The sequence below is a fragment of the Abrus precatorius genome, unplaced genomic scaffold (genome assembly GCF_003935025.1).
Source record: "Abrus precatorius isolate BTA unplaced genomic scaffold, Abrus_2018 Scaffold4, whole genome shotgun sequence".
Classification (NCBI taxonomy): Eukaryota; Viridiplantae; Streptophyta; class Magnoliopsida; order Fabales; family Fabaceae; genus Abrus; species Abrus precatorius.
In genome coordinates this window covers 3,387,182-3,457,174 of record NW_020874384.1, presented here as the reverse complement: position 1 = coordinate 3,457,174, position 69,993 = coordinate 3,387,182, and the positions used below count along the sequence as shown (strand labels likewise).

The 69,993-nt window shown below is 31.8% G+C and overlaps 8 protein-coding genes and 1 non-coding gene across 15 annotated transcripts; 4 read left to right on the top strand and 5 right to left on the bottom strand.

Annotated features, from left to right (window-relative positions):
• Window positions 1-11,142: 11,142 nt before the first annotated feature.
• On the top strand, window positions 11,143-13,531 carry LOC113864735 (amidophosphoribosyltransferase, chloroplastic-like). Its single transcript, XM_027498793.1, has one exon. It carries the CDS (start codon window positions 11,326-11,328, stop codon window positions 13,006-13,008), a length of 1,683 nt encoding a protein of 560 aa, XP_027354594.1. The 5' UTR covers window positions 11,143-11,325; the 3' UTR covers window positions 13,009-13,531.
• A 4,494-nt stretch (window positions 13,532-18,025) lies between these two features.
• TRNAL-CAA lies at window positions 18,026-18,109 on the bottom strand. Its single transcript has one exon. It is a non-coding gene; the product is annotated as a tRNA-Leu (tRNA).
• A 1,753-nt stretch (window positions 18,110-19,862) lies between these two features.
• On the bottom strand, window positions 19,863-23,810 carry LOC113864502 (transcription factor RF2a-like). Of its 3 annotated transcripts, none has more exons than XM_027498287.1 (6): window positions 23,588-23,810; window positions 23,473-23,508; window positions 22,137-23,414; window positions 21,899-22,031; window positions 21,716-21,800; window positions 19,863-20,496 (listed from the first exon to the last, which is right to left on the bottom strand). In XM_027498287.1, the coding sequence occupies exons 3-6, from the start codon at window positions 23,408-23,410 to the stop codon at window positions 20,252-20,254; spliced, it is 1,737 nt and encodes a 578-aa protein (XP_027354088.1). In that variant the 5' UTR covers window positions 23,411-23,414; window positions 23,473-23,508; window positions 23,588-23,810; the 3' UTR covers window positions 19,863-20,251. The 3 variants fall into 3 exon arrangements, with proteins under 3 accessions (XP_027354088.1, XP_027354089.1, XP_027354090.1); XM_027498288.1 differs by having other exon boundaries at window positions 19,883-20,496; window positions 22,137-23,371; window positions 23,477-23,508; XM_027498289.1 differs by lacking the exon at window positions 23,473-23,508 and having other exon boundaries at window positions 19,883-20,496; window positions 22,137-23,371.
• A 6,037-nt stretch (window positions 23,811-29,847) lies between these two features.
• On the top strand, window positions 29,848-33,129 carry LOC113864415 (polyprenol reductase 2). The gene is made up of 6 exons (XM_027498080.1): window positions 29,848-30,101; window positions 30,276-30,613; window positions 31,492-31,726; window positions 32,090-32,185; window positions 32,275-32,346; window positions 32,441-33,129. The coding sequence occupies exons 1-6, from the start codon at window positions 29,922-29,924 to the stop codon at window positions 32,543-32,545; spliced, it is 1,026 nt and encodes a 341-aa protein (XP_027353881.1). The 5' UTR covers window positions 29,848-29,921; the 3' UTR covers window positions 32,546-33,129.
• Window positions 32,960-36,067, bottom strand: LOC113864416 (NADP-dependent D-sorbitol-6-phosphate dehydrogenase-like). 2 transcript variants are annotated; one of them, XM_027498081.1, is made up of 6 exons: window positions 35,884-36,067; window positions 35,584-35,678; window positions 34,994-35,111; window positions 34,503-34,635; window positions 33,663-33,882; window positions 32,960-33,519 (listed from the first exon to the last, which is right to left on the bottom strand). In XM_027498081.1, the coding sequence occupies exons 1-6, from the start codon at window positions 36,014-36,016 to the stop codon at window positions 33,289-33,291; spliced, it is 930 nt and encodes a 309-aa protein (XP_027353882.1). In that variant the 5' UTR covers window positions 36,017-36,067; the 3' UTR covers window positions 32,960-33,288. The 2 variants fall into 2 exon arrangements, with proteins under 2 accessions (XP_027353882.1, XP_027353883.1); XM_027498082.1 differs by having other exon boundaries at window positions 33,067-33,519; window positions 33,698-33,882; window positions 35,884-36,062.
• A 250-nt stretch (window positions 36,068-36,317) lies between these two features.
• On the top strand, window positions 36,318-38,179 carry LOC113864414 (V-type proton ATPase 16 kDa proteolipid subunit-like). The gene is made up of 3 exons (XM_027498079.1): window positions 36,318-36,472; window positions 36,995-37,280; window positions 37,542-38,179. Exons 1-3 carry the CDS (start codon window positions 36,397-36,399, stop codon window positions 37,672-37,674), a joined length of 495 nt encoding a protein of 164 aa, XP_027353880.1. The 5' UTR covers window positions 36,318-36,396; the 3' UTR covers window positions 37,675-38,179.
• A 1,057-nt stretch (window positions 38,180-39,236) lies between these two features.
• On the top strand, window positions 39,237-44,794 carry LOC113864623 (epimerase family protein SDR39U1 homolog, chloroplastic). Of its 4 annotated transcripts, none has more exons than XM_027498551.1 (13): window positions 39,237-39,476; window positions 39,579-39,632; window positions 40,563-40,608; window positions 41,071-41,130; window positions 41,458-41,576; window positions 41,992-42,036; window positions 42,189-42,267; window positions 42,465-42,526; window positions 43,187-43,289; window positions 43,406-43,466; window positions 43,760-43,830; window positions 44,132-44,271; window positions 44,347-44,791. In XM_027498551.1, exons 1-13 carry the CDS (start codon window positions 39,399-39,401, stop codon window positions 44,446-44,448), a joined length of 1,020 nt encoding a protein of 339 aa, XP_027354352.1. In that variant the 5' UTR covers window positions 39,237-39,398; the 3' UTR covers window positions 44,449-44,791. The 4 variants fall into 4 exon arrangements, 3 of the variants coding, with proteins under 3 accessions (XP_027354352.1, XP_027354353.1, XP_027354351.1); XM_027498550.1 differs by having other exon boundaries at window positions 39,240-39,476; window positions 40,563-40,638; window positions 44,347-44,787; XM_027498552.1 differs by lacking the exon at window positions 41,071-41,130 and having other exon boundaries at window positions 40,563-40,638; window positions 44,347-44,790.
• Window positions 44,795-44,966: 172 nt separating this feature from the next.
• Window positions 44,967-46,907, bottom strand: LOC113865126 (polyol transporter 5-like). The gene is made up of 3 exons (XM_027499502.1): window positions 46,758-46,907; window positions 46,232-46,578; window positions 44,967-46,161 (listed from the first exon to the last, which is right to left on the bottom strand). The coding sequence occupies exons 1-3, from the start codon at window positions 46,891-46,893 to the stop codon at window positions 45,082-45,084; spliced, it is 1,563 nt and encodes a 520-aa protein (XP_027355303.1). The 5' UTR covers window positions 46,894-46,907; the 3' UTR covers window positions 44,967-45,081.
• A 17,985-nt stretch (window positions 46,908-64,892) lies between these two features.
• Window positions 64,893-67,795, bottom strand: LOC113865971 (arginine decarboxylase-like). The gene has a single exon (XM_027500812.1). The coding sequence runs from the start codon at window positions 67,251-67,253 to the stop codon at window positions 65,121-65,123; it is 2,133 nt and encodes a 710-aa protein (XP_027356613.1). The 5' UTR covers window positions 67,254-67,795; the 3' UTR covers window positions 64,893-65,120.
• Window positions 67,796-69,993: the final 2,198 nt, after the last annotated feature.

Below are 69,993 nucleotides of genomic sequence, written 5' to 3'. Positions count from 1 at the left end.
ATTTTATTTTATAATTACGTATTAAAATTTTATAGTATTATATTATTAATGTAAATTTATATAAATATATTTTTTAAATAAATATAAATAATACAGGTATACAAATAAGTATTACAGGATCCTATAGTATTGCAGTAACCTGTCTATACCGGTACTATAGTGCCATACCCTGCCTATTAACATCTTAAGATTAACCTTAAATATTATTCTATTGATTTTCACGTTATTTTCTAATGAAAAAGCATTTGCACGTGGATGTTGAAAGTATGGGACTACGACAAATTTGAATCAAAATGTGTTCGGGTATTGCATTTTTATTTCTTCGTATTTGGATCTTATAAATTATGTATTTACATAAAATTTATTTCGATAAATAAAAATATACTTTTAGATAATTCTAGTTTTAGGTTTATTTAGTTATTTAAATATAAATAAACAGAACAAGTATATAATATTATAATTTAAGTGAAAAGTGTAAAATTAAATAATATTGTAAATGAATTTTTTAATAAAATGATGAAGATAAAAATATCATAATAAGATTCGAACTCATAAATATTACTTTAAATTTGTATTTTAAAAAACTCTAATTAAATACTTTTATTTTCATGTAAAATTAATTAATTAATTAATTTATACTTAAATATATTTTTTTGTCTTTATATTTTAACACATTTTTTAGTCTTTTACTTCTTATTTTTTTTATCTTTACTTTTTTATAATTTTATACTTTTAATAGTTATTACTTATTACTTATCTGGTGGATTGAAATATGGTTTAAGTGTCAATTTTTGATTGAGTTACGTTAAATAAATAAACTAAATACATTAATTTGTAAAAAAAAATTGAACTAATTAAAAAAATATGTTATATATAAATTTAATAAATGAATTAAAAATATATATTATAAATAGATTTGTATTCTATGTCATTCATTATATGATATGTATATTTTTCTTTTGTTTCAAAATATCGTCTTTATGAATTTTTTCTCCAAGAACTTGAGTTTTGTCCTCTTTCATCACTAGCCAAAAGTGGCGTTGCTAGGGTTTCTCGCTCTACCAGCCCAATAGGGGTCGTGAGGTAGAACCTAGTGGATCTAAAGGAATGAAGTGTCACCAATCTGAGAAGCAAACCACAAAAGAACTAGATTTAATGAACCGCACTACAAAAAAGGTCAAGGTGGGGGTGGAGAACTCTATTGATAAGACGATCGTTCATATGCAACTGAAGTTGTGCTTTGGTGACTTGGAAGCAAATTAGGTGTCTTCTTTAACCTTTTCTTCTAAACCTTACACTTATAAAGATATAGTTCTAAAGTCGGATGACATGGATCTTAGTTTGAATCATGAGGATATTTTTAAATCTGTTCTTAATGATTTTAATATTCCTCCTGAAAATGAAGATGATTCTAATATTCTAGAAAACCCTCGTGAGTTATATCCAGACATAAAAATATATTTATATGATTATGAAAATTGGTGTTTGCCATAGAAATTAACTTTGATTGTTAAACTTCTTGGTAAATCGGCTAATTTTAGCTACTTGAACCAAAAATTAGGTCATATTTGGGGTAAAAATGGGACTTTAAAAATCATGGACCTTAATAACAACTTTTTTTTAGTAAAATTTGATAATTCAGAGGATTATAAACATGCTCCTTTTGAAGGACTTTAGCTAATACTAGATCACTATTTGCTAGTCCAAAGGTGGAGACCTCTATTCAAACTTAAAGACCAAAAATTGAAAAAAATTGTGGTCTAGGTTCATATACCTGACCTTTCATTAGAACTCTATAATAATAAGTTTTTGTGATAAGCAGAAAATTGCCTAGAGTCAATGCTAAAAGTTGATTTACATACATCCCTTGTATCTAGAGGAAAGTTTGCTATAATATGTGTAGAAATAGACTCGAGAAGGAACCTCATTCTAGCTTTTAAAGTTTTAGACCAAGAATTTAAAGTAGAGTATAAAGGTCTGCATCTCATCTATTTTAAATGTGAGAAATATGGGCATAAGCAAGAACATTGTACTAAATGTCTTAGTTTTAGTTAGGGTGATGCTAATCAGGTAGCAACTGCTATTGTTCAAATTCAAAGGGAGGAAAGGGGATAGAGAATAATGCTGAGGAAGCAAAGGAGTTGGATATGACTGATCAAGCAAATAATTTTGGGCAAGTTAGGGACCCGTTTGTTCCTTGGATGTTAGTAAAAAAATTTTATGGGAAGAAATCTGATCTCCCTCACTCAGCCAAAACCTTTGTGACCTATGGTAGGAAAATAGATGCTCATATTAGGTATAGATTTAATATTTTGGGGGAATATGATCAGGATCATAGTAAAAAAATTTGACTTTGAAAGCCTAAGCAATGTTGATCCTCAAACAACTAGTAAACTAGGGATTAAAGGCCCTATTAGTAAAAAAAAAAAAATGAATAACAAACCTTCTGCTAGCCTTAAAATGAAAGAATTTAGTAAAAAATCAATTAAAATACAGTACTCGATTAGAAATGCAAAAATAAACATAGAGGAAGAAGCAAGGGTAGATACTCTAAGTTATAAACAAGAGGTTTAGGAGACTAATAACGATAAGAAAAGTAGGGATACCCTCCTATTAATGAATTTTTTTCAAGATAACCTCCAAAAATCTGCTAACCCAGGGCATTCTATACAGGACCTTATAGGTTTGAATCCAGCAAGAATTTGAAATGATCATGAAAAACTAAAACATATTCCTATTGATTGACCCCCAAATATCTCTTTACCTATGCACATGGATAAAGCTCAAAATGTGGAAGCAAACTTGATTGATGATTCTTTGCCTCTTGTTTGTCGTAAAGAGTTATCCCAGCATCTTAGTGATGCAAAAGAACTTAAACAGTAACCTAAAGAACTATCTTTTTTGGAATTGTAGGAGTGCATGTGGTAAAACCTTCTATAGACATATAAATGACTTAATTAGAATGCACTATCTAGATTTTATTGCCCTTTTTGAGCCCAGAATTAGTTCCACCAAAGTCGATATGGTTATTAGGAAAATAAACTTGGATGGGTCAGTCAAAGAAGATGCTAGAGGGTTTATTGGAGGGATTTAGTGTTGTTGGAACACCAAAAGAGTTAAAGTTAACATAATAGCTACTAATAAATATTTTATTCATCTAAATATTAACAGTGGACGATGGGATTGAATTTTGTCATCCATATATGCTAGTCCTCAAGAATATCTGAGAGCTGAGTGTTAGGAAACGTTAACTAAATTTAACAGTACAATCAATAAACCCTAGTGTCTTGCTGGAGATTTTAACTATGTTCTCTACCAGCATGAAAAAACTAGGGGCAGGTTAGCTAATCTTAGTCTTTTCCAGCAATTTGCTGAATGCCTAAATACTTATGGCTTGCAGGATCTGGGTTTCAAAGGGTCCCTTATACTTGGCAAAAAGGAAATCTTAGGGAAAGAATTAATAGGGTTTCTGTTTTTTACTCTTGGAGGATGCTCTTTCCTAATAGCTCCTTTATCCACCTTCCCCTTTTAGAATCTGATCATAATAGGCTTTGACTTAAAATTAGGAACCAGGACAATTATAAACCCCTCCTTTGAAGGCTTTTGAATTTCTAGCCCCTTGGATATACTATAGTGATTTCCCCATCCAAGTTCAAAATTGTTGGATTTCCTCTAGACCTTGGACTGAGAACATAATTAATTTCCAAAAGAATATCTCTAATTGGAACCTACATACTTTTGGAAATATTTTTAAAAGGAAACAATAGCTATTAAATAGGATTAGGGGTATATCATGTAAATTGGGATTGAATGATAACCCCTTTCTTAGAAATTTGATGAAATCTTTATAGTTTGAATATCAACAGATTTTAGACTAGAAAGAAATCTTTTGAGCTATTCACTATAAATCTAATTGACTTAGGTTGGGAGATAGGAACAACAATTTTTTTCTTCCATAAAATTGTTCTTATTCGTAGGTTAAAAAATAGAATTGAAGCTCTGAGAGATGACCAGAATAACTAAGAATTTGATCCTCTTAAACTTCAATCATTTGCTGTTAATTACTTCAGGGGTATATATATCTATCCTTGTCCTAATAGTCCACCTCTCAACACTATCTCCCACTTTTCTTCCTTTCAAGACTCTAAGATGGTAATTTTAAATATTGACTTGACCATGCAAGAAATTAAATATGCTTTATTCAATATTGGAAACCTAAAATCTCCTAGACCTGAAGGTATTCATGCCTTGTTTTACAAAAGTCAATGGGATCTTCTTGCCCCTTTAATATTTGATTTTGTTTCTAATATATTTAAAAAATTCTAATCTTATTGCTAGAATTGTCAAAATAGGCGAAAGCCCTGAGCCTTACCATGTTAGCTCCCTATATAGCCCTATGTTTTTTAAGTCTTATAGTTAGTAGGTTTACATTAACCCTAAGTCTTAAAATAAAGAAAATAGTGGGTTAGGGGTGGACTAACCCACTTATTTTACAAAATAAGTAATAATTATTATATCATTTTTTATAACATTTATTAAATTATTTTATTTAAATAAATTAAAAATTATATTTAAAATATAAAAAATATTTTTAAAAATAAAAAATATTTATTCAATATATTAAAATTTTATCATAAAAATAATATCAAATATTATTATATTATAAAATTAAATTAAATTTAGCTTTTGTATTTATTTAATTTTATTAATTAAATTTAATGTAGTATGTTAATAATTTATGATTTTAATTAAGAATTAGTATTAAATTTTATATAGATATATAGGTATAGATAGATTTTTTATTATTAAAAAAATATAGTTGTCAATATATATTTAAAATTTAATAATTAGTAAATATTTACATAAATTAACATATAAATAAAAAATTAAATTATTAGTTAATTTATCAATTTATATATAATATATAAGTATATATTTTAATTTATCATATACATACTATTTTTTTATATTACATTAATGCTATGGTGTAATTAATTTTACTTACATATGAGTTTCAAATAATAAATTAATATATAAAATAAAATTAAATATTTTATATATGTATTGCATTTAATTTAAAATTTTATATTAAGTTTTATCACAAATTTTCTATTAAGATAAAAATTTAAAAACACATTATTTTAATTTAAATATAAATTTTATTAAATAATATGAGTGAAAAGTTAAATTTGCAAACATTAATTAATTTTTATTATGTTTATATGTTATTTTTCTACATGCATAAATTTTATAATATAAAATATTTTATGTCTATATTTTCTACGATAAAGTTTTTTATTTTTTTTAACATATTAACTTTCATTCACTAGATTTAACAAATTTTGTCAATATTATTTTTTGTTATCAATTTTATATGTTTATTGTGACTTTATTTATTGAATATAAGATTTTTTACATAAATAAAATATGATCCTTAGAAAAAAAATATATATAATATTTTTAATAATTTTATAAAAATAATATAAAAATTTTAAAATATGAAAAAATTTATAGTTAATACTCAAATAATATTTTAAAATTTATTTATAAAATTATATAAAAAATTGTTACAATTATTTAATAATCATTAATAATACAGATAAAAATTATATAAAAATTGTTAAAATTATATAATAATGGTTATTTTTATTAATTTTGTCTAATAACAACAATCATTATAAATATTTAATATTATATAAATTTTATTTTTTTCTCTTTTTTTAAGTAAATTTTTTGGAATACAAGTTTATTATAAAAAATGTTATATGAAATAAATATTTTTACTAGATATTCTAATAATTATTGCAATTCATATCAAATTTTCTCAAATATAATTTTTTAAGAACATGAGTTTTTTAGGCCTACCAAACACTGACTTTAACCCTGGGCCTTTGGGCCTTTTGGCCATATGGGCTTATAAATTGATGGGCTTTTTGGCCCATAGGATTTTTGGCCCTAACCCATATGGGTTAGAGCTAGGGTAAGGCCAAATGGACTTTTTGATAGCTCTACTTATTGCTAAGGTTAATGATATTTCTATTACCCTTATTCCTAAATGTGATCACCCTAAACACATTAAGAATTTTAGGCCAATTTTTTTATGTAATGTTAGTTATAAAATCATTACAAAAATTTGGCTAATAGAATTAGAGGCTCTATGCCCTCTTTAATTTCTCTCAATCAAACCAGTTTTGTCCAAGAAAGACAGGACATAGATAACACCTTAATTCTGCAAGAGCTGACTCATTCTTTCAATAAGTTAAAAAATAAGAGTGGTTACATGCTGATTAAGTTAGATTTAGAGAAGGCTTATGATAAGCTTAGATGGAGCTTTGTTAAAAATACCATTTAGCAAATAAGTTTCAGTTCTAGTTTGACTGATTTAATTTTCCAATGTATTTCCTCCCCTTTCATGTCTATTACTTGGAATAATGGTATTTTATGCAATCCATGCTCCTCCCCAGATCTATGTATAAGGAAATAGATCATATTTGTGAAAAGTTTATTTGAGGATCATTGGGTGTTAAGAAATGTCATCTAGTTAGTTGGAAGGAAATATGTAAACCCAAAAAAGATGGGGGCTTGGGGTTTAGAGAAACTCATCTTATGAACCAAACTTATATCGTGAAATTATGTTGGCAGCTTTTCTCCTTCCCTGATGACCTATGGGCCCAAGTTATTTATAGTAAGTATAGATTTTCTATTGGTAAAAACTTTACTCTTTCTAACGCTCAAAATTACTCTCACTTATGGAGAAATATTATTTTTATTTGGTAGCTTTTCTATTTAGGTCTTGGCTAGATTTTCGATGATGGATTGACTATCGTATTTTGGGAAGATGATTGAATTCTTTCTAATAGGAATCTTTAAAATTTTGCTTTTCACCCTATTCCAGAATCTGATTTATTGGAACCTGTGGTAATGTTTTCTCAAAATGATTTTTGGAACTAGACTTAGAATCTTAATCGTTGAGCATATATGTACTTTAATCACTCAAATTAACCCTCCTGCATTTGACAAAGGTCAAGATTTATTTTTCTAGAAACTAACTAATAATGGTATTTTTACTTTAAAATCTGCATTTAGTTTTATTTCTTGTCAAGATTAGACTCAAAATTTTCCTAATAACACTTTTAATTTGGTTTGGAATTGGGCAGGTTTCCCTAAAATAAATGTGTTTCTTTGAAAAATAGCTCATGATAGACTTCTCACTAATGTTGAAAGATTTCAGCCTTATATGACTAACTCTACCTTATGCTACAAGTGCAATTGTACTGAAAAATTTGTTATTTATGTTTTTTCTATGATTGCTGGTTTGCCAAGGAGATTTAGAACCAGCTCCTTGTTCCTAATAATTGGGTTTTATTTTATAGTTTTGGATTGTTCTACTAGCTGAATTTTAATTTTGCCCCATCTAATTTTTCCTTCTATCCTCACTAGAATTTATTGTTTGGTATAGTAGTTTGGAACTTGTGGTGTAATAGAAATAATGAGATTTTCCATAACTCCCCTCTAACCAGTCAATCTCTTATTTCTAAAATTCATTCTGATTTTGACTACTTCATTTTCTGTTGCAGGTCTAATAAGAAGTTTGGGCCGAGCTAGATGGGGTTCAAAACACTTACAAGATGACAACCTCTTAGGAGCCTTCAGTTGAAGCTTAATGTTGATGAGAGTGTCTTTCAAGCAACTGAGATGGCTAGTTGCAGTGATCTTATTAGAGATAGTCATGAAAAATTGATTGTGGAATTTCATAAAGCCCTTGAGTTATGTGTACTTTTTTTAATAAAATTTTCTATTTGTGGATATTTAAACTTAGTCCTAAGGGCTAATATTAATAAAACCCTTATTATTATTTTTTGTTACTACCAATTCACCCATTTATTAACACACTTATTATTAATATTTTTTTTATTATTATCCTTTAATTATTGATGAATTATTGTCACTGTTAATTGATATTATGATTATTATTGTTCAATTTTTTTTATTATATTTATTATCAGTAAATCATTGTCATCAATAAATTAATTTATGATTTTTGTGATTAAAATTTTAAAAATAAAAAGTAAGAATTAAAATTCATAAAATTATATTTTTAAAATATTAAAACTAAATAAACTCAAAGGTTGACTTATAAGAAAAGAAGAGGCAAATAATAAGATTATTAAGTTTTGATGGATGCTTTGTCTTAACAAAAAAAATTTACTTATAAATGTTTGTTTTAACAAATACAATTTATCTTTTTATATTGTGGACATAAAAAATTCAAAAGTTCATAAAAATAAAATAAAAACAAAAATATAAATTTCAGTCTTCACATAATTTTCATTATTATTCGGTAGTCCTTGCTATTTTTCCAAAGAAAAATTTTATTTTGGAATTATATTAAAATTATAATAAATTTGTAAATTTAAAAAAACAATACTTAAGAGTTTAAAATAAATTTTTTAAAAATATTTAAATAATTAATATCACTTTCTCTATGTATATTAAAAATATATGTTAATTAACAGTCAGTTGTTATTTTTTTTAGATAATAAAATTAAGAAAAAAACAATGATATTTTAAGAAAAGATGATGGTCTAGATACATTTAATAAATGAATTAAAAAAAATATTTTATATAAATTTGTACTCTATCTCATTCATTATATTATATGATATGTATATTTTTCTTTTGTTTCAAAATATCGTCTTTTAACAATTTAAAATTATATAATAATTGTACATACCATTTTTATAAAATTAATGATTTGAATTATTGAAACCTACATATTAAAAAATGTTATGTAATTTTATTTTAAAAACGTAATTATGCTGAAAGTTCAAATAACAAATGATTACAGTGTTTTATTCTATAGCAAATCAAAGCAATAAGTTTTTAAAACCATCACATTTGTAGAAAAGTTTTCATCAATGTTATATTTTGTATAAAGTAAAACATTTTAATGTAATTTAATATAGAAATATGCATATGCAATACAACAATTGACTTTCACTCGATTCAATACAAACTTGTTGCATGGTCATGTTGACTTTCATAAAAGAAAAAGTTAATTTTTATCTATAATTATTTTATTAGGATAAGATATTAATTTTTATCTTATTAACAAAGAAAATCGCGAGAAGATAAAAATAACATAGAGCAAAAGAAGAATTAAAATACAATGATTAAAATTAATGTTTAAATTTTTTCAAAAATTTAGAATTGATTCTTATTAGATAATTTTTCTAATCATTGCAATTAAAAAAATCAACAACTCTTTAAAAACATATCATCAATGACATAACAAATATATTTAATAAACATGTATATTTGTTTATTAAACTATATAATGAATATATTTAAAGTAATCAAATTTTGCAGATTCTGTATCAATCACAAAAAACTATTATAATAGGTTTTGGATACCTCAAAATTTGAACAAATTGATGATTAAAATTTCTTTCCTCCAATATCAACTCGAACCATGTTAAAATTTTGAAAGATTTTACCAAGCCACTTTTATACAAGTAAGGCAAAAAATTTACAGGAAAAGAAGTGAAAACCCAGACTCTTGGGTTGAAAGAACTCCACAAAAGTGTGAATTAAGAAAAATAAAACATATATCCTATATTTACAAAAAAGATTAAAATAACATGATTGGAAATTGCTTTAAATCCATAATCACCCGCACCCTCTTTTGCAGATATCCTTAATAATTAAAAATAGAAATATAACAAATATATAAAAGTATTGGATCCTCTTCCATGTTCAAATCTTCTCACAAACCCGTTAATGGCACCCGCGTTCAGGTAGAACAAAGTGAGATTAAATACCATGAATTGGGAAGAGTAATTAATACTTAATGGCTGACATAATCATGACAAATTGACCATGTCTCCATTATTTTATAACAATATTTATAGAAATATCTTAAGTAAAAATTAAAAACATAACACAATAACAATGTTTCTAACTTTTATAAGATTTTAATTTCTACTTGGAATCGCAACAGGAGTTCTATGGAAAGAAAGATAGAGAGAATAAGATAAAATAATAATTTTTAATTCATTACTTTTAGATCTAAAATATTTAATCATTTATACATATCAAACACATTTTATGTTAAATAAAACAAAATTATTCCATACAATTTAATTTAACAACTATTTAATACTTCATCAATTAACTTTAAACCCTAAAAATGTAACGTATACTTTAAATCATGTGTAAATTTTACATATAATGTTACATATCCATAAATACTTGACATATTCGATTATAAAAATGTGGCAGTCCATTTTTTGAAAATGTGTTCAAAGGCTTAGTCTATTATTTTTAAGGGTAGATCCTAGGTTCCCCACCAACTTATTTGAAAAAAAAAAATTAAATGAGTTGGGTGCCCATACAAACTTTAAAAATATATATTTAAAATTAAAATTTAAAAATTACAATATTTTCGGCGTGATTTTCTACCCATATTAAAAAATAAAAAAAAACTTATTGTTCAACTCGTTAATGTCACTCACCCTAGACTTATTTATTTGACCTACATTTTAGTAGGGTTGATGAGGCAACACTGACGGGGTTGCAAGTCACTTAGCCCAAGTTGCTTGAAAAAGTTAGTTAACTCTTAAATGTGATAATCCAACTTGTTGAGTCTATTTTCTCACACCTAAAGAATTCATAACCACTTAAATCAACAGTTAAATTCATATTATTAAAATTAGCATCCAATATTTACTGATGGAGTAAGTGAACACTTTTCCTTTGTTAAAATGAAAAATAAAAAATATAATAATCGGACTAATAAAAAAATCATAAGATTATATGAAATTTAAGCATATTTCACCGACTAATAGTATTTTAATATGGATTTTTTAACCAGTGCAATATTAGATGAAATGTTATACATGTTAAGAAAATTATTTTAATATGTAACATGTTTTGAATTAAAACAATAACAATATATTTATATTTTATTTCATCTAAAATCTAATTTATTATTTCTACAGTAAAATATATTAAATTGATATTCTACAAAAAAAAATCTTAAACTTATTTATAGCAAGTGGATGAAAAGAATCATTCTAATTACATCACAGGACGAGACTTGTTTTGTTTTTATACGGTGTAAATAAATGCAGTTGCAGGGAAAATCAGTATAAAAAAGGGGGTTATTTGAGGAGACAAAGTAGTTGGCTCGGTCACTTCTAACTCCAAAAACCTAGAACCAACCTCTGCATCTCCGAGTCTTCCTCGCTGCCATCGTCAAACAAACACTCCCTTAAACTCGCGTTGCGTCGCGTCACAGCGCAAACTCTTCACTTCGCACGCACCATGGCCGCGACTGCACCTCCGAATCTCTCCACTTTCTCCAAACCCTCCTCTCTTCAGACCCACCCTTTCAACAAAACCCTCCCAAAACCCACTCTCCCACGCGCCGCTTTCAAAACCCCTCTCCTCGTTTCCTCCAAAAACCCCATTTCCGACATTACCCTCGCCTACAACCCGCGCTCTCAACCCCTTCTCGACGATGAGAAGCCCCGAGAAGAGTGCGGCGTCGTGGGCATATATGGCGACCCAGAAGCCTCTCGTCTCTGCTACCTCGCTCTCCACGCGCTCCAGCACCGTGGACAGGAAGGTGCCGGCATCGTCACTGTTCACGACAACGTTCTCCAATCCATCACCGGCGTTGGCCTCGTCTCCGATGTGTTCAACGAATCAAAGCTTGATCAGTTACCCGGAAGTTTAGCCATTGGGCATGTTCGATACTCCACTGCAGGACAATCCATGCTAAAAAATGTTCAACCTTTTGTTGCTGGGTACCGTTTTGGCTCTGTTGGGGTTGCTCATAATGGTAATTTGGTGAACTATCGCACCTTAAGGGCGAAGCTTGAAGAGAATGGATCAATTTTCAACACCACTTCTGACACAGAAGTGGTTCTTCATCTTATTGCGACCTCAAAGCACAGGCCTTTCATATTGAGGATCGTTGATGCCTGTGAGAAACTTGAAGGGGCTTATTCTATTGTGTTTGTGACAGCGGATAAGCTTGTTGCGGTGAGAGATCCATTTGGGTTTAGGCCTTTAGTTATGGGGAGGAGAAGCAATGGTGCTGTTGTTTTTGCATCCGAGACTTGTGCTCTTGATTTGATTGAAGCCACGTACGAGAGAGAGGTGTATCCTGGTGAGGTTTTGGTGGTGGATAAAAATGGGGTTCAGTCTCTTTGCCTTATGTCTCATCCACAGCCAAAGCAATGCATTTTTGAGCATATTTACTTTGCACTTCCAAATTCTGTGGTTTTTGGGAGGTCTGTGTACGAATCTCGCAGGCAATTTGGTGAAATATTGGCCACTGAGAGTCCTGTGGATTGTGATGTTGTGATAGCGGTTCCTGATTCTGGCGTTGTAGCTGCGCTTGGTTATGCTGCTAAAGCTGGGGTTCCTTTTCAGCAGGGTTTGATAAGGTCACACTATGTGGGAAGGACATTCATTGAGCCTTCTCAGAAGATTAGGGACTTTGGTGTGAAGCTGAAGCTCTCCCCAGTCCGTGCTGTGCTTGAAGGTAAAAGGGTTGTGGTTGTGGATGATTCCATTGTGAGAGGAACAACCTCGTCCAAAATAGTAAGGTTGCTAAAGGAAGCTGGTGCTAAAGAGGTCCACATGAGGATTGCTAGCCCCCCAATTATTGGGTCTTGTTATTATGGGGTGGACACACCTAGTTCTGAAGAGTTGATTTCTAATAGGATGAGTGTGGAGGAAATAAGGGAGTTTATTGGGTCTGATTCACTTGCTTTTTTGCCTTTTGATAGCTTGAAGAGGTTGTTGGGTAATGAATCTCCCAATTTTTGTTATGCTTGTTTCTCCGGGAATTACCCTGTTGAGCCTAGGGAACTTAAGGTGAAGAGGGTTGGTGATTTTGTGGATGATGGCTTAAATGGGAGTTTGGAGTCTATTGATGGGGGTTGGGTTCAGGCAAACCGAAATCAGAAAGAGGTGAAGGTGGGTACTAGTCTCTGACCATTGTTCTATTTCTGGTTTTGCAGTAAATGGCGTTTGCAGTTTCGTAATTTAAGCCAAGGTAAGGGTACCTATGTGATGTGGTGCGGTGAGAGATAATGTCAAACCATGCAACTACGATGTTGGGCTCTGTCTTATTCATTTGGATTCCGAGTGCCAATGCATAATACTTTTTGTTGGTCGTTTCTTCCGAACTTTTGTTATTTAGAACTTAGAACAGACTATGGTATAAGAACTTTGGATATTTTTCTTTCCCTTTTTTCTGTTTAATATAGGGTTTTCTTTAAAACATGTTATTCTATTCCTACACTTTGGGATTTCTTGGATGGTTGATCACCATCACTTTTATTGTATATATTTGTTCGTATGGGCGGAAGAAAGAGAAATGAAAATTTTAAATAAACAACTTATATTTACTTGGTAACATAAAAATGTTGATCGGTTGAAAAATACCACTCCTTGCATGAAAGTATGTTATACGCTGTATTCTGTAAACAATAATAAAATGGGAATCAAAATTTTTATGCTGTTATATTAACTTTGTTTCTGTCTCTACTTTCTAGTTTTCTCCCGTTCAGGACCCATTGTTTTTGTTGCAAATACCAACTTCTATTTTCTCATATTGGTGTGGCCAAAGTTCACAAAATGCCATCCTGATATCTCAAGAGTTTCGGTCCCTGCTGTAAAATGTGCAGTATGTATTGTAAAACAATTCTTAAATGGTGACTGCCAAAAAGTCTAACACTTGATAGTATACATATTAAAGAAGCTCTCTCTTCTTCCAATGGACTTGGCTATATATCTCAAACCAAAAATAGACCTTGGTTTCTAGCAAAATGCCCAGAATATATTGGCATTGGGTTGGGATGAAACCAAGTTTGCACTTCTCAAACCTCAAACTTACTTGTCGACCCAAAATAAAAAATCCAAACTTAATTCAAGCCATTCTGTGAAATAATTAACACGTTATGGTCCAATCAAAGATCACAACTCACAAACCATCACTCTCTTATTTATTTATTTAATGAGTGAGGATTCTTACTACAGTCTGCTTAAGAACCCCACTTCTATTCCATAGATTCTTTTTTCTTTTTAAAAAAAACAATTGGGTGCTACAAATTGGTAGAATTAGAAAATTCAAATTGACCTCAGCGTGCAAGTCAATATGGACTATAAATTATTACTGTTCATATTTATTATCAAGGAAAATTCAAAGTTTTATTTCTGACTAAAGGAGAACAGCTATTGTATACTATTTGTCTATTTGCGCTATACTTCAAAGTCAAAGATAAGAGACACCGTACCAAAACCAAAAAGATAAGGAAGCTATTTTGGCTCTTCAGACTTTTTAAACAAAAGTTTAAATATAATTTATTGTAACATTTTTTATTAATAAAATTATATTCTAATTTTTTTTAATATTTTGTTAGGTTAGCTTTTAAAATGTACAAAATTTATGTATCTTTAATGTCTTTTTGTTAAATATAAAGACTACAAATAAAAAAAAATTAAATAGAGTCTAAAAAAATTCATATTTTCAAGAAGCAACAATATATTACCGTAAAACTAATTACGTGGCGTCAAGACTTCTCAAGCTAGGAAATATCTATGGACAGAACCCCTTTCAGCTTTGTCTTGAGCATTTGAGATAAGCTTTGAGGCAAATCTAAAGCCAATTAGAACCTTGCCAATGCAACGTATCTGATATCCATATCTACGAATGAAAAGGCAAGTATAAATCAAATTACAATTTTTACTCTTTAGAATTGTTAAAGAGGGAATGAGATATTACTCTGTCAATGTTATTTATTTAAATTTTTATAAGCCAATGTGCTCAAATGAAAATGTATTGTACCACAATTTTAGCGTCAGTCTTTTTAGAAAAAGAATACGGACTTGTTTGTTTAATCAATCAAATAAAGTTTACATAATTTTTAACACACAAATATATGGTTTAAATTACTTTTTTTCGAAGGAAAAAATTTGTAATGGGTAAACTTCTATTTACATGGAGATGCAAATGGGGCACTAAAAAGGATTACTTTATTTTGAGAAATTAATTCAATCAAAAGTTATGTCATAGAGTTTTCGAAAGGAAAATTCCTAATATTCTCAAAACGCACTTTAAATACTTTTTGGTTGACTGTTGAAGCAAGAGTTGGAAAATCCCTCCATGGTGAATTGTTCTCCCAAACAAGCAAAGACTTGCTTTTTTCGGTCAACAAATAAAGACTTGATTGTTTTGGTTTTTTTGGTCCATTACGAATTCCTAAGTTGAAACAGAGAAACAATCAAAGCCCAGTTTGGCCGTTTTGTGGAACATCACCGAGGATCTTATTACATTGTAGCGTTATATGTAAGTGTCATTTTGTTTAAGAAATTCTGTGTGTGTCAATTTTTTGTGTTGTCTTACCAAATACACTTATTGTTCTTACCAAATTGAGTCTCGATCATAGCAAAAAGTTGAACAATTGCTGTAGGAGCTTCTGATTTACGTTTAAGTGTATCCATTCATGTGTACCTTGAACAATTATCAACCAGTATGAGAAAATATTCCTTGTAATCATAAGTTTGATTACCATGAGATCCCCAAATATCATAATCTATAAAAGAAAAAGGAGTAACAGAAATATTATTAGAGGAATTGAATGATAACCTCCTAAACTTTGCTAAAGGACAAATTTTACAAAAGGAAGAGGAAAAATTACGCGGCATAGTAAAAGAGATTGTATTACAAGATACTTTGTCAATACCATAGATGAGCATTGTTATAAGACACTGCATTCAAAGTAGAATTACAATTACTTATGATATTATGAACAGAATTACCAACAAGATAATTAATAGCTTGTGAGCATGTCAACAAATATAATCTTTCGACTATATCACCCCTCCCAATCTTTTTGGAGGGTCGCAGATCCTAAAATCACAAAATGATCATGACCAACACAACAACAAAGAGTGAAGTATCCTTAAGTAAGTCACTAACAGACAGCAAATTAAAATTAAGTTCAGAAATGTAGAGAACATTGTGTAAGATTAGTCTTGAGGGAAGACTTATCGAACCAATATCAGTAACATTAATAATAGTTTAATTTGGAAGAGTAACAAACTCGTGAGAATTAAGTTGATAAGATTTAAAAAAATTGAAGTTACATGTGATATGTGAACTGACAGCTGGGTCTACAATCCAAGAATTATTAAAAAGCAACTTATTAGAAGGATTAATAGATAATATTATACGTAAGATTGATCAAGGTTAGGAGCTGCATTATTATGATTTTGTAAGAGAGGTAGTAGCTACATTATTATGATTTTGGCAGATAACTTAAAAGCTTGTAACATCGATCATTTGAATGACCTACGAATCCACAATGAGTACACACATGTTTGTCCTTAATCGTAGCTTAGGGGTTCTTGAATTTTTCACTTGGCTAATTTCTCACTGCAAATGTTGAAGAATCATCAATATGTATAATTAGAATTCCAATTTCCCTCTGTTTCTCTTCTTGGAGAACAAGAGAGAAAAAACTTTATTGATGAGAAGAATGGGATTCATTAACAAAATTTGTCCCTTTATATGTGAAAATGAATCATTCAGATCCATTAGAAAATGCATCACATATTTTAAGACATCCACATGTACAAGAATGTGAGGTTTTATATTCTTGTAACTCTTCCCAAAGATACTTAGCTCAGAAAAATAACGACTCACATATAAAGATTTTTCACGTAGATCCATGACCATGAGATCATGTTTAAGTAGAAAGATTTGTGGCTCATTTGGTCGTCCGAACCGCTCCTTTAGACTCCAAATGCGAGCGGCAGTAATATTTCAAATCACATTGGCTGAAATATTTTTGGAGATGGGGTTCAAGATCCATGATGCAACAATGCAATTGTTTCTTTGCCATATCAAAAACGTTGGATTAGCAGGTTTAGGTTCAACAATTGATCCATCAACAAAAGAAAATTGTTTTCTTTCTAATAAGAGCAAGCTCCGTTGCTTTGCTCCAAGAATTGAAGTGTTTAACACTCAAGGGTTTAGAAATAAGATATGGCTGAAGACAGAACAAAGATCAGCCATGGTAGCCATATGAATGTGACAACTTCAAGAACACAGTGATTGTATAGAAGAAAGAAATTTAAAAGAAAGGAATATTGAAAAAAAAAAAAGAAAAAAGACAGTGCCTTTCAGGAAAAAAATATCTCAAATGATACCATAGACAAAAAATGTGTTTGAGAAATGAAGTTCATTACTAAAAATTCTAAAATTCACAGTGATATACAAATATGTATAACTTTACTGTATCAATTTACTATTACATAACAATGTTAAATGTAAGTTAGTTGAAATAGTAAAGTTAGTATATACATAACATTGTATGCTATGTATCTACTCATACTTTTATATTATAAACCCCTCTCTTTAATAGATCTTATTATTTATTTTTTTTACGTTTATTATTAACATCACATTACAATTTTTACTCTTTTCCTTTCTTTTCCTCTTTTTATTATTAAGTCTCATTTTTATTTATTTCTTTCCTCTCATTTATACTCAAGCGTGTTACTTAGTCGTATTAATTCTTTGCAAATTGTTCTTTCCTAAATCATCCAAAACAAATAAATAATTAAAATTTTCAAAATAAAAGGATTAAAGAAAGGTCGATCTGTAACCTTCAAGATCGATTTTAATCTCAGCCCAATAATAATCAAAGCAATTAAAAACGTATAGTGTGATTCACTTCAAAACAATTTCTGCCATTTATCATACTCTGGAAAGCATGCTACAATGAATTAACGGGCAACCAAACAAGCGCGAGAGCAATCAATGAATTAGAAAGAAAATTTATAATTTGATACCTCTTTTTAGGTGAAATTAAGTGGAGAAAAGAAATGGGTAATAAGGGAGAAAAAAGAGAGAGATATAATTAGCAATGTAATAAAAAAAAAATAAACAACAAAAAAAATTACATTAGAAAAGAACACAAAGTAAGATGAATTAAGGTGGGTTTGTCAGAAGTGGGATTTGAACCCACGCCCTCTCACGAGGACCAGAACTTGAGTCTGGCGCCTTAGACCACTCGGCCATCCTGACTAATGAGTAGGTAGATTTCTTTTAAAATATTACTTTATCATCAGTTTCAACGATTATCTCAATTATTTGATTCCTATTTCTACTATTTGTTAACCATAATTTGAATTTTTAAGGAAAATAACCAGTTACCAAATATGAACTTTACAATTTTAATCATGCATTTGTGGGTATGATATTAATTAAAAGCCACATTTTTTTTCGGTGCAATTAAACGTCATAATATAATATTAGTGAAGTGATACCGACTCAACTCATGTGAACTTCCGAAGTATACTTATGCCCTGTATAAATTAAAAAGAAATAAATGCTGCGTAGGTCGAAATGGCACGTTTTGAGCCTTATCCCAGAATATAAACTTCCAAAATTATTTCCAGGCGACACATTAAAACTAATCTTGCACTATATGATATTTTATAAATTTCTGAAAGTACCATTACCAACTACACTTTCTATAATTTTTTAGACAAACTTTGGAAAAAATTGATACATGTAATGTCACCCACATGAAAATTGAGGAAAAAAAAGATATAAACTATTAAGTTTTATCAAGTCACGTCAATACATGTACATCATCCAAGGATTTTTTCCGTTTTAGCATAAGTGGGAAACAATGTATTAATAAGAAACTGGTATTAAAGGAAATGGATCAAGATGTGTTTAAAAGATGTGCATAGTTGTCCCTCTTTTAATAATTTAATGGTAAATTAAGGGAACATAGAAAGTAAGAACCAAATTCAAACATGTCACTTACAAAAATCATATCTGTATCACCCTTCTTTAAACCGTAACCCCTCCCCTGAAAAATAAAACACAAGAAAAAGTGTCTCTCATTGTTGGAATGGCCGAAACATCGTTGTCAAGGTTTCTTTGTTGTTCTTGGCGTTTTTGAGCTCCTTTGATTTGAGCCTCACTTGTTGTAAAACAAAGTCAACGGTGTTTCAAATAAAAGATATACCAGCAATAAAGTATGAGCTCAATTAAAAGATAGTGATAAATGTCAAGCATGTAAATTAGATAATCAAGACCATATGCATGAAAAATTCCTCTTTTTTAGCTCGTGAGAAAAACACTAAAGTAGTTTTTTTTTTTTTTTAAAGAATTACCATTATTTTCAAAATAACTCTTCAATCGTTTTTGAAACTATTTTGAATTAAACAACGCCCTTTACACGTCCAAACCAGTATTTATTCTTGTTTGCAAACTAGATATCAACTGTTTGAGTATTGTATATACGAATTCATTTCTGATTTGACAGTCCACACGCAAACGTAGCGTGAAAATCTTTTTCCTTCTTGTTGGTTGCCATAAGAAGTTGGTTAACTATTTGAGGATTGCTTGCAAAATTCACCAAGACATTTGTTTCTCTGGAGCTTCGGAGATTTGATAAGCAACCAATTTGAGTTCTTTTATTAGTGCGACTTAATTATATTTTTTTGTCTTTTTAATTTAAATTATTATTGAGTTCCATTTATTTTACTGAATCAATTAAGTTTTGCTGTTTTCAAATGAAATAAATTTGATCGTTTCATCATTTTGTTTTCTGAAACTCAAATTTTGATTTTCTATTTAAATATTATAATTCACAATAAATTTGAAATATGAAACAAATTTATATTGCACCAGTATACTCTTTGTCAAGTGTTCTTTTCAAGTTCAGAAAGAAGATGATAGAGGATAATTTGTTGATTTAATAGTATAGATTACATGAATAAATGTCGGATTACACAGAATAGTCCACATACTTGAATTATTGAACATGACTTTAATTTAATGCATTGAATTTTCTCTTCACTTTCAATTAGTCCAAACAGATTAGAAACTTGGAACGGAACCACAACAGAATGATCATTCTTTACAAAACAAAAGTTTGAACAGTTTCTCTAAATGCCATCATAAAACAAATCATGTCCAAATAATGCTTACAATTAAAGATATATACTGAAATTTAATATGCTCTATAATTTAAATATAAGACAGGGATTAGAACTTGTATATGGACTTTCTGTCCGAGCTGGACAAGTAATGCGGATCAAACTTAAGATGATAACAACTATGAGAACCTTAACAAATATGAGAAACTGAGTGCAATGAAACAGCAGTGAATATGTAAAGAACCTTCCAGCTGCAGAAGCCCTTCCCAACCTATTGTTTTAAGTCGGCCTTTGAGTTGGCATTACCATTCTGCTGCTGTGGTTGATGCTGAAGCTGTTGCTGTTGAAGATGAATGTTTTGCTGGGACGCAGTAGGAGGTTGCTGCTGCTGCTGGAACAACAGAGGGTTCACAGAATGTTGAGAAATCAAGCAGCTAGAAGCATGTGAATCCCCGTTCAATTCAGCCGTAGCAAGCTTTAGTCTCTGAACCTCCGCAGTAAGCGCCTCATTTAGAGCTATTAGAAGAAAACACAATGCCCAGGAATAATCAGAAGGAGGCAATTGATGAAGTCATATATGTCTCCAGTTATTAGTAGCACAAATGGACTACTAATTATTGTATAAAATGTAAAAGACAAGCAATTATGGATCTCTAATAAAAAAGAAACATTAGAAACAGAGGATATTAATAAATAGTAAAAAGCTAATGTTAATCTCTAGCTAATTTTAAGCAACTAAAAATGGTAAGCTTTTGTTTTTTTAGATGCTGAAAGTCAGCCATAAGAAAAGGTTAACAGAACAGATAATAAAAAGTATGCACTCGTGCACAACACTTTCCAATAGAATTAATTACACCTCGCACAAAATATTTCTCAACACTCCCCAATATTTAGGACAGGAATATCTATGTAGGTCAGTTAAACATTAACAATGGATTGGGCACATCCCCTCCTCATCTGGGGAGGTCTACAACACAGATTTGTTTTTATCTATTGTGCTGAAGCACACTAGTGTCTATGATCTTATTGTTAAACTTCAAATCTTATCTGTTGAATTCCAACCCATGTTCAAATGCTACAACAGTGTCGCATGCCATTTCCATTCACAATACAAACTTCTATATGCAAGTTCTTAGTAAATATGAAGTGCTTAATTCAGCTACCCCCCTCCCCCCCTTCAATTTTCGAGCATTTTGGGGTTGAAATGAAGATAATGAGCAGGCTGGCTTTACCTTATGGTGAAATTTAACCTTTTAGAAGAATGGGATGGCAAGAATGAAACTCATAACCGCTTGGTAAAACCTAAACAACTAACTTGAAAGATATGTGTACATCTTTTACACACCACTGTTCTCCACAGTAAATTTTGTATTATTGTCAATTGTCCATATTTGTAATATTTTCATCATGACACACGCAATCAAATAGCTTACCAGCTCTTAAGTATAATAAAACTAAGCAAAGGCAAAGCCATCATTAATTTGGATGCTGTTTCCACTTTATAAGCCGAATGCTAACTGTTCACTTAATCTTAAACTCTTCACTTGAAATATTCACTATGCAAGTTAATATATGAAATAATCCAAGCAACTATTAGTTCAACCAAGGCAATAGGTGAACAATTAAATACCGATGCTTAGCAGTTTTCAGACAGAAATTTTCATACATTTTGCTTATCTGCAAAAATAAAATGGAGAGGAAATTTGAAAGACTATGAAGTGAAGGACAGAAATACCATCTCGAAGCTTTGCCTGTTGTTCCATGGATTGAAGGCGAAACTTCAACTCGCTATTCTGGTTAGTGAGTCCAACAGAATCTCTCTGCGTTCACATAATGGAAAGGAGTTACACCAAATTAGAAACAATACGGCGGTTACTGTACTCCACGTTTACAAAGTCAAACACAAATGCATTCCCACCTGTAACAGAGTAAGCTGTGCAGACAGTGTGGTGGCTTCTGTCTGCAGAGTCTGAACCTTGTGTTCTAGTTCTGAAATGTATCGCATCTTCCGCTCTTTGGACCGCGCAGCTGATTGCCGATTGGCCAAAATCCTGAAACGACCCAAAAACCAAGTCAATTAGTGAACAGGCAACATCAACCATACACGTTAAGCTACCGATGAAGATAAGACATTGAATAGTATAATATTAACACACCTCTTTGCACGCTTTGGATCCGTCAGAGCAATCTCAGCAAGCTTTTCGTTGGCCATAATTTTCTTCAATTCAGGCCCACTAAATTCCCCATTTCCAAACTCCAAGCTGAAAGCGGGTGAATTCCCATCAATTGAATTGCCGGGTGAAATCAAACCAGTTCGAGGACCAGGCGAAGGTGGCAGCTTAGGCGATTCATCACCGAAATTCAACTTCCCAATGAAACTATCCATTGAGACACTCCTATAGTGCCTGGTGGTGGGTGCAATATCCCCGCCTGCACTCCTCTTCATCCCCTCCCTCTTCTCACCTGAAACACTCATTCCTTGCTTCAGCATACCCTCCCCACTCTCATTAACACTACTCTCTGCCTCATTATCACTGCTATCACCTCCATTAGTCTTAGTTCCACTCGCTCTACTATCCAAATCGTCACGATTTTCATTCCCGTTTTTATCATCAGTCCCGGAGGAGTTCAAAGCATCAATGGTATCCAAATTCATATAGGCAGAGAAAAGATCATCCACCACCTCCCCTTCAGGGGATTTCTTCTCCCCGGATCCCTCTGCATTATGATCAACACCCCTATCCCAAGTTGTCTCCTTTTTGACCAGCTGAGCAGGTTTCGCTACACCAGGGTTCTCTCTACCCCTAAGAGGAATAAGGGGCGGCGAAGATTGCAAAACGGTGGAAAACCCAAATGGAATATCACTGTTAGAGCGCCTGTGCGCTTTGCGCGGAGGTAAACTCTCTCCAATGCGAGAAATGTTGTTGTTGTTGGGCGCGGCGGTGACAGTGTTGTTGGTGTTCCCTCTAGAGAAAGGCGATGGTGGCAGCAGAGCATGCGAAGTGACATCACGATCTTCCATTGACACGTCAGCTTCTGAGATAGAAGTGGAAGAGGAGTCACGAAAGGGAGAAGGACTCAAAGGGGGAAGCGAATCGAGGTTGAAAAAAGAGGGCTGAGACAATGATCGGGTGTGTGTGGGTGTAGGAGAAGGTAATTGCTGACGCGACACCGGGATCTGGGAGTAGGGCGAAATGGGTGGGATCTGGTGCGGGTGCGAAGGTGGTATCCCGGCTCGTTTGTTACCACCTTCTACACCGAAACTCTGCTGAAAATGATGCCTCGCTCGCATTTGTGAGGGGCTGAATTGGGGTATGCTGAGTTGGTCCATGTTCAGTGTCTGCTTCATAAACGAAGAAGAAGAAGCTCCGAACGAAGAAGAGCGAAGCCTCTGCATCATTTCATTATTAGCATCTTCATTATCACCCATTCTTCTCCACCTTCAAAATTCCTCACTACTAGTACTACTACTACAACTACTAGTACTTCAACTTACCGTTAAATTTCGGTTAATAAAGTTCCGGTAATCTGCAACCGCAAAGCGTAATCACTAATCAGAAATTGAGATAACAGAAGAGTTAAGGTTGTCTTTGTTTGGTTGAGGTACCTTGACATGACAGTGTTCATCAGCGAATTCATTAATAAAAGCGTTGGTCTTCTAATCCAGCTCACAGTGTTAACTTTGTCTGACGGAAATGCCGAAGGAGCAGGCGCTTATCTCTCCAAGATTCACTCTCTCTCTCTCTAGAAGGAGAGCAACGACAAGGAGCGAGAAGAAAACGAGCTCTCTAACACACTCTCTCTCTCTCTGCTTTCTCTCTCTACATCCACGACGATGACTATTACACGGATTTCATGACTACTACGCGTGAATTTAATAAGAATTTCATTTGCCCCGAATTTGCATTTCCTTCGCATTTCAATTTCATTCCGACCTCATTTGTGTTCTCATACGGCAGGTTTTTCTTCCCCTTGTCTCCGCAGATTATTAAGCCACTCTTTACCCAAATCACAATGTTTTTCATTCTTTATTGTTCTTTACCCCCCTTTTCTGGCACCAAGTTATTGTCCATTTATTACAGTTCCGGAGGGGTACATTGCAGGTTTTTTTTTAAAAAATATATTCATTTTTATTTACAATATCAATTTATTTAAATTCATTATCTTTTATTCGTGTTAAACTTTTTCAATAATGTCCCGATGGTCTCTTTTATTTGGCCTACATTGGCGTTTTACTGTCTCTTAGATTTTAATGAATTGAATATTTTGAAATGTATATTTAATTAATCTAACTTACACAATTACATGAAAATTATATTTTTATTTAAAAATAAAAAATTTACTATTTTTTTAAACTTCAAGACAAATAAAAACTTACCTCCCTTGCAAAACAACATAAAAGGAAGGTGCCCGTGGTATTATTTATCCCCTGATTATTATTTTATTTTTCTATGGTTAAATTTTCAATGAATTTTTTTTCTTTTCTTGAATGAAAGGCCATAATATTTTTCCGTGCTTTCACAATTTTAAGACCAGGTTTTGTATTTTCTTTTAATTGCCATATATATCTTTTTATTTCCTAAACAAACCCTATAAAAGTATCAAGTTTGACATGGACGGGGCATAAAGACTTGTTCAGATTCTTATTCCTATGATTCTATCTGATCTTACAAAAATAAATGGTTGCGATGTGAAGATAGCCATAACGAACAAAAAAAAAAGAAGATTGTATGGACATTGAAAAAGGTAAATTTTCTATTTAAAATTTGGCACCAATAAAAATCATGGGCGTAGGATTTTCTGCCGTGGTCCAAACGTGAGGGGCACAAAACAAAATTGCGAATGAATGAGATGTTATAGAATTACGAGCTTGTTAGACATATTATAATATCATGTATTAAATAAATTAGTATAAATCTTATATTACATAAGTTTATTTATAAAAAATATAATATATATATATATATATATATGAGGCAGAATTTTTTTATACCGATATAAGTTTAAATTTTTTAATATTTAATATAAACTTTTTATTTAATTTAAATTTAACATGTTATAATTTATTATTTTACAGTTAAATTTTAACTTAAAAAATTTAAATTTATATACTAGTGTAAAAAGATCTTTCCAATATATATATATATATATATATATATATATATATATATATATATATATATATATATATCATTTTTAAAGAATAAAATATTATCTTATTGAAACTTGCTGACATTTATAATATTTATTTTATTTTTTTAAACACTTTAAAATTTTTGCATAAAAATTATTAGTATTTTAATAATTTTAAAGCATTAACAATATAATATATTGTTATCCAATCATTGATTGGAATATCAATAAAAATAATTAAATTTGATAATGATAAATATAAAAAATATGGGTGTATTTTGTAACAAAGTATAAGAATTATTAGTAATAAGTTATAAACAATATTAATTATTTATGAAATTTATAAAATAACACTAAAAATAAATAATAAAAATATTAATATGTCAAAAAATCTGAAAAAGAATAATTATTTTAAAAGTTTATAAAACTTATGACATAGTTTCAATTAATAAATTTATTTTTATTATATCTTTGAATACACTTTAATTTTATTTTAACCTAACAATATCGAGTTAGTCTGGATGACTTCTTCATAGCCTCTGCGAGCTTAAGATTTAAATTTTCTGTGCATTCGTGTATGATATATTTTTGTAACAAGACATGATTTATGTTAGAAATTAAAAAATGTTTAGCAAATAATTATCAATATCAGAATATTTATTTTTATTAAAATTAAAAGATATTATCAATTATATATATAGAAAATTATTTTCTTTTACTAATATAAATTTAAAAACTTTTATATTTAATTTATATTTAATGGTTAAATAATAAATTACAATCTGATATAAATTAAATATAAAATTTAAATTAAATATAAAAAGTTTTAAAATTACATTAGTGTGAATACATATGTATAATTTCATACAACCCGTTCATATTTTTCAAAAACCCTTGGCTAACCCAAAAGGTGACCTTTTTTCGTTTCTTACACTTGTTTTTCAACGTAAGCTCGATTTCGCTTATTCTTTTGATGCAGCGAATCAGTGATGCTATCTTTAGCTATTATTATCATTAATTTTAAACTAGTCAGAGTGTATGTGTATTTATTTGCACCGGTCACAAAATTACAAGCAGAAATACAAATGATCCGAGAAAGACACGTGTTAGGGAAAGAAACTTGGTTTTCTTGATAATATTTTAGTAAATAGATCATAATATGATCTAACTTTTATATTAGTAGACATTTTTATATTGATATTTAGTATTCAACGTGGGTTTCTAAACTATGCCGAAATATCCCTTTTAAGCCACCAAATGATTTTTATTTTCATGTAACTTAACAAGTTAACAATTTGATTTGATACTAAACTTCTGCAAAACTAAAAATCCAGAATAGTTAAATCATTGCCTTTTGAGCATTGTATATATATATCTGTTTGTGTATTGAGAGAAAATGATTAGCAATGATTAAGCATTCAAAAATGAAAATTATTAGTTATTGTGCTACAGTATTGAAATTTTAAAATATTATTTTATTTAAAATTGCTGATAAGTATTTAATACCTGAAAATAATTACAATGACAAGGATTACACAGTTTAAATTGATATATTTTATTGGGTACAGATTGTACTCTTTTTGTTTTTCTTCTACCCAATAAAATAACATAAATGTGAACTTAATAAGAAAGGAAATATTGCTCCACTTTATCACTCAAATAATTGCTCTTTGATTTTGTTAGGTTGGTGGTCTTTTTTCTTTTTTCTTTTTTTAAATTTGAGTGCTTGTCTTGTCATCAAATTCACTCACTGTTTTGTGAGCTGAGCTCTACAAAATCTTAGCACTTAATTAAACGAACGTTGATGTAAAATGAGGCATTTCAGTGTTTAAAGTGAAACTTGTCTTTTATTTTGGATGAGAGAAAGAAAATATATTAGTATTTTTTTTCACTCCTCTTTTCTTCAGCTATAAAAAGTGTTTTCTTTTCACAATTCAAATATAGGGTTGGGTCCATTAAATGGAGTTCCTTGAGAAGGAAGAGACAGATCACATCCATGATGAAAATAAAAAGAAAACTTGACGACAAATGACAAGGATGATAACTGCAAACATTTTTTGAAGGGGGTGAATAAAATTACAGGTTTTGAACCATATATGGTCAAACCAATAGTCGGTACCAAATCCTTAATCATTAACCTTTACATGCCTTTTGGTAAGAGGCCAATATTCATGCTAAAGTGCAAACAACCAAGGCACCAAGAATATCTATTTCTAAGCTTCACTCCTTCCATTCTCACAAATTTAATTATATCCATTTGTGATATTCCTTTCCTGTTATATTATATAATCTTTCACTTAAGATAATACACATATTATAAGAAACTTCTCAATTATATTAATAAAATAGTTTTCAAATAATTGCACCCTAACAATATTTATGACACAATAACAAATAAGGACAATACTGAAAAAATTTGATTGATACTTTCTCAATGTTATTTTAAACATAGATAATTAAATAAAAAGAGAGAAAAAATCACATTCATTTTGTGGGTTACACTATCAAAGAAAATAATTATTTAAATGGTTTTATTTTAAACTTTTATCACTATAAAAAAAATACACTAATAAATAATTAAAAATTATCTTGGGTATGAATTTTGAAGCAGTCACTATATATATTAATTTTTTAAATTATAAATTACTCTATGATTAAATGACGATAAATTTATTGTTATTAAATTTTACAAGGTTAAAAAATAACATGCGATGGTGAAATTTATCTAAAAACTAAAATTAACAAATTTATACAATTCTAACAAGTTACGCCATTAAAAATAATGCCATATAATGTTTGTTATAGTTAATGTAGTTTTTTTTTTTTTTAATATCATGAGATCCTTTCACACCATTGAATGCAATATTGACATTGATTGAGAGTATTGAGGTTGTTACTCTTACAAGACACGAAATATCTATATAACAAGAAAGATAGATTTTGCAAAGGGTTTATTAAATAGTAATTACATAATTTTTATTTGAAACTGATTTTAGTACTGTAATGGATGGGACCCATGAGATGGCATCAATCGTGGCATAATGAAGGGTCGTGATTTGCAATCCCATGATATGTACATCATTAGATTACGCGATTGATTGCAACATGACGTGTTACTTTCGTTTAAGGAAGGTTTTGAAATTGAGTTTTATCTGCAAAATTAGTTTTAAAATGCTCTAAATGTTTATAATTTAAATAAAATTAGAATTATTAAAAAAAGATAATATTATACGGCTTTCCCAGCACACGTGACCCTAGCACATGGTTTTGTTGTAAGAGTAATGGAATCGGTACATTAACTTAGGGAAGGGCATGGCCTAGGAAAAGAAGAAGAATTCAAAAAGGGCCTTATCCACTCTTAAATCAAAAGGTGGGCCCAATACTGGCCCACGCAATAATACCGTTCCTATCCATGTTCTTCTGAAAGCGAGACCCAATTTTGTCATTCGGCAAAGCAAACTTTCCACCGCAAATACGACGTCGCATAGTGAGCGCTCAAGACGAAGTGGCGCAAGTTACCCGTTAATTTTTTTTAATTAATAAAAAATGTTTTAGGAAAATATTTTTCACAATCAAATGAGATAGGAAAACTATCGTTTATTAACTTTCATTTACAGTGCTTTTTTAAGTTTCAATTTTGCTAAATATACTGTGTTAAGAAGAGTTTCGACGTATTTATCTAATTTCAACAGTAAATATAATTGTGTTAAGAAGGTTTTTGCTGTATATAATAATTTTAGCTAATTTGAACAGTCTCTAGATACCTCTGGACCAAAAATGAAATGACAAAAATTGTTTCTTTTAAGTTTGGAACATATATATAATTTTTAAAAATATATAACATTTTTAAAAATTTTCATAAATTATTATCATTATTAAATAGATTTTTCTTTATTATAATATAAAAAAATAAAAAATATAAACTCATTCATTCAGTAGCTAATAATTTTTTTAATGATAATTTAATTATTAAAAATATTTTAAACCTAACTTTTTAAATTTATTATAAGTTTAAATAAAATTTCATGCCTTTTATTATTTGATGTATTTATTATTATAATTTTTTACAAATTAAATAATATTATTTGAATCTTTAAATAATTGAACTAATCATTTACTTGAAATAATTACGATATTATAATTTAAGATTATATTTATATAAGATTATATTTATATATATATATATATATATATATATATTATCTAAATATAAGAATACTTTTATAATTTTAATTCCATATAATGAATTAACACAGTTCGAGGATAGATATTTTTATTCCGTTTTCGTCCAATCATAAATTTTAAACTATTTTTAATACAGTAATTTTTTATTTAAATAAAATATTTTAAATTGTTTCTATATTTCAATAAAAAAAAGCGCAATTAAATTATTTTATACATTTATTTTTATATATAATAATTTCATATTAATTTTTATTCAATTTCAAAAAATTATTTAGAAAGATATTTTTGAAACTAAAACTTATTATTTTTAAATTAAAATAATTATATGTTATTATATTACTAAATAAATTATTAATACATTCATTCTATATTAATTTATTAATTTCTAATTTTATTTTAACTAATTAAAAAAAAAAAAAAGGCTTCAGTTTGTAAAACCCCCTTTCCAACTGAATCAATCTTCTGCTAAATTTTGTTTCTTTGCTTTATTGAAGGAGGAGAATGAAACATTGAAATCGGATCCCTAATCGCTCCATTTAGTTCAAGCACATTTGTTAATTCCCTGCACCGCACCCCACGTTTGGTATCTCTTTCACTTTAAATTCCCACAGAAACTAATAACTATGGCGGTGTTGCATCATCAACTCATGAAAATGCTTCTCGTTCAATTGCTGAGGGTGGCTTGGGTTGCTGGCACCTTACCCATCATCATCGCTTCTATTCCCACTTCCAAGCTGAGTTGGCTCCGTAGAACCTTGTTGGGTTTTGCTGGCAGAGGAAAAACCATGCACTCTTCGTCCCAAGTAACATAACTTTCACATTCATTCCTTATTTTGCATTAACCCCTTTTCATGTTTTTTAAATTTTCACTTTGCCCGTGTGTAAATTTTTTATCTTTCACCCTTGGAAACAAAGTTGCACGCTAGGAATGTTATGGGGTGCACCAAAGTTGAAACCTTTACCGTACTGGGTTGCAGAAATTCACCATTCCTCAAAGGTTCTTCTTGCACTTCTACGCTGTGGCTTCCATATGGACAACGTTGTTACTTGTTGCAACTTGGGTATATGCCTATAGCATGGTACCAATGGTTGCAGAGCCGTTTTCGTATTCGACTATCACCAGTTTCTTGACTGGGGGTTCTTCTATAAGAACTGGTTCATCTAAATTGAGGCTGAGCTATGTGGCTTGGCAAGCTGTTTTTCTGCTTTTGTTGATGGAAGCTCAAGTCCTAAGGCGCCTTTATGAAACCATACATGTTTTCAACTATAGCCCCTCTGCTCGCATGCATGTACTTGGTTATCTTACTGGATTGTTGTGAGTTTGTTCTTTATCTTTCCTCAACCTACTTCACTTGCTATGTGAAATGTCTATTTTATGTTAAGTGCCGACGATGCAATTCTGGTGAGAGGTTTCTTGTGAAATATGAGCATGCTGAGATGCTTGGATCAACAATGTTCTAGTTGCCATAGAACTACGTATTTTTAGCATGGGGGAATATGCATGTTTTGATACTTGTTCTATTGCATGGTTTGGTTTAATATGTTCAGTTACTTTCCTGAATTCGTTATGATGCGTTGCATAAACTCGTTGAAATATTTTCCTGAAACGATTTTTCCTTATTTTTTTTTTAATTGGACAATCCGAAGCATTAACAATTCTTATTAAGATGATTTTTGTAGTCGATAATACTTATGATGGTTTTGATGGAGGAGATATTGGTATTCAGATTTAGGCTGTATGTTTAAGTGTTATTGAGGTACATGATTTGATGGTTAAAAATGGAAACTTAATACACACTAACTACCATAATGCATTGAACTCAAAACACAAGCAGAAGAAAAAAACAACAGAGGAGTATGGGATAAACAAGCAGAGCAGAGGAAAGAAGTAGAAGACTGCAATTTGGGATGGCTGATTCCATTTTCTTTCTTCCTTGTGAACTATTATATACACGTGATAGTCCTATTTAGATTTAACATGCTTCTCATAATGTGAAATCTAAAATTTATTGCCACCTTTCTGGTTATCTCAAGTGCTGAAGGGTCGCACTCGCACCTATGTACTTAGATGGCACAATACTAGATAAATATTGATCGCAGCTTTTCCTCTGATTATACATCTTAGTTATCTCTACTTGTATTCAAACTAATACTAAATTGAAGATGATTGATCTGTTATTTTTCTGAAGCTAGTTTCTACATAGCAGCGCCACTGTCACTCTGCGGTGATTGTGCTGTAGAGGTGTTTGAGTTCCTATCAAATCTAGTGACTGAATTCATTGTCAGAGGCAAGAATCAGATGCCAATACCAGAGTTAGAATTCTGGCAAGTTATAAATCCCCTCATCAAGCTTGGGTGGAAGCATTGGATTGGTGCAGCTGTTTTTCTGTGGGGTTGGATTCATCAATATCAGTGCCATAAAATTCTTGTATGCATTATCTGCTTGATTGACATCTAAATCCTTGGTTTCAATTTGTGAAACAAGAATATCGACTGTTTTGATACCATCCTCATGACTTCAGTTGTTATCTCGTTTTTATTGTCATGGCTTATTACTATTTATTTTCATTTAACTGATGCTATAAAAGACTAATGTCAACAAGTCACAAAAATTGAATAGATATGATTTTCTTTATTTATTTTGTATGTGTTCGACATTTTGTAAACTAATATCCATATGCAATCATTCTTTAAATAAAATATTTTTGCAGTAAATATATCATTTTAGTAATGAGGAGGATTAGGTTATCTCGCAGTTTATGAACCTTTTTGAGTTTTATCATTTTGCCAGGGTTCTCTACGAGTTTCAAGACAAGCAGAGGAATATGTAATTCCTCATGGTGATTGGTTTGAAATCGTTTCCTCTCCACATTATCTGTCAGAAATCGTAACTCTCTTATTCTCAGTCTCTGTTACTTCGACTATTGTGATTGATAGATATGGTATGGATAAGCCTAATATTTGATAATGATGAAGGTTATATACGCTAGTTTTGTGGTCGCTACTGGAGGATCCAACCTTACAATCTGGTTACTTTTTGTTTTTGTGGTAATATTTCGTTTGCAGAACAAGAATATAATGTTTTAAACTAACGATCTTTGGTTTTGATTTGTTGTTTGCACATTTCGTTTTTTTGGTACAGGTGGCAAATCTGACATTTGCAGCAGCGGAAACACATATCTGGTATCGTCAGAAATTTGAAGACTATCCAAGTGATCGGTTCGCTGTAATTCCATTTATTATCTGAAGATTCTGGGTTAATGTGTACTTGATACAATTGATTGCGGCAAAGAACTTCGTTGTTTCTTAAGATGTACATGCTATTGTATAAATAGAGTTTTTTCGTTTTTGAGAACTTTATAATTACATTACAATGCTCAATCGATATTTTTTGGCTATTTTTTTTTTTTGGGCGTAAAAATCGGAACATTTTGGTAGGGTCATCTTGTAATATGCTTAATATAATGCCATAATACTAAATAGTTGCGAATGGATCCAGCCTGAAAATTCCGGTAAATTTTGATAGTTATTTATTTATTTATTTTTGGTCAAAATTTTTATAGTTATTTAAATTCTCATTTGTTTCCACGACTTTGTGAAGATAATTTCTTGTAGTGCATACTCCATACTAAATTGGATCGAGTACTTTTGATTGTTATTTGTAAAAAGAAAAACTGTTACCATTCAGAAACTTTTCAACTACACATTTATAATGGCGAGGACTCCCAAATAGAACAGTGGTAAAAGGGATGGGAGTAAACAATTTCAGCACCAAAATATTTTGCAATCTCACCAATTTTAGTTTGAAAGATTTGACAAGGGCTAACCATCACTGAGCACATTACACGTAACAACAAAAGCTTATTAGATTTGATTAAGCTTATGCCAAACCCGAATGTCAATACAAGTCTTTAAGGGTGAACAGGCACTCAGGCAGTATTTTTGCATATTTAGAGGATCACGATACATGCTTAGAGAGGAAGGGCATTCTCAAGCAAAAAGATCTATGCCCCAAAACCTGGCTGGTTGATTGGTTCGATATTTCTTGTCCATACTTCCGATGAGCTCCATGTCCTCTATAGCCAACTCAAAATCAAATACCTGGAAATTGTCTTTCAGTCTGTCCAATTTTGATGTTTTAGGAATGACCACAGTGTTCCTTTGAATGCCCCAGCGAAGAGCAATCTGAGCAGTAGTCTTTTTGTATTTTGCAGCCAGACCCTGGCAACAAAGAAATGATAGACCCTCAAATTAGTCAAATTCCCTTTCTGGGTTGCCAATCAATTTTTTTGGATAGACACTGGCTGGCAGTTATAATAGTTGACAATTAATTCAGTGTTTGGGAACTAGTATTGACAACTAACTTTGAGAACTTGGTCATCCAAACATGAAACTGTACCGAACCATTCTGTGTTTGCTGCAGCACCGCCAAGTGGAGTGTGGGCTGTAACACAAATCCCATGCTTCTGACAAAATTTGACCAAAGAATCGCGCTGGAAGTATGGATGAGTTTCAATCTGATTCACAGCAGGCTTTATCTTGGAATATGCTAAACAGTCTCTGGTCAGAAAGATATCATAGTTGCTGCAAATAGCTCTTTGTGAGTGTAATTTCATTAAACAAAATCAAACATTTCTAAAATTAATATTCGGAACATGTAAACCACAAAATCAAACATAGATGGCCTGCATTATCCGATACATTACTCCAATCCTCTTTCATTATGGTAGGTGAAACTAACAGCAACTAAAACAAACAGCCTTATCTCACTAGGAGTTGGTGATAATAGCAAAGCACAGTTTGAAACATGTTGCAAGGGTGAATAAAGCAGCATAAAAAAAATCTTGAATATGTATCATAAATGTCAATCCAGTTGATTGCTGAATCACTTGATGAGGCCATCATCAATCACATGATGGAGATTGCAAAAATACCTGGCTGCAAGTCTTCGATCATCCCAAAATAATATAAACTACCATGCAGGAGTTGAAGGGCACTTAAAAACATGTTTAAATAATAACTAATGAGAGACTGTCATCATGCCAATCCTCAATGAACTTAACAAGATTGAATGTTTTATCTTTCTTCATTCATGATTTTACTGTTTCTAAAATAAAACTTATCCATAAACTGTGGTCATAAAAAAGGATTTCTAGAGCATCTACTAGAGCGTAGTGAAGATTGATTGCAGCCCCAAACTGTACCTGATACCTATGCTGCGAACCAAGCCCAATGAAACAAGTTCTTCCATTGCATGCCATGTAGTTTCCAGAGATATACTGGTATCTATGTCCAGGACTCCATCATCAGCCAAAGGACTATCAGTAGTACCAACCCCTGCATGCATGTGGAATATGGCAAACTTATATAGAAGACGCCCAAATGTCCATGAAATCGCAAGTTAAAAATCCCAGACAAAAAAATCATGATAGAAGCTAATTTTGCAGTGTGTAATAAACAAACACAAACATGGAATAACACGAGAGATAAACCATCAGAGAAATAGAGATTATGTTAAAAGATCTAAACCAATATTGAGTAAGGAATGGAGATATTTATTTATAACTCTTGAGATCTCCGCGCGTAATGTTAAAAATACAGCTCAGTCAGATCAGTATTTTGACAGTGATAACAATAATTTTTACAATAAGCACAAAAAACATAAATTCAAGGGATGCAAAAGAAACCAACATACCAGTATGCCGGACGGCTACAGGAAAGTGAACAAGATATAAATCTAGATAATTTAACTTAAGCTTCTTGAGACTGTCCTTACAGGCCTCCAGAACGTGTCCATGATCCGAATTCCAGAGCTGAAATCAAATGCAAAGGGTAAGACAGTAATTATCAAACTCAGATCCATCATCATTACCAATACAAGCCATAAATCAACCACCGGTTTTGGTAAGGGGCGTTAACTATAAACACATTATTGATGCATCAGATCTTACAATATCCTATAATTTTCATTAGTTACTATATTCAGCATTTTATAGTATCTAATGTTATTGATGCATTAAATCTTGGATTTGCCTCCTCTAAAGTGAGGGAAGGTGTAAAGTGAGAAAGTAAAAATTTATTCACCGCATAATTTCAAGTCACTTTATTTATATTTCAAGTGGATAAACTTCATTTTTCACTTTACAGCTTCCTTCACTTTAGATAAGCTCAATCCTTAAATCTTACCCTATCCTATGATTTTCAATAACTGCTTAGTATATATAGGATATTTTTATTTTTATTTTTGTAAAAACTTGTAAACAAAATAATTATTGCGAAACTGACCTTGGTAGTGATGAAAAGTTCCTCCCTCTTCACAAGGCCACTATCAAAAGCCTCCTTAAGTGCCTCTCCAACTTCAGCTTCGTTCTTGTAGTCAGCTACAACGCATCCAAATCTCGTCAGCCACCATAAAATAATAGTGTGAATAAGACTATTTAGCAAATTAAGTAACTTTTAACCATCCCTTTTAGGGGACAGCTAATTTTTTTATTAGCCTAAACTGCTCATAAAGGAAGAAGACAAAACACTAGATTAAAATTCAAGAAAAAAAGAAGCAGCTAAAATTGGAAAAAATTAGTATACCAGCACAATCAAAATGACGATAACCGACTTTGATGGCATTGATAATTAGGTCCCTGATTTCATTTCCTTGTATGCGCCACACACCAAATCCAATGATGGGCATCTTGAAGCCATTGTTCAGTGTTATTGCCATGTTTTCTTTTTCCTCTTCCTCTTTCTCTGACCTCAACTACTCGTGTGTCGCGAAAACTCTGATCATGTTCTCTTATATTTTAATTACTTTCGGCCACTACGTTGGAAAAGCCCATGTCCACGATTAAACCTAGCCCAACTTTGGTTTGGGTTTAAACTGGACAGTGGATGATATGTGCCCATTAAATTTAACAGTAAAAAAAATGACAATTGGACTGGGCCGGTTAATTCGGGTTCGGGTTACCCGGATGAGTTGGGATTAACGAACACCCATAAAATAAGGGAAATGGTTCCTTCCCCTCCACCCTGTACGGTTACAGAGATCGGAAATTGGATATCTAAGTTCTCAGATCTGATCTATTCAACGTCGTTGCAGTACTAATGGCTCCGTTCAGCGGCGATGAAACGGCACCGTTTTTTGGCTTCCTAGGAGCCGCAGCTGCCCTCGTTTTCTCCTGTAATATAATTCAATCCCCAATTTCTCAATTAGATCTCTGTTCGTGTTTTCATGATCTCTTTTGAATTTAACCTTTTTATGAAAATTTAATGTTCGATACGCTAAGTCGTACAGTAATATATTTTATGTTTGATCCCTGCACGGAAAAAAAATATTTTATTCCTTTGAAAACATTGGAAAAGCAATGAACTTGTTGCCTTTTTATTTATTTAATGGTATATTATGGTTGTGCTTTGGTAGTTTCTGTGGAGAAATTGTTTTGTTCGATTCAATAAGATACTGCAAGATAATCTCATGGCTCTGTAGCAGTCATTTCTCGTAGTGATAATCTTCGTTGTTTTGGTAATCAGGGGACAAAATAAGTCTATTACAATTGCTTCACGTTGTTTTGTGTTTTGAAAGTGGTTGGTGGAAGAATTGTTGACTAGCTAAAAAAAAAATGAAAATTTTTGGGTTTCTTTGTTAGCTCTGCATTCTTTCTAGAGTTATCTTACTAAGAGTTATTTGAATTGGTGGAGAAAGGTATGGGAGCTGCCTATGGCACAGCAAAGAGTGGCGTGGGCGTGGCATCGATGGGTGTGATGAGACCGGAGCTGGTGATGAAGTCTATTGTCCCTGTTGTTATGGCCGGAGTTTTGGGTATTTATGGCCTTATTATTGCTGTTATTATCAGTACTGGCATTAATCCCAAGGCCAAATCTTATTACCTCTTTGATGGTTATGCACATCTCTCGTCTGGTCTTGCTTGTGGTTTGGCTGGGCTCTCTGCTGGCATGGCAATTGGTATTGTTGGTGATGCTGGTGTTAGGTATAATTATTCTGCCTTAGTTTCTGACCCATGATTAAATTCGAAACTTGTTTTCAGCTGACCTTTATTTTCTTATTTACTCTTATTATAAAGTCCATAGAATTTCATGCTGATATCTACTCCATGCTATGCTTTCTATCAAATGAATATATGATCCTTGATGGAATGTATTTATTTTGCTGTTAATTTGATACAGGCATTTGCCATTTACAGTCTTTTCTAGTAAGTTTCTGGCTTTGAATAATTAATCTCTTTCTGCAGAGCCAATGCACAGCAGCCAAAACTTTTTGTTGGAATGATTCTGATCCTTATCTTTGCTGAAGCGCTTGCCCTGTATGGTCTCATTGTTGGTATTATCCTGTCATCTCGTGCCGGCCAATCTAGAGCTGATTAAGAAAGGAGGCGTGGTGCGAAATATTCTTTGACCTCCTATCTGTATTAACCTTCTTATTTTGAGGGTGAGGGGGTAATATTTTTAGTTGTGAGGTTAGTGTTCAGACGCCAGTTGCAGGATTTAACGACTACTTAAGTGAAAGCAGTAGCTGCACCAGTGATTTTGGTGTTTGTATAAGTAGTCTTTCTTTGCTTAATAAAGCTTTTTAAGCTTCTTTTTTTCCCTATGAAATGTACTGCGCCATATGATCCGAGTCTACATTTTATTTTTGTAGCTGCTGCTGCAGATGAAGCTGCTGGTAGTGCATGTAATGATTTGGTTGCCAATGTAATTTATTTGCATTAATGGGTCTTTTAATATTGAATGCTGGTGCAACTAAACGGTGCTTTGTGTTTTGAATAGTCGTAGAATCGATATTGAAATTCTCAATAAAGGCATGTTGAGTATTCTAATATTTTGCATCGTACGATTGTTGAAGTAAGGTGGGAACATGAATTGAACTTGCTCAACAGAAATTTCAATGCAAAGGCGAACTTTTGTATGAAAAAGAGAAGCTTTGATCCTGAGATATCTAACTGAATCGACGGAAACATTCATTATTCTCCGAGCACCCTCCTCTTTTCTCAACCGCTCACTTCTACATAACCTTGCGTGTTGCCACCTGATCCACGAGTTGGGATATTTTATTTTAATCATGCACTTAGGTCACGTGCAGGAAATCAATAGGATTATATCTCTAGGTGTGAACTGTTGACGTTGGTCACGTGCTCCTTTGCTCCCATTTCTTGTGCAATAGTGTATGCTTCTATTATCTGTCCCTGATAATCATCTTATTTACGATTGCTATCATTTCTTTGCTTTGGGCGACGTACTTCTCATTTTGTTTATGGTATCTATTGGTTCGATCGCAACTCCTCCGGCATCATCAATTCTTCTTTGGATTATGATTCCCACCTGGTTAACCTCCTTCAGATGGCTGCTCCAATAAATGTATTTGACTTAATAACTATTAACAATACAATAGCAACTATGCAGCCTATGTATCTGTAATTTGTATGTCTAATACTTAGAAAAAAGCGCTTTTACCCAGCTAAAAAATTGGTAGTAAAGTGAAAGATGGAAATTTTAAGATCATCGTGCCATCCGTGTTTTACATACTAAGCCGGTACTAATTGAATTGCAATATCAATGCAGTAATATTTAATTTGGCGTAGATAAATTTTAGTCCTCATGATTTTAACTGAATTAAATTTTGATTTTTATATTTATTCAGAATAGTCCCTTCTTAAATCACTCTTTATGATCAATAACTACAAATAAAACATGTAATGACGGCTAATAATAATAATGAAACTACTGAATGGAAATGAGATGAAGAAAGCTGACGAGTAGAAGATATATTCTCCCGAATGCTTGGATCAATTTGTTTTGAATATGTATAATTAAAAATTGTGTTTTTGAAAAGTATAAAAAAAAAATTGCTGGAGAAGACTTTGCATAGAGTATGGTCCAATTACAACTCAAAACGAGAAAAGTAAATAAGTGATAGGGCCAACGGATATGGAAATGGTGGTTGGTGTGGCTCCAAATCAGACACGAAATCATACAAGAATAATTCACTAACACACACTTCATTTTGTTGCTGAGGAGTAAGATTCTTCACCTTGGCTTTCCTTGCTAACTAAAAAGTACAACACTGCATTACCAAACTCTGCTAAATCTTGATGGAAATCTGTGGAGCTACAGCTATGAAATGGTCTCACACCATCTTTCCTTCTCTTCACCTTCCTCGGCCCCTCTCAGTAAGCTCATTTTCTTCAATTCAATCACCCTTTTCGTTTCTATTTTCTCTCAGTTTTGCATTGCTCCCTTACTATGGCTTGTTATCCATTCCATTTTACTAGACCAAGGAGGCTAGAAGGTTCAAAGTTTGGTGTGGCACTGATCAAGGCCCCGAGGTATTATATTCTAAAACTAGGTGCTTCCCATCTATGTTGTGTTTTCAAATGGATTTTTTTGTGTATGAGTCTTGCACCATGTTATGGTGTTCTACTCGGTATCTTTGCTTTTTTGCGGGGTGTAATACATTAATCAATGTGAGTCGGATGGCAGACATGGTAATTTGTAAAGCCACTTTTGTGGCATGAAAATTCAAAGAAAATTTATTTCAAGGCATTGAGATACTTTCGGTGCAGTTCACGAGCTATGAATGGGATGGTTGAGCAGCACAGAATAGGAGGTTCTCCTCTATATATAGGGGCTTCCCTTTTCATTTTTTCTCCTATTTTGTATGAAGAGGTGTATTCTTCTATTTCTTGAGATAGTGTAATTGCTCTCTCTTTGTATTAAGAGCAAGGTTATAACTTTCTTCCACTTGATGAAAATTTTTGCTTCTCTTGCCTACTGTTTTTTCCTTATTGATTTAGGGTTTTCTATGTTGAATATAGGGTGATTTTATTTATGTAACTATGGGATCCAACATGGGACTGTTCTAGTTGTTAATTTTGTGTGCTCGTAATCAAGTTAGGCTTCTCTTGACCTTGCTTTATCAAACCTGATAATGGTTGGGATTGATTAGGCATTTCATTGGCTCCATTTTAGTGGAATGCCACTGGTGGTTGAGTTAATTAAGAGCAAGCTTTAAGATTTCTATCTTTCAGCCCAACACAAGTCACAACAGATTTCTATATGCGTTGTTGAGCTTTGCTAATAACTTACAAGTTCACAACATTACATTTGGTTCCTATTTGTCTGGGAAGCATGATTTCTACTTACCATTATATCAGCAATTTGCACATTAAGAATATTGTTTAACTGGCTTTTCTGGCTTTTCTAATTGGTTATTTAGGTTCCTTCAAGATCATTATCACTTAAGAGTGTTTTTGCAGGGAAATAAAATGATCATATCTATAACTGGAGCAACAGGTTTTATAGGTAGAAAGTTGGTGCAAAGATTGCATGCAGGTTATTCCCCATATCTGGTTCTAGCTTAATGGGTCTGTTCTTATTTGTTTATATATAATATGCCTTCTTTTGGTACATTGATATTCAGCATTTTCCTAGTGCGCTCTTGTATATCTACATTTCATCCTTGTTTGGATAAACTTTACTATGAAAGGTGCATTGTGGTTGTATTGTTCTTATTGTATTTTCTCTGATGCTGCAAAATATGTGCTATATATAAATTTCAAGCCTGCATCAAACAACTGATAAACGTTTGCATCTTGTGGAGTATATTGCTTCCATATATCACTATCCCATGTGACAAATCTGTAGAATCCCTGGATTTTGTTAGACTCTTGCCTGCCTATTTATATCATTTGAATTTTCAGTGTCTTCTTCAATATGCCTAAACAATTAAACTAACTTTCTGTCCTCAACTAATAATATTTGCAGACAGTCATAGTGTTCATGTCTTGACGCGCTCTAAATCTAAAGCTGAAACAATTTTTCCTGGTAAGAAGGTAATAATTGATGCAATAAATTTGCACTGACAGTCACAGTTTGCCAAAATATTCCGACTAAAACTCAATCGCCAATGCAAACCTTTTCATGAAATTAAAGTGATACCTCAACTTCACTTCACTACTAGCAGAGTACTTTCAATTCATATGTATATTTTGTTGGTTTTAATTAATACATACTTGGATTGCTCCAGCCTTGAAATTATGGTTTTATCTTCCTCATAATGGTTGAAAAATGGTTAACTTCTGCACAACCAGACTCTGTCAGACATATACTACACCTTGGATTAATTGGTTAACTTTGCCCTGGTATCTCCAGCAAAAGACTTTCCCGGACTCAAGATTGCAGAGGAACCAGAATGGAAAGATAGCATTCAGGGCTCAACGGGGATCGTGAATTTGGCTGGAATGCCCATAAGTACCCGATGGTCTTCTGAGGTTATTTCCATGTTCTTATCACTTCCACTATTGAAATGATTTAGACTTCAACTTGCACCTAGTTAGTGGTTATTGAGAGATATTTGGTATCTCTCTTTTAATATTTTTGTCTTGTCTCTGTTAAAACTGCGCTGGAAACCTTGGCCTCATTTAGATTTTTGGAAAATTTATTGAAATAACAAATTTACATACCATTTTTTATGTACCAAAATCTGAAATGATCGATAATATATGAATGTTTATTTGGCAATTTTTTGAACACCGGTGTAAGGTTTAAACTGCTGAACAGTCTATACATACACTATACTTTGTCTTTTTATTTATCTTTATCTTCTTCCTCCCACTTTCATTTGGATGATGTTGGAATTAACACATGCATTACTCCAAATGTGTTACACACATCTTAATGCTGCAGATAAAGAAGGAAATCAAGCAGAGCAGAATAAGAGTGACCTCAAAGGTAAGCATAACATTTCCCATTGATTAAAAATGCGAGTAATATATTTTTTTTATTTTCTCTTGGTAAAAAATATATGTGCATCAACATAATCCACAGTTATTTAAATAAACCAGTGCTTATGCTTCCTCTGACCTATTCATTTCATAGCAAAGGTTGTAGAATTGATAAACAGTGCACCAGATGATAGTCGACCTAAAGTTTTTGTTAGTGCAACAGCTGTGGGTTATTATGGTATGTTTGCATGCCAAAACTGGTTTATCATTTTCTTTCTTGTTATTTAATATTACCATTGGTTCGTCTAATGCTTTGGTTGGCAAATGTAATTATTTGTGGAGCATGTTCTATAATTACATAATTATTTAATAATTATGCATTTTTTTGCATACAAAAAATATTTTTTCATTTTCCTTCCATTTTATTATGTTCAGGTACCAGTGAGACTCAATCCTTTGATGAAGAAAGTCCTTCAGGAAAGGATTACTTGGCTGAGGTAAGAAAAACGTTTTTTGCTGTTACTGCAACAAATATAAGATACGGAATCTAATGAGAAAATAGGAAAACTATGCTTGCTTTGCTAAAGGAATATTTTGAGAGCACTACTGGTAAATTTCATAAGGATATTGATCTTTCTTTTTTCATGTTTTCATAAAAAGATGGCATTGAATCTCTTAGCTTTCTGTTTGTATACCTAATTGATGGTGTTAAAGGATATTCACCGTTAATTGAGGTACCATATACTGAGTTTTTTTGTCTAATTTTCCTTTGGAAATGATGTTTTTGTTCATTCAGTTCAATGGCTTAGATATTTTCTGGTCAAAAAGGTAACTGAAACCGGTTGAACCTTGGATTTGGGTTTTTAAGTAACTTGAATACGCCAAAATTTCTTAATTTGTTTAAAGTGCAAGAATGGACACCTAATTTCTACTTTAAAAACGCTGTAATTTTCCTCTTTGGTCATGATATTTGAGACTGAATCTTAAAAGTGTCTACTACAAAATATATAAGTTAAACAAAGGCGGTGGTTATGAAAGCTGGAGCTACTTTTTCAAACTTCATAACCCATAAAATGTTATTCGAACAGATGAAAGTTTTTACGTTGTATTGTTTTAGCTTCTAGATTGCATTGACCAAAACAGCCCCTTCTGTTCAGGTTTGTAGAGAATGGGAATCCACAGCCCAAAGGGTAAATAAAGATGTTAGAGTGGCTTTAATTCGCATTGGTGTTGTCCTTGGTAAAGATGGGGGAGCACTAGGTACGTTTTCTTATACCATCAGGCTTTATGGAGTGTTATGCTTTTGAGTAGGATCTTGAAACAAAATCTATTTTGTAATCTGGGTTTAACTGATAATTACACATTTGAGTCTGCAGCTAAAATGATACCTCTCTTCATGATGTTTGCTGGTGGACCTCTAGGCTCTGGAAAACAGTGGTATTTCACTCAGTTTCTTGCGCTTGTAAGAGATAGCTTTGTAGTACTGTTAATCCATTCTTACACACAGTTCATGAAGCAATTTCCCACCCCAACCTGGTGTGTTTTGTAAAATGCAAAACAACCCTATTTACAGCTTGACTGTTGCTAATAAAATGCGTAGTTATTTCTCATATTAAATTCAATCTACTAGTGTCATGGTGCAAGTGTTTTATGAGTTGGATTTTGGTTTGTCTTAATTTCTAGGTAGGGGTCATGATTGATGATTGTTCTTTGTTTTCTCCTCCATACAGGTTCTCCTGGATTCATTTGGATGACATTGTCAATTTAATATATGAAGCGCTATCAAATCCATCTTACAAAGGTGAATTATTCACTCTCCTATCTCTAAAACGAAATTTATCAAAATTCTTAAAAAAATTAACAGAATACCTTATGGACATTGGATATTATAGCATAGACTTATTATAGGAATATCCATTTTCCACGTATTACATTAACACCTCTAGTCACCATTGAAGTGTAATTTTTTCTATTTCTTTAGTCTACGCTCCACCAATGTGACATAATGGATATATTTCCTAATCCTATGGTTATATTTTCTGTTTTATTGACTGATGAACTTGTTGCATTATCATGAAATGTGTTATGAATGAATGTATTAGGAGTTATCAATGGAACTGCACCAAATCCTGTACGATTGTCAGAATTATGTGACCAGCTGGGACATGTCTTGGGTCGTCCCTCATGGCTACCCGTACCCGACTTTGCCCTCAAAGCTGTTCTTGGTGAAGGTGCTTCTGTGGTAAGGAATAATCATCTCTAGTACGTAACTTTTAGGATAAAATCCTTAAAATGCACTGTTAATCTTTCTTTGTAGGTTTTAGAAGGACAGAGAGTGGTTCCTGCGCAATCTATGAAGTTGGGTTTCCCATTCAAATATTCTTACGTGAAGGATGCCCTTAAAGCTATTCTTTCTTGAAGCAATTTTAGCATGAGACAGCTACCATATTCTTTATTCTTTTCCGAACATTAGTAGCATTCACCTTATTCAAATTTAGACTTGGTTGAATCGTAGTTGTTATCATAACGTAATTAGTAACAAATGAACACACGCTATCTCAATCCCTATGTTAATGATTCATAATTCATGTCGCTGTAATTATACTTGCACAATCAAAAAGTAAGCAGAAAAAGGCAAAACACCACTTTTCCCCTTTTCATAAAAAACTTCCCAGTCGTGGCTAGCACGTTGTTTACTATTTCAAAATTACTACTGCGGAGACGTGCAAAGTTTTTATATTGGGCATTGCAACTCAGGTTGTACATATCAGATAGAGACGTGAAATGGAGAATTACTCATGACTCTTTATTCAACAGTTTAAATTTTTTATAATTACTTCAACTATTTACAAAAGAAAAGGCTCAATATTTTGTAAACTTAAAACTGTGAAATCTACGATCTTTTTGCAATTATTTCCTTACTATATTAATCTTACCATGCTTTTATCAAGAGGAACAAACATTTAACTGTGAAATCTACGATCCATCGTAACGGCTCCTGGAAAAAAAATTTGGATAACTTAATATCAACATATAACTCCTGCATCCTAACCTAATCGACATTTGTGGAAGTCTGGTCATTGGTCCTTGACTGAATTTGGCGGTTACCGTTAACTTGGACGGCGTTGGATTTCCTGCGAAAATTACCGAACGAACCTTCAATTTCCTCAAGTGTTTTGCCTCGTGTTTCAGGGAGCAGTGTGTAGTGAAAGATCCACGCGGCCACTGCAATGCCGGCGAAGAGAAAGAAGGCGCCTCCAATGGTGATGGCTTTAGAGAGGGACAGAAAAGTCATTGAGATAACCCCACTAGTGAGTCTATTCACCGCAGCTCCAATAGCCACACCTTGAGCGCGCAGCCTTAGCGGGAAAATCTCGGAGCTATAAACCCACGTGATGGGCCCCGACCCAATGGAAAACGTGCCCACGTAGGACAATACTGATGCAATGCTAAGCCCAATGGCCCACGTTAGCGTAGTCCGTGAACGGTCCACAATAGTGAGACTCACCGCAAGGGTTACAAGTGAGAAAATCAACCCACTAACACTGCTTAGCAGCAACACACGTCGCCCGACCCGGTCCAACAAAAACGTCGCTACTAAAATCGAAACGGTTTTCACGAACCCAACAGCCACGGTTGCCAGAAGCTTGTTCGTATCGGATTTGATCCCAGCCTTCTCAAAGATTCTTGGGCTATACAAAACGACAGCGTCTATGCCCGTGGCCTGCGCAAAGAAGTGAATCCCAAGGGACGCAATGAAGATGTGACGAACTGCGGGTGTTGGATATAGTAGCAGTTCTTTCCACACGCCTTTGCCTTGCTGCTTCGTTACTGAAACGACGTCGTCGTCGCAGTCCTGAGGAATTCCAGCCGTTTCTTTAATATCGGCTAGCCTTAGCCCAGCCTCTTCCTTCGAATCCGATATTCTGTTCAGAACTTTTTTGGCTTCCCCTAGCCGACCCTTGGCTACAAGCCACCTTGGCGACTCTGGCATGGCTAACACAGCCACGGCTAGGAATATAGAAGGAATGGCTCCGACTCCAAGCATGAGTCGCCAACCCAAGCGAAGTGGAAGCTTAGAAAACCCGTAGTTTGAGATGTATCCAATTAAAATCCCTCCATTCAGAAAAACCTGATAAATTTTTTTAAAAATCTGAAAAATTATAGTGATATTGAGAATTGTTAATAAAGAGAAAAATTACCTCTGGAAAGGAAGTGAGGTAACCGCGAGAGGAAGTTGGGGAAATTTCGGAGGTGTAGACCGGAGCAATGAGGAAGGCGAAGCCGATGCCAATGCCGGCGACGAAGCGGCCAAACATGAGAAAGGCATAGTTGGGGGAAAATCCCATGAGAATGGCTCCGGCGAAGAAGATTACGCCGGCGAGAACGATTGTGTAACGGCGGCCAATCCAATCGGAGGTTCCGCCGGCGATATATGACCCTATCGGAGAGTAGAGGTTTATGATGCCGTTAAGGATTTCGATTTGCACGTCGGAGAGCTTGAGATCTCTTTTTATATAGAGAGCCGCTCCACTCATCACTCCAATATCTGTAAGTCATATCGTATTCCAATTTATTATACCAAAAAAGGAACACCACCACAGCGTTAACAAATTCAAATACCGTAGCTGTTCGTTAATTTTGCATTTATAAAATCACTGCTAAATTGAAACCGATTGGAAAACAATTATAACAGAGAAAAGAGTGTTTGTTTGTTTTTGCACTGACCGTAACCAAGTAGAATGGAAGTCATGGATGCCAAAATGGCACAAGCGAGAGCAAACTTGTTTCTTGCGGTCTTCTTTTGAGGATGGAAATCCTGAACCTCCAAAGTTTTGTGAGTTGCTGTTTCGTCCTCGGCCATCTTTGTGGATTGGAGAGTGCAATTGTGAATGATGAATGAGCATTTTTATTTAAAATTGGAACTGGGTCTATCCCTGTCAACCTCTGCACTCACAAAAGTCCCATTTTCTGTGTATAATATTGACTCTTCTCTCTCGAGTCTCGACTACGATGCGCAATAATTGCGCAATTCCAAAACTGATCAATCATATCACCATCCTATCATCATCATCATATATAAGTAAAAATAATTACACTGAAATATTAATATACCATTAAGAATGTATTTAATAAATTAATACATAATCAAATTAAATAGTATCTATACTTCTTTCAAGTATATAGTTAATAATTTATTTATATATCTATATATGTTAAAACTTAACGACGCTATAGCACTCATATGATATTAAATAATTTATTTAATAAATTAATATACATCAACTTAAATGGTGCAATTAAATGATAAATTAATTTAAGGTATATATTAAACTCTTTAATGATTTATATTATTATTATTTAAAAAAATTAAAGTGTTTTTAAAATTACAAATTTAAATGTATAATTATATATTACATATAAATTTTTAAAAAGTAAATTATTTTTTATTTTTTATTTATTAAATTGTTATCAGTTATTTTAATTTTAAAAATATATTCAACTTGTTTAAAATTATATTTATTTATAAAAATATTTTGAACTAACAAAATTAAGTGTAAATAATATAATTTAAATTTTTTTTTTATTTGTTAACAAACTAATTCTAAAATTTTTTATTTAACATACTTTTATAGCTTTTTATTATAATAAATTAATTTTTTTTGTTTGAATTACTAAATAAAGTTATGGTTTTATATTTTAAACAAATAAAGTTACATGTTGTTTCTACAAAAGATATATTCGTTCATTGCAACTTATGTCCTTGTCTTTTACTATAACGTCCTTATAGAATATTCATGATTCTCCTTGTACGTAAGGAAGAATGTTTGTAATGACAGACCGATGATCGAATAAATATTAAAGTGTAGAGCAATAAATACTATTAAATATAAATATATATAGTTTATCTTGTTTTAAAATTTATATTTTTCTCAAGTCTTTTAAAAAAAATAGAACTTTCAATTTGTTTAACCATTTTCAAAATTAAAATTCACTTTATTCTATAGAAAGAACTTAAAAAAATATTTGTTTGCTTAATTTTTTTAAATTATGATTATTTTGATAAATCACTTTGAACAATTTTTAAAAATTGCTATAATTACAACTACTTTAAAAAAAATAGTTTACCATTTGTAAAAAAAAAAAACCCTCCCTTTTAAATAATTTATTTATAAAAATATTTAATTTTTTAACATTTTTACATTAATTAAAAAAACTTATGAATGTAAAGATGTTGCTGGTTAAGTTTAAAAAAAAATATGTATTTATTGTGTAAATTAATTATAGTTTGCACTATCACAAGAGCACAAAAAATATATATTATTAATTAGTCTGAAAAATATGTAGATTATATTAAAATTATGGTTTAGAATAACGTTTTTGTTTAGGTAGAATAATTTTAACAAACTACATTCATATGATTTTTTAACCATAATTACTATAAACCAAATTATAAAGTACTAAATAGTTTTTTTTCTAATTAATAGAAGTTGGTTTAAGTGATAAACAACTCAATATCGTTTAAGAAAAGTTTTGAGTTTAAATTTTTATATATATAAAAAATATTCAATAATAAACTCATTTATCATATCCAAATGTGTGAACTGAGTCAAATCTAAATTAAATTGGATGGAAAGTAAAATTAAACAAATATCTTTCTCTAAATAATGCATAAAATTAAAATTTGAAATGAATATTATAAATATTTTTGAAAAATTGTCCATATGATCACGTAATGACAAATGAAATGGACAGCAATGCAGTACTGTGGCCTAACTAAGGGGAATGTTATGGAGTGTGCCGCTGACTAACCATGATGATTAGAATTTGGTGACCTGGAAGTTGCTTTACTGATAATACTCGTTGGAAAATTCTATCACTGGTTTTACAAATAGGATCAAGTTGTAATTGTTTCAATTGTTAAAAGTTTGAATTCGTATTGTACAAGGATAAGGCATAAAGGTTTCAATTTTATTATGGATACGAGAACTTTTAAAAGTAGTTAGAGTTTTTTTCTAACTGTTTTTCGAACTTAAGGATTGATTTAGTGAATATCTAAAATGGTAAATTTTAAGGTAATTAATGAGGTATATTTTATGATTATTTATTTTTAAACTCATTATGACGATTAATTTAATACACTAATAGATAATATAATAATTAATTTACTTTAAAAAAATATAAATACTTTTTAATTTTTAAATATTAAAAAATCATAATATTCAATATACAATGTCACTTTAATTTTAAGAACATCGTAACAAGCATTATCTAAAATTCAACTTACGTACATTTTATTATATAAAAAAAATATGATTAAAATTTATTTTAAAGAATGGAATAAAATATTATAGTCATTGACTTAAAATAATTAGTTATAATTAGACGTGTGTTATAAGGATATACTTAAAAATGCAAACAAGATTTGAGACTTATTCAATTGTGTTATTAAGATTAGTATCTTTTAATTCTAAGGAATTATTCTCTACACTATAGTCTGTCATTTTTACTATCAATTAAATTTTAAAAGTATTTATTAAAATAATATTATTTAGAAATTAATAGTTAAAATAAGTAAATTTAACTATTTATATAGTATTAACTAACCTCTTACATGTATTATGTGTTGCTCATTCTTAGTTTATTTTCTATATTAGAAATTGATAAATAACACATTTTGATGGCTATCTTTTTAATACAAAGAATGAAAAAAGGTGAAGTCTAATAGTATCAGTAGTGATCCAGTTGTACTTTATAGTGTGTGAGTGAGAGAAATTTTGTCAGATGGAGGTTGAGATCTTTGTTAGGCTTTCCTTTAAATTGTGTAAAATTTTTAATCATGATAATGAACGTCGACTTCAACTTAAAATTGTTGGCCTCCACATTAGAGGTCGCATGCTTTCAGAAGCACAGTTAGGTGTGATGTAGTCTTTAATTGATTTCTTTCCCTATGCTATTTTTTCTTTTTCAACTCTTTCCTTTGTCTTTGTATAGTTCTTTTAATTTTTAGATCAAATGAGCAAGCTGTAAAAGACTTAGAACAAACGAGCATACACTAAAGAAAATTTTATAAAATTAAAAACAAATAAAACAGAATAAATAAAGTAAAAAAATGAAAATAAACAAAATGAAATTAGAATAAAGCAAAACAAGAGTTGTTCAAATAAATTAAATACAAGATTTTCTTAATATTGGAAAAATAATTCTCAGCAACAGAGCCAAAAACTTGTTTATGGGTAAGTGTACATGTTGAAAAGTAATAAAAGAGCTCTAAAATAAGTTTACAAAATATCGTCTCACAAGGATTGTTTCTAATTACAAAGAATTTCTTAATTTAATTATTTAAACTTAAAGGATATGAAATTAAATAAAGCAAGAATTCAAATGTAAAAGTGATTAAAATAGAATTAAAAAAATAATGCAAATGCTGACAATAAACTGATGTAGAAAAACTTAGGGTGTATGGTTTCATCTTTACAATTCATTATGTTCTTTTTTAGATTAATTCTAATTTTAGTTTTCCTATGATTGTCAATTATTCATACTAAATCTATTAATACTCAATGGTCATGTAATGTTAATAGTTTTTTCCTTAAGCTATTACCCTCAATAATCATGTAAGGTAAAAGAAAGAGAAAGCATAAAGAGCTTATAAAATGTTAATTTAATAATTTTTTTATTCACCTAATTCTTTGTCTCGTTTTACCTTATAGATTAATTAATTATGTGGTATAATCACCTACAATATAATTAATTATGATATGTTTAAGAGTTATCAATTTCAAACACACAAATATATCGCAATAGAGTAAACACTAATAAAAAAAAAGAAACGTGAAATTATTATTAATAAAAAATATTTCATAAAGTCATGCAAATAATTTATCATAGTTCTAACTATAGATTTAGCTAGACATAATATAAAAGAAAATTAAAATAAAACTAAACAAATCTATTGAACTCAAAAAGTAAATGCAAATTAAAAGAATCTCAAATGGAGAAGAGATGAAGATAGTTCTTGATGTGACGTGCTCTTAAGGTTCCAATAGTCGTGAACAACTAGCCAATACTAAGGTTGGGGATGTGAAAGAGATGTGTAAAAAGCGTGGAAGGGATGAAATGGAAACAATAAAAAACGGGATGTGTAAATTGTAAAATAGGATTATGAGCCATTATCCTTGAGGTTTCTTTAATTAGGGTTTAAAAATCCTAAAATTGCTTTATAATTGGGCTTCTCATAGGCAAGCACAACTGTGCATATTGTCGAAACACTTCCGTATTGGCTGTTAGAGTCTAGATGTGCTAACTATAGAGAAGCTCTATTTTCCAACTAATTTGGGGCCAGTTGTGACCTTCTACTAATCTGTATAATAATAATAAAAATTATTATAAAAACTTGATAAAATAATAGTCACACATAAATATACAGACTTATTAACATGCAAATTACTTTCCTATATTCAGCTTGCAAGCAAAATCTAAGGCGATGATATAATTCCATAAGTTTTACTTGCAAAATTTCAAATATTCCAGTACTATCGGGAAAATTGAAAAGCCACCTACCTTATTGGTTTCTCACTACACTATCAAAAATTGTTGGCTAGGGTTTTCAAATAAAGATCCATTTGTGTTTAAGGTAATGAATTCCATTGAAAGGGTTGTCACACAACACACACAGGTTCAACTCCACTCTGAGGTGGACTAAATATATTAGTCATAGCATAAGCAAGGTTAGTTGCATGCAACAAAGTTATAATATAATTAATCTGCTCATTTGCAAATACTATCATGTTCCTTGCATTCCAAATACACCATACAGTGGTATAAAATAATATTGTAATGGTATTTGAGTCCACTTTCATTCATTCATTAACATCTTTAACCAAAAAAAAAAAAAAAAAAGATTGTTCCAAAATATAAGCCTAAGCTAATATTGTTTTAATATCAGACAATATCTAAAACAGTATAAAGCATCCTCTGGTAAATCATTACATATTGAGCATATGCTTAAAGCAGCTAGATGATGTTGATATCAAAATGCATTTGTTAGTAATGCATCATGTACCAATAGCCAAGTAAAGAATTTAATTTTTTTTTGTACTAGTGACCTCAAAATTCAAGAAAAGCTCTTAGAGATCCTTTTTGAATTGCTATGGCGATCAAGAAGCCATTTGTAAGGATATTTAGCAGATACTATGCTCATAGTTGGTTTATGAATCCAGCAATTATCATAGGAGGCATGTAGCAATGTAGCAATGAGTGTTTGATTCTTCAATTTCGCTATATAATTCGAAGGCAAATTAGAATATAGGTTTCATAAGCACCAATCATCATTGTTTACTTAGTCAGCAAGTGTCTTATTTGTATCACAGATGTAAACAAAAGGCACAAATAGGAATTTCTTAAACGAAAAGCAAAGTCATCTTTTAACTCTTTAAGAGCTTTGTAAATTAAATTTCATATGATGAACCTTTTACAATGTGACCCAAATAGGAATTTCTTATGTGGATTATATTTTCATTTGGATATAGACTTTAACTTTGTTTTGAAATTTTTGTAACCATGGTTTATAGGCTGGACAGCTAACAAGCCCTTCAGGTGAGACCGTTATTGGTCGTCCTTGTCTGTAACAATGCCACAAACTAATGGCCCAAAAATATTATACAGTTCTTTATTTTCATGAAATACTTTTGCTGGAACCACAATAGTTCTTAGTTCTTTTGAATAAAGCTGCAACAGTAAGACCCGTGGGGATGAAAGGCAGTAAAGCTGATTCGACGAAGCTGTATTCAAAAGAAACAAAGAAAATATGAAGCTGGTGGCTATAGTAAAGATGCTTCTGTAAATCTGTAAAAAAAAAAAAAAGTTTACAAATAAACAGATCCAGAAGAAAAAGTTATAAATGATCTAACAAATATATTTTTTTGGAATCAAATAAGGGTGATTAACCAAAGGTTTATTTTTAGGATGTTTAAACTCTTCTACTCCTGTTCTCGCATCTCTCTTCACTCTAACTCTAGTTCATCTTCCTCCTCTCGCTCAAAAAACATATTACTCCGTGACTAGGAAAAATAGTCTCTTGAAATCACACCCAAACACAATCTCTTCAATGAAGAAGTTCGCTTTGAAGAGATCAACCAAAGTATGAATGACTGGACTATTTCAGAAATTTCTCAAGATACATTATATATTCCTGAAGAACAAAACAAGAGAAACAATTTTGATTATATTATCAAGACTGTTGAAAACAGTATTCCCCTAAGTCAAGACATAAGAGAAGAATTTCATCTCTTGTCAAAACGTTCAGTTGATGAATATCAAAGAAAATTCAAATACTTTCACATAGGATGTGTCCAGGTAGCAATCAAATCTTTGATAGACATAAGTATAGATGTTGCAGTCTTAATGTGCCTTAGGAATACTAGGCATAACAAGTTCGAAGACTCCTTTATAGGGACAGTCGAAACTAGTTTAGGACAAGGTCCAATATATTTCAACTGTTACCCAAACAAAACAATGAGTCTATGGACAAAAATATTCTAGACTCTCTGTTCCTCAATATTCGCTTTCATAGTTTAGACATGAAAGAGGGATCTATTTCCGCAGTTTTAATCTATAGGTTTCAGTACAAAGTTATGAACTCTTGTACCTTTATAATCCTTCTCAAACCACAAAAAAGAGAAATTACCTTGTTTGTCAGAGATATGACTAGAGCCAATGTTTCTCTCCCTAAGATAATTAAATGGGATGAAGTTACTCTCCCAGACAAGTGGGTTATGGACAAGGCTACGCCTTCTATTTCCAGACTCGCTCCTCAAATCCGCCTTCTATTTCCAGACTCGCTCCTCAAATCCAAGAAATCTCATAAGATAATTTTGGAAAAGTTGAAATAATTTTTGATAGGAGAAGATCATTCTCCTCTAGATCCCAAACCTTCAGATTTGATATACCCAGATCTGTATCTCATGCTCCATCTCACACAAACTTACAAGATTTAGATACTTCTTCTAACATTTCTAGGACTGCTTACCAAACTTCTGAAAAAGAAAAAGAAAAATCAGAGTATGCAATCTCCAACCTATTCATCCCTTAATGAGTCTTATGATATTATCTTATAAGTTTATTATTGATAAGGAAACTCCTATGAAAGATTTCTATTTTGAGGATTAGAAATCTCAGAGAGAGTAGTTTTTTCAGAATTACAAAGGAAAAAATAGATCTGATATCCAAGAAGAATTTTATAAATTTCTTGAAAAAGTTGAACAAAATATCTCATTTTTTGATTGGTTTCATGCTTATATCATCATGAACAATTTATATTATCCTTGGCAGATAAATATTATCAATAATCCTTCTGCTGACGTCATCCTTTGGCAGATCAAAGATGGACTAATAGTTCAAAGTGAATTGTCTCCAACAACCAAGTATCAATTGCCTTTCAAAACCAAAAATACTGATGAGTCTATCACTCCCAGTGATATCCAATGTCTCATGAAACAAGCCAACTATACCAATAAATACCTTCAAGTTATAGGAGAAAAAATCAGTAAAGATAAAGTCTTTACTGAAAAATAGAAAGAAGAAGAAGCATATTCTTCTTAGCCTCTTTTAGAAAAACCTCTTTTTAAACTGTTTAAAATTAGTGCCAAAGCCAAATAGAAAATCTTAGAGCTTAAGCAAAAAGAAAGACCAAAATCCTTAGAAGAACCAGGCTCTCATACCAGAAAACCTAATTTGGATCTAGAAAATTAAAAGACTGAAAGAAAAGTAGGCAGTAACAGGATTACTAAATGGAAATACAAAAAGTTAATATGCAAAAATATAAAAGATAAATATGCAGAAATTTAAATCATAAGAAACTAGAACGACGGTACAACTAGCACAGAACTAGTGAAGGGAGGAGAGAAGAAAGCTGGACGAATATAGTCCAAACAGAACCAGCTAAGAGGGAGAAGAAAGAAAATATACAGAAAATAAAGATTTTATTAAAACTTGGAAAAAATGCTTATAAAGATGGTATCTCAAAGCTCTTCTATCTAATTTATCTCTCTAGGATTGCTAAATGAAAGGGTGTTTCACAGCATTGTCAAAGACTTCATTTATAGAAATTAAAATTACTGTTTCTACAGTTCTGGTTGATTACAGGAACTATTTGCTACAGTACAATTTACAATTCTTGAATATCTATACCAAAACAATTGTCTTTATTTTGGTAGGCATCATCAGATTCTTTCTTTAAAGAGGTTTTTCCTTCATCTTTTTGAAGAAGTAGAAGAACATCTTTCAAATTATTCTTCAAGTCATCTTTTGTATTACATCCTGTTATGAATGCTTCAATTCTTGATTTCTAAAGGTCTTGCGTGATCACAATGAAATTGGTTCCACCATTTAACAAAAAAATGTCTTTGTAGAATGGGTAAAATTTCTTGATTCTCTGTTCTGTTGTATCGGTATTGCTATGAAAATACTCAGGCAAGAGCAAATGTAGAGAAAAATTTGAGATCTCTAGGAATTCTTGATTCCTAAAAATATCTATTTTTGAAATGCTTGTAACCTTCTTTTATTGGAGAAAGGGAGAATTTCTTCGATGCGACCAAAGAAATCCCACCATTGGAGAAACCAATTAGAAAACTCATAACTTTTGATGAAATCCTAAGTCTTCTTAAAATAGATCAACCAAGAATGTCAGTTGAGATTATTTTGAAACTAGAAAACTTTTGTCCAGACGTCAACGTAGTCCCACTAGTTATAACCTGTTGGGTCATAAGGTTGAGAAAACTTTTTATAATAGTTTAAATTTTTTCCTAAATTTTTTGGAGTTAGAACCTTAAGAATTTATAACCTGCTGGGTCCTTTTGATCCTTGTAATGCTTGATAGAAACAGAATCTAAATCTACTAAAATAAATTCATAAAATTGTCAGGTTTTATTTAAGTTGATGGCCTGAAATAGAATCCTGGCAGGAAGACTTTAGATATTGCTTTATAGGGATTTTTGTTCCAAAATTAAGGTTTCATTTGTAATACTGAGGAGAATTTTTCCTTAGCTAGGTAATGAGATGGGTTTTGAGTTGCTTTGGAAACCTGCACTTGTTTGTCTTTTTGGAGTGTAATAGTTTTACTAGTCTCTCTAGGAAGGCTAATGGTTTGGTTTAAGGATTGAACTATGGTGTTTATGCTTGTTAAATCTAATTTCATTTCATCCTCTGAAGCTATATCTACCCAAGATTTGTTTGGTAAAATATTTAGGCTTCCTTGTTGGAGAGCTAAAAGGGTGCTAACAGGTAAAGTAATAGTCTGCTTTAGTTTTTTTAGCAGTTTTAGATTGGATTGAAAAAGATTTAGGCTAGTTGGATGAGTCTTTTTTGGGAATCACGGATTGTTGAGGAGATGACTCAATTATCTGGATGGCTTTCTGGGTGGATGACTTCAAAGAATTTGAATTGGAGTCTGCTGAGACAGACTTGAATTTTGATTTATTAAGAGTCAAGGCAAGCCTAACTCTTCCTCTGCCTGTGGTTCCTCCTCTGGAGGATGCTGCTGCCTTTCTAGGCATCTCACTTATCCTGTAAATATTCTCGGGTAAGGTAATTAGGAAAGAAATTTGAAGTGCCTTTGAGATATTCTATTTCGAAATCAAAAACACTTAAAATTGCTTGCCACCTTACAAAGATTTGACAGTTTTGAAACAGAGCAGATTGAAATTTTGAAACACATGAAACAATTGTCAAAACTTCTTTTTTGACAGTTGAATAATTCTGTTGTTAAAAATTTTAATATTTTGATGTGTATGCAATGACATGTTCATGAAAGTCGACTCTTTGTTTGAGAATGTCACCATAACCTATGTGAGAGGCATTAGTTTCGACAATTTTAAAAGCTTGAGGAATAGGGAGATAAAGACATTTTATCTCTTTGACTTTGTTTTTAATTTCTTTGACGGCATTGATATAAACGTTAGTCCAAGAAGGAAGATTCTTTTTAAGCCTGTCATGCAAAGGCTTAATGATATTGTTGAAGTGAAGAATGAATTCACCTACATAACTGAGACATTCTAAAAACCTTTGTAATTAGGTTTTGTCATGGATTCTATTTGAAAATTTATTAGCAAATTTAATAGATCTGCTAATTGAAATAATAGTTCTTTGATGAATATTATGACCAAAGAACTTAACATTAGTTTGAAAAAGATTGATTTTTTATTTTGACACAACAAGACCATTCTGCTTGACAATATTGATAAAAACATTTATATGTTTAAAATGTTGATCAATAAATTGAGAAAAAATTAAGATATCGTCAATGTAGACAATGACAAATTTGGAATAAGGATTGAAAATGTCATTTATGATTTTCTGAAATTTAGAAGGGACATTTTTTAGATCACTGCATTACATTCCATTTATATTGCTCAAAAGGAACTGTAAATACAGTCTTATACCTATCAGTTTCATCAATCTAGGTTTGCCAGAATCCAAACTTCATGTCAAATTTGGAAAAGATCTTAGCAGAGTTGAATATGTTAAGAAGATCTTTCTTATTAGGAATAAGATATCTAATCCATTGAAGAGCTTGATTGTGGGGCTTGTAATTGATTAGTAGCCTATGAATACCTCTTTCTAATTCTGTTTGTTTATTAACATAAAATGCAGAACAAGACCAAAGACTCTTACTTTTCCTAATCAATTTTTAGCTTAAGAGATTTTTGATCTCTTTAATATTGAAGGAGTTTTTCATTCATCTGAGTAGGTCTAGCTTTAGTGAAAATTTGACTTTCTTTAAAGTCTATTTCATAAAGAAAACTAACTATATGCTTCTTTCTATTCTAAAATGCATTGGGAAGATCAGAACATATAGAAGACTGAATGGTGGAAGGATCGAGAGAGGGATCCAAAAACTGTGTATACAGTTGAGGATAGCTTAAAGAAATTGATTAAGACTACCTATACCAATAAAATACATTTACTTTTTAGTGGCCTATCACTTAAGAACTTCAAAGTTAAGCATGCTTAACTTGAAAAAATTATGAGATGGGTGACCTTCTGGAAGTTTCTGGGAAGTGTGTAAGTGAGAACAAAGCACGCTGAAAAGTTTTGTATTAGTTTGTGAGGACAGTCATCAATCCTGAATAAGTTGTTAAGTTGTTACAAATAATGTTATAATATAAATCTTAATTACAAAATTTTAAAAAATTAAAACTTCTAACCTAAAAGTCTTTTAGTTGCTTCTACAAATTAAACTTCTTCCAATTTACAAAAAGTGCACACTGAATTTGGATATGTATACAAACTTCATATTAGGTAAAGATTTGTGGATAAAGGAGTGTATTAATTTTTTAAACAGCAGGATAAAAGATTGTATGACCGCGTAAAGCACAAGTCAAGTGTTAGATTTTTATTAACCGACACAAAGGCATCAAAAATTAGTAAACCGACACGAGTCTGAAATCATTCTTAACCGACATTTAAATGTCATATAGTTATTTGCCAACACAATTAACACGTGACAACAGATTAAGTGTTGATTTTTACCTAGACACTCTAATTTTAATAATTAAAAATTTAACCCTAAACACTAATAATTAAAAAAAAAAAATGTCTCAGTCGTATTTTTAGGACACTTAATTATTTTTACCCTTCGGAATATCTTTCCCAATAACTCTATAATGAAAATTCCTTTCTCTATTAACCTCATTCAGAGAAAATGCCTTAGTTTTAGTAAATGGAATGTGTTTCCATTAAGACCAAGAGGGGCAAACTTGATCTTAAAAATCAGTTATCTGACGAGAAATCTTTAAAATCAATCATTGAGCACAAAAAGATAAATGAACCAAACAACAAATTCATTGTCTACAGAGGACTATCTGCCACCATATCCACTGCTTTATTTATATTCATGTCTTCTTTCATTGCCAAGGTAATCCTATCCCTTTGACTAGTACTAGCAACAAATGTAACATATATCATGTTCTAGTGTGTATCATTTATATAAGAGTGTAACAATATTTATTTTCTTATTCAATATTTTTCAAACATTGTTAAATTTACTTATCTTAATAATTAGTTTTAAAATGATTTCATTCTAATAAATAATTTAGAAAATAATCATATTAGTGTTTAAAATCCCCTTAGTCACTCATTCGTGTTTTTTTTAAAACGGAAGAAAGAAATTGTGGAGAGGTGGTTTGGATTTGCAATTGCATGCTCACCGATAAATGGCAAAAGCTCATAAATGCTGTAGCTAGTAATGTCAGATGGTTTTGTACACGTAACATCGTGTGAGTTTTTTCTTTGGTCGTAAGATCATGTGTTCAACTTGGTTACAAAAGAAGGGCCGAAGCAACAAAAATGACACATGATTTTAGAAGCATAAATTATATACTTTATGAAATGTGTTCCTGAAAGTAATTTTTATTCAATTTGAGAAACATGTTTCTAAAGAAAACTGTATTCATTCAATTAACTCGTATTTTGGTGATGAAAGTCTTTTCATATCGTATCAAATAATTCATTACCTCATCATAAATTTTTTAAATTATACCAAATATAAAATAGAAAAAGGGAATATGTGATCTGTCTTTTACTATGCAGGAAACAACCTCTTAACAAGTAATATATGATTTAACTTTCAAGTTACTACATATGCTCAACATCGAAGAAGATGAGTTGAAAAATAAAAGGGTGTTTTGATAAAAACAAAATTTTAAAAATAGAAATGGTGTGATAAGTGAAAAGGTAGTTTCTAATGTTTTTTACACTGTGTTAATAGTATTTTTGTAATTTCTTTTTAGAAGGGAAAATTCCCCCTCAAGTTATTTGAGAAGGAGAGTTTTAGAAAGAAAAGAAGAGAAAAATAAATTTTATATTTTAAATATATTTAAAATTAATATTTATTTAAAATAAAATATATAAATTAATATATAAGCATAAACTTAATATATTAATCATTCATTTATCATCCTAAGTAATATATAATTATTTTAATTTATAATTTAAAATTATGTCCTCCGTTCCCTTCTCTCCCAAAACTTTCTCCCTCTCAAATATTCTCTTAATCTTTTTTTTTTTTTTCACAAAACTGTCCCTTTTCTCTACGTTGCCTTACAGCTTATTGGGTGTTGAACTGTTTATTGTTGTGAATTTTCTTTTCATAATTATGTGATCTGTTCTCTTTTCATGATTTTTTGTTTTTCCAAAAATTAAGGGATTGATAATAGGAATTGCTGCAGTTTTATCGCTTGAAGGATTCATAATTTGGCTATGATTTTACGCCCATAACACTACCCAATTTATGTTTCACTGCAAGATGAAGAAGAGTATTTAGAAATGCAACAAATATGACAACGTGCAGAAAGATCATGAAAGTAAATGATTAGAGAAAAGTTTGAAAAAATTAAATAAAAAATGATTGTTTTAAAATGTTAATGAAGGATAAATTTAGAAAAAATAGTTAAAAAATATTAAGAGTGGTGTTAAAAGTAAAAAAACGGAGTGTAAAAAGTAATCTCTGAAACTTGATTTGCTAGAAAAACAACGCTACTGTGCAAACTTTTTTCCTTCTCAAAAGCCTTTTTTTCTATATCCTTGCGTTTTTTTTGTTTTTTGAACACGCCCTTTTTCGTAAAGCATTTAGTAATAAGCTATTGGGTCTTATTTTTAGATGCAAAAAAGTAGGCCCAATCGGTCCAGCCCACCCGATAACGCCCGAAGAGACAGCATATCCCAGTTGTGAAAGCCTCCCTCCAGGGCTCCTGGTCCAGTTTCAATTTTCAACTCCATATTGGACCCAAACAAAAATTGTTATACGTCAATTTGGGTTATTATTTTGATTATAAAAATTATTGAAATGACATTAAAAATTGTGAATTTTAAAAATTATTTACTGGTCCTTGTAATTTTATTGAGATTGTAAATAAGTCTTTATAGTTTTTATTATTAAAATTACTGAAATGACATTAAAAAGATCTTGTGTTTACTCGGTAATAATTGTAAAACTTTCATTTATTTTCATTATATAATAAAAAACTATTGATAAAAAAATTTAATGCTTTTATATTTTTTTTATGAATGATTGAGTGTATATACTCTCCTTTTCTTTTTACGCGTTAGTTAAGGTTATTTTATACAGTTTGAACAAAATAACATTTTATTTTCTACAGCAATTATTATATAATTTCTATTTTTATCTTTAATTAATTATTCAAATTTTTTATTTATTAGTTTATAAAGAGTAAAAGTATAAATGTACAATGAGAAATAATAAATGTAATATGGGTTGAGTGTGATTCTAAAAAAATTACATCCTTAGTTACTAATGTCTAAGGTTGCAAACATCCATTATCTTGTATCATTGATAAGATTATGCACCTTTTTAAGAAAATTAAGTTTGTTAGGTTCAACCATATTTTAAGAGAAACTAATCAATATGTTGATTGATTAGCTAAGTTTAGGTATAAGGTTGGAATGCTTTCCTTTATTTTTTATCGAACTCTCTCTCCTTAAAGCTTCTATTAAGGCCTGATACTCAAAGTATTTTTTTGGTTTAGGTTGTTAACCTATGTGTTTGTTTTATATTTGAGCTTTTAAGTCCCTTTAATAGCAAACAATAAATAAATAATTTGTGAAATGACAAACAAAAAATTATTTTAAAAAAAAATAATGATAGATTAAAAAAAATCAAATGAGATAATATTTACTAGCATAAACTAATGTTTCAAACATCCTTAATAGTTTTATTCGAGCAAAAGACACACTCATCACAGTTATTGTACCTTAATAAGATTTGGATTCTCTACAATTTTGGCAAAAACTGCAATTTGTCTGCATTTGTTTAAGCAAATTTGAGAAAAAAGTTATTTTTGCTTAAGTTAAAATTGTAAAAAAATTTAAAACTTTATCTTCTTCCTCTATAAACTATATAAAATTTGAGAAATTTTTGTTTCTCATTAATAACTACCTATTTATCAAAGACCTTTGCATATATCATTCCACAAAATATTCTAAATATATTATTTAGTGGGATACTTATACTAAACATAAATAAAATAGAATCATTTGAAATTGAGTTAAATTATCGAGAATGATAATAAAAATTATAAAAATAATGACTTTAAAATTATTTTTAAAAAATAGTTGCAATATTACATATTCTAAAACCTTTAAGTTTTTGTTACATGAATACAAAGCGTGACTACGTGATGTTACATAAATATTTCTCAATTTTTTTATAATTTAAAAAAATATTTTTTTATAATTTTAGCTTAAGTAAAAATCATCTTTTGTCAAATTCATTTAAGTGAAACAAAATTTACTTAAATAAATTTAAACTGTAGGCTATAGTTTATGCCGACAGAGGAATCCACCTTAAAACACCTCATTATGCAACAAATGTCCCACCGGAGTAAATGTGAGTTTATATTTGAGGGGAGCATTAATTTTGGCTTCTAAAATGATAGGCGAAAGATATTAAGTCCCGATTTTAATAAAATTTCAACAAAATTTATAATTTTGTGAAAAATGTTTATTTTAATTTTTTTACAATATGAAAATCTAACACAGGAGTTGATTCAAATTAAAACATTCCCACCGAATATGGAATTTAGGAAAAGGTTAGTTGCATATAGTATTATCGCACGATGAATCTGAGAAATCCACAAAAGTGGACACCGTAGAACTGCAATTGTTCTATCAAGTTCCCCACTAACGCCACAAATTGGCAATGGAATGGTTTAAAGTTTGCAATCAAAGTTGAACTATGCCTCCTAAACCGGCAATACTTTTTAAAGCCCCTAAATATGCGATACTACAAATGTCATCAAGTGTAAACACAATAACGATAGAACCATGAATATCGTACAGAATATTCAAGCACAGCTTTAGTGGATGATAGAAAGTGAATTAACCGTCTAATTGCCTAGAACAAACACATATTGACATTAAAGTTATTGTCCGTTTTACTTTATTTTGCTGATTCAATGCTTTCACTAAAGTTGTTGTTCACCTTCCAAATCATGATGAGGATGCAGGATCAGATCTCATTCTTTCGATGCTAATTCGACAGGTATTCTATGCTAAAGCTAATGAAATAATAAAATGTTCCTTCCAAATCTTGAACATTCTCGTTGAGTTGATGATGCCTGTAAGCTGTGCCGTTACGAGAAAACGAAGTTAGGAACGAAGGGGACTAAGAGCGTGAAAGAGACTTGGAATGCTTTTTCTGGATGGATATTCCACTTCCCAATAAGCACAAACTTTGGACTAGGCTGTTCACGCACTCTAATCTTATCACAGGTTAATTATTATTTTTTCCCGTAACTTACGCTAACATTTATTGTTCTTTATTTCCTAAGATGGTGGCAACATGCCTTGCTCAAAAAGAACCAAATCCTTTTAATTTTTGTCGCAAACTCTTGTTTACTGAGGATATTCAATTTTAGTGAGAGGCCAATCCGTTTTATAAATAAATATTATCGATATGAGTTTTGCTTCTCAACACAGAATAGTTTTTACCTCTCAACATGTTTTTAAAAATTTAATAACATATTTATAAAGATATGAAACTATTTATTATCCGTAAAGTTGTTTTCACGGTTGATTGTTTTCTTTTTGAATTTCATTCAATAAGCATAGAGTGAGTTGATTCGGTAAGTGCAAACGCAAATAAATCGAAAGATTCTTGTCAGCGCACTTGCCTGAGTCTAGTTGCGCAACGAACATTACGCGCATCTTCTATTCCAGAAATAAAATGAATTGAGTCAGCATCTTATCAAAGACCACAAAATGTCACAGAGGAAGACCACAAAATTGTGGTCAACACACCCAACTTACGCGCAAAGAATCCCCGTCCAAATTTCAAGAGGTGCCGCCACTAAGTTACCCATCAAGAATATGACACATTGCGTATCCTCTTTCTTTTTCTTTTTTAATTTCAATTTTTCAGGAATCTCTTCCATTGAGTCCAAGTAATGATCGCATATTAATACAATTTCAAATATATTTTCAAGTTTTGTTATACTTATCTGTTAAAATTAAATTTCACCATTTAAAATAATAATTTATCAAAAATTAATATATTATCATATATTTTACTTAAAATTTTGTTTTATTTTTTACTAATTTAAAATCAATTATATTTACAAAAAAAAAAATTCAATCCAATGTAATACTAAATTGGCCTTATTTTATATTTTATACATTCTTTTTCGTCAAAAGAGCTAAATCCATTTTACTCGTACCAACTAATTTTAAGAGCATGTTACGATACTGACCAAAAAATAGTTTTAATGAAATCATGTTATCAACGAATACTCTTCATTTTAAAATATTACTCTCTCTAATCATCTATCGCCTTAGAAAATATATTTATCATCTAATTTTATGTGTCTTCCAATTTCATTTACGTGAAATGGAAGAGTATTGAATTAACACGCTAAAAAGGTGACTTCATGACATGTAATACTGTTCTAAAATTTTAAATTAAATTCCAATACAGCATATTAAAGAATAATTATTTTGAAACAAATGAAAAAATAATAATAACTACAATTAATAAAACTCACCGATATTTTTTTTAAAAAAGTTTACGTCAACTAAGAAGAATTCTCTCATAGGATTGTGTTATGACTGCTTTTGCCTTTACACACTGCATACAAATAATCAAGTAATCAACTACAACCCCTAACGATGGCCCTACCAAGGTTACGTTTAAAAATACATTAAGAAATTAATAAGAGAAAGTTTTAACTAATTACGTATCATGAGTAATTTAGTATTACACCATTTAGCCTGGGAAGATAATTTTAAAGGGGAGAAAGAAAAGGAAACAAAACCAACAGAAGGGAGAAAAAATAAAAAACAAAATTCTGCCAACAACGTTAACTTTTTATTCTAAACACAATAAAAATTGGTTACACTAGGAACATGAAAAGCTACAGGGCAGAAACGAAGAAGAGTGCGATTCAAGATGGGGATTGGGGGAGAATGCAAAAACAAAAGGCAGAGGATTCTCTCCGTCCTGCTTCTTACATCCCTTACTAAACAAAAAAACAACGAAAGAGAATGGTAAGAAAAAGGATAGTTTGAAACACAACCAAATCAAGCACAGCAATAGGACCACTGCTCCTCTTCTCCGGCAGCAGCAGAGTCGGCGTTAAAATCATCACCGGAGCAGTAGTAAAATCCATTGTTATTAACGGCATTCAAGCAACAAGAAGAGGAGGTAACAAGGTAAGGCATGTTGTCGAAGGAGCGCGCAAGGCTATTAGCCAGCACAGTTGCATTAAGCGCACCCTTCTCAACCTCCTCTTGTTCTTGTGCCCTGTGCTTCAGCGTCTCAAACATCACCTCCGGCTGGTGCTGCATCACTCGGAGAACATCCCCACAAGAGGGCCCTGACACTGCACGTGTCACAGCGAACCCGTGCGGGCCGTCACTCTGCAACACCCTAACAACGCTGGGCCCACCAAAGAGGTTGTGGACACCGCCAAGCGCCTCCTCATAAGCCCCGCCCAAGAACATTCCCAAATAGTACTTTCCCCTGCCTTCCAATTCATGCAGGGGCAAGCTCGACTCTTCTCCTATGAACTTGTCTATCCTCCCATCACTGTCACATGTCAAGTCCGACAGAACCCCCCTCGCCGTTGGCCTCTCCTCCAGACGGTGAATCGGAACTATTGGAAACAATTGCTGGAAGCCCCAGAAATCAGGAACAGAAGTGAACACCGAGAGATTCACGTAGTACGTCTGCACTGGATCCTTCGCCCCTATTGCATTCTTTATCAGCTCACACAAACCATCCACTGCTGCGAGCTGTTCCATCCCCAGAGTCCCATGCTTGAACTGTTCAACGCACCGTTCCTTGAACTGATCCGTGTAGAGCAAGCAAGTTTCGTACTCACCTCGAATAGTAGCTGCTGATATATTCTGGTAATCCACGCGAGCATCTTCCGAGAGTCCTTCTCCCAGATACTGTAATCCTAAGGAAGACAATGCAGGAGTTCCATATTTTCTAGCGCCAATGGCCTCAAAAACAAGTACAGAGTGATGAGACACGATGGCTCTCCCACTCTCGCTGCAAATCACAGGATGATTCATGTTCCTGCTATCGCAGACATACTTCACTGCGTGAACAACAGCTGCAGCATACTCTTCGAGACCGTAAGCAACAGAGATATCAGAATCGCTGGATTTGGATCCATCGTAGTCTATGCCCAAACCACCGCCAATATCAATCACTCGCATCTGTGCACCCAAACGAATAAGTTCACAATAGATCTGTGCAGCTTCTCCTACGCCGTCGGCGAGCAATGCGGTGGAGGGAATCTGAGAGCCAATGTGGAAATGCAGAAGCTGTAGGCAATCGAGCATGTCCACTTGTTCAAGCTTCTTCACAATGCGCAGAATCTGAGAAGTGGTCAATCCGAACTTGCCTTTGTCCCCTGAAGTTGATCCAAAGTGGCCAGAATGTTTGGTCCTCAGCTTCGCGCGAACGCCAATCACGGGACGAATGCACAGTTTGGAGCTGATATCAATTACCATATCCAGCTCTTCTTCCTCCTCCAGAACGATGACGGTGTTCAAAGCGAGTTTTCTGGCAACCAGAGCAAGAGAAATATACTCGCTGTCTTTAAAACCGTTGCAAATCAGAAGGGCCTCTCTGTTGCCTTTGCACAAACAGCTCATAGCAAGAAGCAGTTCGGGTTTCGAACCTGACTCCAACCCGAACCGGAACGGAGACCCGAACTCAACTATGTCCTCCACGATGAACCGGTCCTGGTTGCACTTCACGGGGTAAACACCCTGGTAATGAGACTCGTACCCCTGCGATCGGATGGCGCAGTTGAAAGCGCTCTGAAGGGACTCCAAGCGGTGTTTCAGAATGTCAGGGAAACGAACGAGAAGCGGAAGCTGCAACCCGAGTCCGCCACAGCATTTGGGGTCCGAAGCCTTCTTCACCACTTTCAACAGATCAATCTCCTGGTGAGGCAGAGTCCCCAAACCGTGGGGCCGGACGGAGATGTCGCCGTCGGGGTTAACAGCGAAGTAGGGAGGGCCCCAGCGGTCGATCCTGTATAGGCTGGAAGACAGAGAGGGGGACCAGAGGGAGTTCTCGTCGGTAGTGACGCCGGGAAATGTGACCGGCGGCGGAAGAGAAATGTCCCCGGCGAGAGCATAGCCTGGAGGAGCAAGTGCTGCCGCAGCATCAACGCAACAAGCTAAGGCGGGCATCTCTTCCGCAAAGGAATAAAAAAGAAAAAAAAGAAAAATGAAAAATAAGGGTTAGGGTTTTATTTTCTCGATGTAAAGGTGGGAGCTTTGAAACCCGCCGAGGCCGAGGCCCCGGCTACTCCCCCAAAAGAAGACAGAGAAAGATGTATTGAAAACGGGGAAGGCTGTTTCTCTCTCTCTCTCTCCCTCAATACCCACACCTACACCCTCAGAAGAAGGATTTAGGCGCGGTGGCTATGGAGATGGGAATAACGACAAATGGAACCAAGGAATCAAGCACACGTTTCGGATGATTAAAATAAAATAGAGAGAATTGGAAGGAATGCAGAAAGAGGAGGAGCAATTAACGGAAAGAAAAAAGGGGGGGAACAGAGGGTGCGTGATTGGAAGAGAAAATGTGTCACGAAAGGTGGAAGTGAGCGAGAATTGCATGGGTGGGGAGGGGAATTTATATAGGAAAGGAAGAGGGAGGGCGCTTAGTTGGGCCCTGGACCCGGATCCTCCACTCCCAACGGAACATATCACTCTATTCAAATTCTCGTGTTTTTATCAGTTTCATAACCCTTCAAGACAATTAATCAGCGACGAGTTGCCGCGTGGCTTCATTGCTGCGGGCCCCCCTTCCTTTTGTTTTAGTCATACTATATCGCCTTCTCTTTCATTTTATCGCCTTCTCTTTTACTTATCGCCCTTCCGCTTCCCCTGGGATTCTGCGGTGTAAATATCGCGATAACTTTACCTGACATTTTGTTTCACGAAACCGCTACGAAGTTTCCCTGTGCGGTGTGATTGCCATCCCCCTTCCATTCTGACACGTCCTCGTCTCATTCCCTCCTTTACTACCCCTAACAACAAGTTTTATTTCTTTTTCTTACCGTTCAAAACTTGACTTTTCTTAACATCATTTATTATTATCAATTTTATTTACTTTTTAATGACATTTGTTTTTATTTACATATTTACGATTTTTTCCAGGTTCTTTTCTTAATTTATGCTTCGATTACAAATTCTTTAGTTTAATTTTAGCGTTGTTCCCGTTTTTCACACTATAACAATTTATAATCACCAGTTGAGAGATATTTTATCCGGGGGAAAACAACATGTGAATGTATCGAGAGAAATTGAGTATTTTATCCCCGACAAAATCTGCATTGTTCGAGATTCAATTGTTTTACAAAATGAAAGGGTCTGGCTCATTTAAATCCGGGATACTAAGACTGATTTTGAGATCTATCTGTAGAAAACCATAAATATTGTTCATTTTATAACAATTTCATTGCTCAAAGAAAAAAAAATGTTTTTACCATGTAAATTTTAAAAAATAAACTCACTTTTATACCTATTAAATAGTATAAATATACCGTTAACGTGTATTTAAATGAAGGATAAAATAGAACAAAATTTAAAATATATGTTATTTAAGTAAAATAAATAAATATTGAAAATTTTTCAATCACTTATTTAAATAAGTAAAAGGATACGAATTAATTAATTTGTGGTATAGATTTTATACTTGCATTATATAAAAATATTCTATAATAATAAAAATATATTTAACGGATCCTTATACTCTCAGATACTTAAAATATATTTTTAAAAGCTAATGTTGAACCAAAAAGTATATTAATTGCTGCTAAATATGAGAATATGCGGAACAAGTAAACATGATATATGAGATGAATTTTGGGGTTTTTTTTTTATCTATTTGTCATTCTATCTACCTATTTATCTCAGGTAAAATAAAACATTATGAATAATTAAAATTAAACTATTAAATCGTATGATATTTATATAAAACTTTTCAATTGTTTATGTATAATTATATGATCAATATCTTATAACATATATACTATAACAGTAAAATTATTTTAAAAAATAAAAACATTTGGCTTTTTTTCTTGCATGCAATAATACGTCTTATTCGAACTATAGAATGTAAAATATACGGGAGAGTCTATTTTAACAGGACCGTTCAAGCAATTCATAGGGGGAATAATTTGTTTGGAAACTGGTGTACTGGCTTTGCCCACCTTTTCCACGTGCTCATGTATAATAGTTATTCTCTTTTATTTTAAATTTTATTTAATATTATGTGTACATCTTTCAAAAATGGCTTATTTATTTTTTTAATATTTTTTAAAAAACAAATTCTTAAAATAATATTTTCTAAAAACAAATTTTTTGAAGTCTTTTTTGCCACGTCAAAAACTGTTTTGCATGCTGTCTTGACGAAATATATTTTTTTTATTTTTTAAATGTTATTTCATCTTTAATAAAGACAAAACTATTAGACTGCGCCATGTGGCATGAGTTTTGCTTACTGCATAGACCAAACTCAAAAAATGGTGTCATGTGTCATGATTTGGATCAATTTATGAAAGTGGTTAAAAAAATTATATTTTAATATTTAATTAAAATTTATTAAAAATATAAAATTTAAGAATAAAAAAATTATATAATTTTTAATTAACTTATTAGGAATTAATCCAAATCATGACATATGACACCATTTTTTGAGTTTCATCTCTGCAGTAGGCAAAATTCATCAGATGATAACACCTGACGCAGTCTGATAGTTTCATCTTTACTGAAGATGAAATAATATTTAAAAAATAATAAAAAAATATATTTCGTCAAGACAATATGCGAAACAGGTCTTAACGTAGCAAAAAGACCTCAGACAGGGAATATGTTTTTAAAAAACATTATTTTAAGATTTTTTTTTAAATATTAAAAAAAT

Excerpts from the sequence above, each read along its gene's own strand:
- LOC113865971 (XM_027500812.1), bottom strand. The coding sequence starts at position 67,253 with ATGCCCGCCTTAGCTTGTTGCGTTGATGCTGCGGCAGCACTTGCTCCT.
- LOC113864415 (XM_027498080.1), top strand. The coding sequence starts at position 29,922 with ATGGCGGTGTTGCATCATCAACTCATGAAAATGCTTCTCGTTCAATTG. Across the intron at positions 30,102-30,275 it reads CCATGCACTCTTCGTCCCAA|AAATTCACCATTCCTCAAAG; the intron begins GTAACATAACTT and ends ACTGGGTTGCAG. Across the intron at positions 32,347-32,440 it reads GGTTACTTTTTGTTTTTGTG|GTGGCAAATCTGACATTTGC; the intron begins GTAATATTTCGT and ends TTTTTGGTACAG.
- LOC113864502 (XM_027498287.1), bottom strand. The coding sequence starts at position 23,410 with ATGGGTGATAATGAAGATGCTAATAATGAAATGATGCAGAGGCTTCGC. Across the intron at positions 22,032-22,136 it reads GATCCAAAGCGTGCAAAGAG|GATTTTGGCCAATCGGCAAT; the intron begins GTGTGTTAATAT and ends GGGTCGTTTCAG. Across the intron at positions 20,497-21,715 it reads ACAGGCAAAGCTTCGAGATG|CTCTAAATGAGGCGCTTACT; the intron begins GTATTTCTGTCC and ends TTCTTCTAATAG.
- LOC113864416 (XM_027498081.1), bottom strand. The coding sequence starts at position 36,016 with ATGGCAATAACACTGAACAATGGCTTCAAGATGCCCATCATTGGATTT. Across the intron at positions 35,679-35,883 it reads TCGTCATTTTGATTGTGCTG|CTGACTACAAGAACGAAGCT; the intron begins GTATACTAATTT and ends GATGCGTTGTAG. Across the intron at positions 35,112-35,583 it reads AACTTTTCATCACTACCAAG|CTCTGGAATTCGGATCATGG; the intron begins GTCAGTTTCGCA and ends ATTTGATTTCAG.
- LOC113864735 (XM_027498793.1), top strand. The coding sequence starts at position 11,326 with ATGGCCGCGACTGCACCTCCGAATCTCTCCACTTTCTCCAAACCCTCC.
- LOC113864623 (XM_027498550.1), top strand. The coding sequence starts at position 39,399 with ATGGAAATCTGTGGAGCTACAGCTATGAAATGGTCTCACACCATCTTT. Across the intron at positions 41,131-41,457 it reads AGCTGAAACAATTTTTCCTG|CAAAAGACTTTCCCGGACTC; the intron begins GTAAGAAGGTAA and ends TGGTATCTCCAG. Across the intron at positions 42,527-43,186 it reads GAAAGGATTACTTGGCTGAG|GTTTGTAGAGAATGGGAATC; the intron begins GTAAGAAAAACG and ends CCTTCTGTTCAG.
- LOC113864414 (XM_027498079.1), top strand. The coding sequence starts at position 36,397 with ATGGCTCCGTTCAGCGGCGATGAAACGGCACCGTTTTTTGGCTTCCTA. Across the intron at positions 36,473-36,994 it reads AGCTGCCCTCGTTTTCTCCT|GTATGGGAGCTGCCTATGGC; the intron begins GTAATATAATTC and ends TGGTGGAGAAAG. Across the intron at positions 37,281-37,541 it reads GTTGGTGATGCTGGTGTTAG|AGCCAATGCACAGCAGCCAA; the intron begins GTATAATTATTC and ends CTCTTTCTGCAG.
- LOC113865126 (XM_027499502.1), bottom strand. The coding sequence starts at position 46,893 with ATGGCCGAGGACGAAACAGCAACTCACAAAACTTTGGAGGTTCAGGAT. Across the intron at positions 46,579-46,757 it reads TTCCATTCTACTTGGTTACG|ATATTGGAGTGATGAGTGGA; the intron begins GTCAGTGCAAAA and ends TATGACTTACAG. Across the intron at positions 46,162-46,231 it reads ACCTCACTTCCTTTCCAGAG|GTTTTTCTGAATGGAGGGAT; the intron begins GTAATTTTTCTC and ends AAAATTTATCAG.